Here is a 72,089-nt window from a genome sequence, read left to right as displayed (position 1 = left end):
GGACCAGCCGGCCAAGGGAAGGGACCATGGACAGTTGCCCAGCCGCGGGAAGTTGGCTGTGGGAGCGCACTGACCACTAGGGGTCAGCTCCTGTGTTGAGTGTCTGCCCCCTGGTGGTCAGTGCACATCATAGTGACCAGTCAACTTGTCATTTAGTCGACCATCATAATGGTCGCTTAGGCTTTTATATATATAGATGTAATGTAGTTACAAGTAAAATGTCCCTCCTTCAACTGTAGGTGTGCATGCACAGTTGAGTGGTTTCTATCATGCTGATCTGTACTTAAACTTCATTTTATAACCCAGGTTTTAGATTCTGTTTATCATACTATTGACATAATTTTCCAGGCAGACCATTCTCTTTCTCTTTCTCCAGGTGTATATTTTCCCACTTATACATTATCACATTTTGTAAGTTTATCTATTACTTACATGTTTATCTCATCTATATATATAAAAAAACCCTAAGTGACTATTCGACCGTTTGACTGGTCGGCCATTTGACCAGTAACTATGACATGCACTGACCACCAGGGGGCAGACGCTCAACACAGGAGCTGCCCCCTACTGGTCAGTGTGCTCCCACAGTGGGAATGCTGCTCCGCTGACCTATGGGCATCAGACGCTGGGCTCATGGCTGGCGAACACTGCTGTGGCGGCAAGAGCCTCTCCCACTTCTGCAGCAGTGCTACTGAGCTGTAGCAGCAGGCGCAATGGGGCTGGGATGAGCGGGAGCGGTGCTGTGCCTGGCCCCGGGCTCGGGCTCCTCCCCTTCATGCACTACTACATCCCTTGGGAGATGTCGAACAGCTGGTTTCGGCCAGATTCCCGCACGCCCCTTACGACAGAAGGACACAGGGTGTACGATCACAGCAAAAATATCATGGTAACCCAGAAAACTGAAATTTCAGAGCCTCTTTGTTTTGTGAAAATTGTTTAACAGTTAATAAACATGTCATTCATCATGAATACTTTTTTTATATTTCAAATTTTATTTATCCATTTAAAATTGTAAATTCATGGAAACAAAACTTCAAAACAAATGCAATAATTTAACATTTACAAAGAATGGCAAACATAAAGAAATATCAATGGCAACATAAAGCAAAAATAGCAAAACAAATTTATTTAAAACAAATTTCTGAAGTAATTTATTTTTTAAGTCTTCCTAGCAGGTTTTATAATATGTCAGTTTCACTACACCTTTAATTCCTTGCTTTTCATCTTAGTGGAAAACATCTTTAGTGTCAGAGGCTACTTTTAAATGGACTCTGGTTCTTCCCTCTCACCCCACTTTGCTTCAAGTTTTTATTACATTAACTATCCCCCTTACATACATTCAATCAGTTTCATTTAAAATGCCTTACCTTCAAGACATAAACATACCCATACATCTCTCTCCATCCCTTTAAACTCCTCTTCTAATTATTCCTTTTATAAGTTTCTCTTCAAAGTAAATGTAATTGAACAAATAATCTACTACGGTTATGTACTTCCTCACTTTCCAGTCATTACTCAGAACTTTGTTACACATCTTACCGTTTTTTCTCTTTATTGAGACTGCTTTTGTTTAAGACACGACTGATTTATTTGTCATTCATTCATATGTGCTTCTGCTTTAGAAAGGAAGTTTAATTTATGTATTCAATGTATGTTAATCTTATGTTATTTAATCTATCAACAGCATTTTACTGGTTTATTTACTTCATTTTTTTACATTATTATTATCATCATCATCATCATTGTCCCCTTAGGACACTATTATTTTTCTTTCAATAGTTTGTCTTTCCTGGTTTTCTTCTTACCATTCTCATCCTATAGTCTATCTTCTTTATGAATCTTCTCTAAATGCTTCCTAATGTTTTTCAGCTTCACCGTTTCATTAGGGAACATTAATTTCATTTAAGATGATATTTCATCTATTGACACAGGTTCAGCAGAGATACTTTTGGTGTACAAGATATGAGACCAAGCCTGGGCTCAAATATCTTTTATTACACTTCCTATGTATTTGACATTCTGCAAGTTATTCTACATCTATGAGTTTCAGTTTCCTAATTCAGAATTTTGGGATGATAATAGCTGTAACTCATAATTATTTGCAGATTAATTAGGATCAGATGTTTGAAACATTTAGAAGAATGAATAAGCAAGAGTAAGTATTTGATAGGTGTTTGCTATTGTTTTAGATTAGAAGGAAAATTTTAAGCTCCTTTAAAATGTAAATATGATATGATTTAAAATTATTTTTATTATATTTGATGATGGCACAATGTAGAAATTTACTCATAGCACATTAACTTCTTTACATCTTTAATCTCTCTTTTTTATCTTTCAATCCTTCTTATTCTCTTATTTTTTCATTAAATTATCAATACTCTTTTTTTTTTTTTTTACTATTTCCTCTTTTTTTTTTTTTTTTTACCTTTCTACCTGTCAGGTAGACTTTATTGACTACAAGTGTCCAAAACAGGGTTCAATCCAGCTTGGGCATAATGGGAAAACTTTTGGAAACATACTTGGTTATTATATATAATTGAAAAAAAAACTTTGAATAAATAAGCCATAAGAAATGTAATGATACAGCTTAGCCACAGAGAAAACTGGAGTTAAGAACTTGAATTCTATCAGCACTCTCTGTTGCTTTTCTCTGCTTTTTCTCAGTGTAGGATTTCTTCCATTTAATAGAAAACATAGACAATACTCTCAGGCTTCCTAGATAATAGTTTCTATCAATGACAGAGTTTATTCTCCTTTAATTTCACTTGAAAAAATAATACCATGTTAAGAGAGAGCCTAGCCCTAAAAAAATATGCCACTTTAGCTATAGCCATATGTATTGGAGGGTGAGAGGTTCTCAGGAGAAAGGGTGTATGCTAGCGGACAATAGTATAGTAAATACCCTCACAATTACACTCTTTTTTTCCCTGGACAATCAAAAGGTGCCACAAATCAAATATATTCCTCAAGGAAGCCTAGACATGTTAGGAAAAATTAAGTAAAATAATAGTGAGCAATATTTAAAATTCACTCGGTGTCAAGTGCTGTTACAAGTGATTTATGTGTGTTAATCAATTTAATTCACAAGATAAACTGTTGTAAGGAATATTTCACTAGTTTATGGAAAAGAGAAGTGGTTAAGTTAACTTTTCCAAGATCATAGAACTTGTTAGTAGCAGAGCTAGAATTTGAACTCAGATATTTAAATATCAATGTCCATGCCCTGAACCACACTACCGTGTATATCTTCTCATACACCTACTCAAAGATGCATCTAGCATAAGTATAATATGCCATTTAATGGCAGGTAAAATTATACAGGAAGCCTTAGAAAATAGTGAATAAAGACATTTAATGATTCCATATTCAATACAATATAGTGAGGAATTCAGAAGACGTTGAGGCTTCTGCAGTTTTGCAGACTTGCAGTGATAGTAAAAGAACACGTTTTCTGGGGAGTTCATATAAGGGTCATAACTCAGATTTAAGGGTGAATTAGGACAGGCATTTTAGTTGATTTTATACCTAGGAATATACCTCAATATATAGCAGAAGTCTCAAATCTTTTTTTAATATATGTGGCAAGTCAGATTCCTATGGAAATATTATTTGAGCCAGAGGTTGTTTTTTTTTAAAAGTCCTCTTGGGATTAACATTTTGTGGGAGAGAAAGGCAGTATTAGACATATAAGCTGGATGAGCTCACCATTGAGCTTTATCCAACTTCATAGGGACCTCTGGAGCTAGAAAAGTCCGTCAGAATAATCCCAAATTAGGGTGTGGGCGGTGTCTTTAAACCTCTTTTATCCCTCAGGCATGGGATTCAGATGGCCCAAAGGAAGGGTAATGATTTGGGGTGAGGCAGATGTCTTAAACTGGGCACAATGTCTCTGGGCTGATACCTAAGAGCACGCATCAGCATTCCTAGCATCTGTGGAAGTTAGTACCATAGTCTCAAAGGGGAATCGGGATACAGCACAACATTTATGACAGAATAAAAATAACTCACACCTGAAGGATTGAGTTGGAATTAGGCAGAAGAGAGTTGATGTTATGGATAAGGAATTTTATGTAGAGAAAATGGCATATATGAATGACATAAGGAAGAGATTCAATCCATTTTGGCTGAAATGCAATGTAAGGAAAGACTGAAAAGCATTAAAGAACCATTTATGGCTTCATGCTGTTTAGCCACGTGAAGGAGTTTGTACTTGGCAGGAATCTACTCAAGTCTTTTAGGCAGAGAATAGATACGATTTGTTTCATCCTGGGGTAGTGGACATGCTTTGGAAAAATTGAAACTGCACATGCTTTTTGAAGTTAACATGAGGTTGTTTATTTGCAGAAGTAATTCACTACAGGGGAATTCCAGTCATTTTATTCACATCCTTTCTGAGTAGTTTAATGAAAAAGCCTCCACCAGGCAACATCAAAGATGAGGGCAAGTTTACGCATCAGGTTTCACATTCACTCGCAGTCACTAACTAGAAACAAAAGGTAAAGAGATCTAGAAGACTTTAAAACTAGACAGGAAGTGGGTTTTGCGATAATAATCTATGTTTTCAAAATAATCTATATTTGCCAGTGGAGCTCTAAGAGTTTAAGAGTTTCAGGAAATATTTTTGCCCAAATTTAAAATTTATTTAAAATCTCTTGTCTTATGTCAACTGACTTCATAATTAGATCGCCTACTTGAGGTCATAAGATGGCTACTGATGCTATGAATATTATATTCCCATCACTTTAGAGCCAATAGAAAGGATAATGCATATTTAATAGTTACTTAAAAGACCCAACTTTCCCTAAGATTGAGTGGCGTACACTGAAACAATAACGGAGACCAGAGGCTCCATGCTAATTGTTAGTTAGCTTTTGCATTTCACCAAGGAAGATGAAAAGGGAAGGGAAATTCTTCTCTCTGAATCCTAGCGTGGGACATAGGATCAGCTAACTAAATGCTTCGCCTAAGACTTGCCTTATAAGATAACATCTCCACAAGGGAGTTAGGATGGGAACATCTTTGAGTGCCATTTACCCTATCCTCCACAACCCTCAATTCCTGGTGGGAGCCATGTGGCACTCTCTTCTGTGGCCTACATCTCCCCTGGGCAAATTCTTTGAGCACAGACCTGATGCTAGTGTGTTTATGTCTGGTGACACTCTTGATCTAAAAGCTTAGTGCTCGGCAGATGGGAAGGTAGCAGCATCAGGTTGATTGTCCATATTAACAGTTTATTTTTCTACAGATATTTTAATGGCATGATAACAGCAGCCGTCTTGGAGATATTGTACATACACAATTCAGAACTATACTTAATTTTATGTCTTTTTTTTCTCGTCATCTTTTCATCTGAGCTATATACAGTACATATTCTTTAATGAAATTTAAGATCGTAATTATATTGTTTCAAGGACATATTTTTTCAAATTTCTTTTTTCCAACCAATATTTATTGAGCGGGGGTCCTTCATGCCAGCATTCTTCTAGGATCTGAAAATATATAAATGGACAAAACTAGGAAGAGGCGCTGTCCACATGGAGTGGCATTGTAGTGGAGAAAAGTCAGACTGCGAAAGTGCAAATTATATATGTAATGAGTGATCGTAAGTGGTAGTGAGAAAAATAAATCAGTGAAGGGTATTTTGCAATGCCAAAGGAGGGACTGTGTTTAAATAAAGTAGTCAGGGAATGTCTTGGCTAATCCATGTAAAATTCTGTTTTAATTTTGAGAATTATATCATCTAAAATTTCACATTCTCTTAGATAACTGTAATTCTCCATCTTTTCAATTGGTAAATGCCTTCTTGACAGTATAATTATTCTTTTTTAAATAAAACACATGATAGATTAATAGGGCTCTAATCTATATATATAAAAGCCTAATATGCAAAGTGTCCCCTCAGGAGTTCGACCGGGAGACTGAGAGTTCGATCGCTTGCTATGACGTGCACTGAAAACCAGGGGGCGGCGTGGAGGGAAGGAAGGCCCCAGCCAGCACCCAGCAGCCGGGGAAGAGCAGCCCCAGCTGGCAACTGGAAGGCCCCGATCGGCCCTGATCGCTGACCAGGCCAAGGGACCTTACCCATGCATGAATTTCGTGCACCGGGCCTCTAGTTTCTGTATAAGAAATTAAAATAACTTATTGAAGCTTAATTAGGTTGTAGAAAAGCAAAACATTGATAGTGTTCTACCTTTTTGTTGTTGTTGCTTTTACTTCATGACATGAAGGCCATGAGTAAGGAAGAGGAAGGCAGGGGTAGTTATTGTTTTCTTTTATAATTTCAAAAGTGGGTAAAGAGCCATCTAAAGAATATTGATAGAAAGGTAATCGAGTTATCTAAATTCAAATTCCCTAAAATAGCTTAAAAAACTATACCTATGACACGAAACACATAAACACAAAATTCACATCAGTTGAGCATGACTAAGAGCCAGAAAACATGAAAACTTCAAATTACCTGTAAATAGAAAAACAACAGCCAATTTCTAGTGTAGTCATTTCTAACTAATTTTTTGGAAGCGGTAGAGGTTTTAGAGAAACTGAGGACTTCTTCAGAAAGTAAAAGACCACACTCATTGTGAAAATCCTAAAAAGGAGTCCCAGTAGATGAAGTGCTGGGTACAAGAAAAAGACTTAAAAATGCATTTTGGACTCGTAAGCGTCCGTCTTGGAAAGGAAACACTCTGGGTTGAAAAGGATAGAGCGGGAAAAAGCACACCTGGAACCTGTGCAGTGAAGGGAAAAAGAAGCAAGTTTATGCATGTAAAGTAGGGAGGGTGTTGGTGTATGTTAGGCAGAATGACATTTTAAAAAATACCTTCCAAGCTTCCTTTCTCTCTAAAATCCATTTAAGAGGCTGCATTACAATATCCTAACAGAAGAGGGCACTTTCAACCTAGGGACCTAACAGACTACCCAACGACAGTGCCAGTCCACTAAAAGGTATTTTCACCGAACCTGAAGATACCATAGGAGGAATACAGAAAAGGAGAATCAAAACATTTAAGCTGATGCAAATTTTCTCCCATAAAAACCAACCACGAAACGTAAGGAAACCAACGCAACACTCCAAACTGATATAAATATCCCAAAAAGACATAAAATTTGTACACAAACCAAAAATTCACAAGAAGCAAAACTAAAGTATAAACAATTGTCCTTTTTCACTCACCTATTTTTATAGGTAATTTTGTTATCTAAATAATGGAATGCCTACCTACAAGCTTCTTTTTTAGGATCATTCTTTATTTTAGCCTCTTTCAATAATTTTCTTATATAAATATCTACTAAATTTACTGTTCATCATCATGTAAGATTTTTCTGAAAATATACAATGTTAAATTACTTTCTACATCAATACATTTCACTTTTGGATTTTATTTATATACCAGTGGCCCGGTGCATGGATTCATGCACATTGAAAGGAAATTGATTAGAAGAAATATTTTAATATCGCTTTTCACCCTTTCCCTATAGTGGAAGTGTCAACCAAATTCACGACTGATAATGACAGATCAAACACATGCGTGCGATTGGTGCCAGTGAGAGCTTTATATTTATTGTGCACGTGCGAGTCCACTTAGCCTTTTATAGCTATAGAATGAACTTGCTTAATTAGACATGTTTTCTGATTTAGCTGAACTTTTCTCCAGCCCAGTGAAGCACCCCAACTTCTCTTTCAGGTAATTGTCAGCAACACAGTAGCAAATATCAACGTGAAGTAGATTATTTTTGTAGATCACACAGGGAGAACAAAGGGTAAAATAATTAACTGCAGCAGTGTTTGACTATATTCTGTGCAGAGAGAAAACATGAAGTCATTTTCAAGGCCCACCATTTCTTACTTCTTTTTAGTTGGGTCAAGTTTCTAAGCTTTTTAAATCTCCATTTTCCGGCTAATGAAAAGAAAATAGGATTCCGCTGAGTCTCCTATCTACCTACTCCAGGCCTTCTGTGAGGATCAAATGAGATGAGGCATAGGAAAACGCTTCATAGACATTTGATTAAAGTGTATAATGTTTCCACCTGTGTTCCTGGGCTGAAGAAACTGCAAGAGGGTTAGTCGTCGCTAGGGAGAGGAAGCTGGGCGTTGATATGTGACGTTATTACCTGGAACCCACAATCACTGTTTCCGGGCAGGGCGGGGCTGTGGGCAGCATTTTGCACCATGTAGTCTGGGCAGCGTCAGCTGCAATTTGGTGGGCTATTGCTCTGGGGTGGTGGCAGGGCCTGTGTCCCACTTGGGGAAGCCAAGTGTTGCTTTGTGGGTGCCAGGTCCATGGTGCCTTTTGTCTGTGCACATCATGGCAGCTCCTGCATTGAGCTCCTGCCCCTGGTGGTCAGTGAATGTCATAGCGACTGGTCGGAAGGTGGAAAGGACACTTAGCATATTAGTCTTTTATACAGATAGATATCATATCAAATATCACATGATCTCACTTATATGTGGAATCTAATGAACAAAATAAACTGATGAATAAAACAGAACCAGAAGCATGGATACATGGAACAGACTGACAAATGTCAGAACAGCTCTTTCATCAAATCTTTCACCTGGAAGGGCACAGCTCTGAGAAGACAGCTACAGAAACCACCAGAAGAAATTCTTTGGTTTGAAGGGTCAACAGCCATAATCAAATCATGCTTGTGACTGGGTGAAGGTGACCTGGGACAAAGGAGCCTTACCCAGCAGTAGTGCATACATATGGTCCATGGGGAAGGTCCCCCACAGACGCCAACTCAGCACACGTGCATGCACAGGAAAATTCTAAGCCTGGCTTGGACAGAATTGAATAAAGTTTATCTATACTAATAAAAGCCTAGGTGGCCCTCGCATGTGACGTTGCCACAAGATGGCCACCACAAGATGGTTGCCACAAGATGGCCGTGCGCACAGTGGAGGCAGGGCCTGGCAGCCGCTCCACATAGTGAGGCCTGGGGGTCCTGCAGCTCTGCGCAGTGTGGAGGAGGCTGGTCCCGGTGTCTCTGCCACCTCGCATGGAGGAGGCGGGTCATGGCAGGGGAGGGCACTTGTGTGTGATCAGGCCAGCAGGCTGGCAGGCAGGCAAGAGGTTAGGAGCCAGTGGTCCATAGAAATCGGGCCTAAACCGGCAGTCAGACATCCCTGAGGGGTCCCAGATTTGAGAGGGTGCAGGCCGGGCTGAAGGACACCCCCCACCAACCCCCCCCTTCCTGTGCACAAATTTAGTGCACTGGGCCTCTAGTATTTTAATAGTTAAGAAGAGTCCAACTTCCATCCGGAACCCCACATCCTCTCTTGGGCTGTCACTCAATCTCAGGAGATACTGGTCCAAGGAAGTAAACAAGGGCCCCATTGTGTAGAAGCAACAGGCGATTCTTCCCTCCAAATATGGCTCAACAATGCTGGGAACAAGCCATTTCCTGATGAGTAGTCAAAAGGTCAGACCCCAGCCATGTTGTCATAGCAGAGATGTGACCCCAGTTCTTGGGATAGATGTTCCAGCAACACGATAGAGCTGGGTCCTTTTTGCTCACCTAATCTGGTCTCTTATGTCTCTTACTTCGGACCTATTAAACACCCCCTTCTCAACCTCAGCTCAAAACACAAACCTGTCTCCTTGGGGATATTGATCTCAGAGGTGCCAATGCCACCTTTTGGTGGAACAGGTGGGCTGCTGAGCTCAGAGTTTGTTCCTGAGCTCAGAGTTTGTTCTTTCCATAACTGGAAAGAACTGAGCTGGAATTAAGATTGGGGAACTGGGTGTCTAAGCTCTGCTTGTTTTTTGGTTTCCTCTATTGGCACCTGCACTGTCTCTCTCATAAGGCCTTAAAGGTTAAAGCCTTTCTCTCTTGTTTTCATATGCCTATCAAGTAAAAACAACAGTAACAAAAATATAAAATATTTGTTGGCTCTCAGGGGCTATGAGCAATTGAAAAAGAGGTGATATAACTCCTATGCTCAGGAAACACAAGTGACATATGACCAATAAAATTGAATGTATATAAAAAGTACATAGAAGAATAAATAGAAGAACCATCGTGAGTGTGAGTGGGTGTGTGCAGCAGGAGGCATCTTTGGTCACACCTGTAGGTGTACAGCAAACACCAGCCCTGCCACGGGTGTGGTGGACTCTGTGGCTTTCAGGGATGTGTAGTGCAGCCTACGTCAACATGGTCAGAGGTGCTACTTACTGTTTGACTGAAATAATGACCTGAATTATCTGTGAATCGCATAATGGAAAGGTTGAAATCCAACTATTTCTGTAAACATATTTCTTGACAACAGAAATACTAAAAAGAGGATAAAATGGAGAACTTTTTAGAGCAATAAAGTGAATAAGACACAAGCAGAGAAAATGAGATTGATTTAAAGATAGTCACAAATGTTTCAGAGAGGAAGAAGAAAGAAGCATAAGCTTTCATAGATTTCAGCATTGAAAATGTCTCTGTGCATACACAAGAGGAGGGGAACCAAAAGGTTAGGTGTTATGTAGATAATGGATTATATCAAAATTTGTATTAACGTTTTATTAGAAACTATATTAATATCCATGAAAGCTGCAGAGATTATGGAATTATCCATCACAGGATAATGTAGGCAATGTATGACCACATCTTTCAACAGCTAAACTTTCATGTTGTGAATTTCTACTGCCCATAACATTAAACTGACTGAGATATGATTAGCTCTGTGGGCTGACATTTAACATTAGGACAACACCACATTATCACACTTTCAATTTGAAAACATCTTATGTATTAGTGAAACTTGTCTCCTAATGTCAGTATGTTTTCTTGAGCTTTAGCTTTGGTTTTAGAAAATATATAGGGACTGTTAACTCAGAAATGCCTTGGACCCTCACGCTGTTCCCAATGGATTAAAGCTGATGGTTCAAATGTTATTAATAGTGTAATTCTACTGGGCTCCCTCTTTATTCTTTCTGTCTTAAGTTGTTTCAATAGTGGACCTTTGATTTTTGAATTTTGGTGGCACTGAATCTATGGATCTAATATTATCAGAAAAGTTATGGAAAATGCTGAGATTAAAATGTGGTCTTCAGACTTGGAAAACATCAATCAATCAATGTCTTTAGCAGCCCACTTCAGTCTGGAGTGGTCTATTAAAACTTCTCAATTGCTACATTTCTTCAAGTGAAGGTATTGGGGATATGAAATGTGATATTTTTAGGTGCCTTCAAGTTGTATTCTTAATTTCATTGACCTTAGGTTTTAGTTTATCCAGGCCACTCTCTTGAATATCAAAGTCTATTTGAAGTTGTTCTAGTCTGGCCTTCTGGTCTTCCGATAAAGCCTGTGGGTAGGCAGCAGCTACAGGTGCCATACTCAACTTCCATACTTCACTTATTCCATCCACGTTTACTAAAGTAGGGTCCATAAGGTGCTGAATACTGTTTGCACATAATGATCAGAACAGTTTACAAGATTTATAAATTCAAAAGTGAGAAAAACACTAGTGAAACTGCAAGGGGTTTAGTTTGAAGAAACTACAATTTTGAAAGCATATTTTGTCTTGGGTTGAATGAGCAACACTGGAGGAGAAATTGCAAAGATAGTGCCTATGGCTCAGCTTGTGAGAAGGTGATGAAGAATAAAGCAAGCATCTATGATCACTTGCCCAGACATATTCCTGCAGACAGTAGATGCTTCAGAGTCTGTGGATATGAAAAAAGTGGGCTGATTCCACATAACATGTTTATTTTCTGGTATTAGCTAAAATATAGATCTTAGATTGCTTACTTGACATCACCATATCAATGTTTGTGGTGCTGGCAGCTGTGTAATCAGTGGGCTGATTTCTATTTAAAGTCTAGCTATTGACCTCAGAGGAACTTCTGGAGGTTTTAAGTCTATAAGAATGCAAATTTGAAGAATCATTTATATATGCTAATTCTGGTTTGACTTTCAATTTTTGAGCTTCTGTTGAAATATTATGGATGTTATATTGGCCTTTGGCACAAGACTGTGAGCTACTTAGTAAATTGTTAGTGATTCTGAAATATTAGGTGAGCTAATGGGCATGTAAATGTGAGAAGTCTGGTGGCCTTCCTGGTTTGGCTGCTGGGTTTAGAGGTATGACAGAGGATACATTTAGGATAAATAGTCAAGGAAATAGGTTGATTAAATTACCACATACATTACTTCCAATGATTCCATTCCCTTCTCTTCCTTGTGGTGAAAATTCTGTGATTGAAAATCCAAGTTGACAGAAATTATGTGATTGAATAGACCAAAATTTCCAGAATCACCTGAAAAATAGAAGTTGCACTTACAGTTAGATACCTTGCTCTGTCCTGAGAGAGAACAGCATAGCAGACATTATAATTGGATAACATGACCTCGATAAAACTTAACAGAACTGTCAGAGTTCATAGGATTACACTCAGATATCCAATCAGAATGCTGATCAACTAAAGTGTAAGGCCTATTATAGATAGAATTTTCCTGTAGACTAAGTCACAGGTCATCTAAAAACCTGAAAATCAATTAATTACTTCTTCAGAACATTTGTGTGCTGCTTGATCAGGACTATTTTTATAGGAGACAATTCTAGCTTTAGTGGAAATAGTACTTATCTCTTCAATTGAAGCATTTTTGTTCTTTATCCTTACAACCTACCGCAACATGATAGCTTCAGATTTGACCCACAGGGGATAGCCCCCAGCCCTGGGTTCCTCCCTGCTCAGACCCACTGATCAGATGAAGAAGAGGAGTGGAAGAGGGGAGGGCAGTTGCATCACTGCTCCCACACTCCCAATCCAAGGCCCCAGTTGTTATGGTCTCTCTCTTGCAATCAATCCTTCTTTCCCTCCTCCTCTCTCCCTCTCCCCCCTTCTCCTGACTCATCTCTTTTGTGATGGTTAGACTGTCACCCGCTGCCAGACAGTCCAGTTTCTCCCCGAATGGATCTGGGTTCCCAGAAACTCGCCTGGAACTGAAGTCAGCACAGTTGAGAGGTTTTGTCTCCCTCCCATTTGAGAAAGCCAGCCGTGCACTCAGTTGCCAGTCCTCCCCTTGAGCATGTCTCAGTACCTCTGCCTCCTGCAGCTCCTCTGAGTCTCAGTGTGCTTTTCTCCTTTCTTGTAGTTGTAGAATTTCTACTCCGCCAGCCTTCCTGTGGTTCTGGATGATGTCCATTTTGTCTTTTAGTTGTAGTTTTGAAATTGTTGTGCGAGGCAGCAGTTTAAGTGTTTACCTATGCCGCCATCTTGATTTCTCCCTCAAATTTTTTCATATTTAATAAATAAACATTATTTTTTCCCATAAGCCTGCCATGTGTATCTCACTAACATAGAATTAGTTAATAAATGGCTTTTTCTTGCCTGGCCAGCATGGCTCAGTGGTTGAGTGTCAACCTATGAACCAGGAGGTCAAGGTTTGATTCCTGGTTAGGGCACATGCCCGGGATGGGGGCTTGATCCCCAGTGGGGGGGGGGGGGTGTGTTGGAGACAGCCAATCAATGATTCTGTCTCATCATTGATGTTTCTATATCTCTCTTCCTTTCCCTTCCTTTCTAAAATCAATGAAAATATATTTAAAATATAAAAAGCAAATAAATGGCTTTTTCTTTAAAAATGTATATATTCAAATTATTTCAGTGCCATTGCATATACATTATTTTTTATTGTTTTTAATGAGTATAATATTTTCTGATATGCAATGCATATTTAAACATTTCTTTTAAAAAAGATATCAGTCACTGATATCTGAAAATCTTATTATGGACTTCTTTATTCAACTCCCCAGAGCCATTACTTCATTATTTAGTATGAGAAATTTATGTACAAAGAAAATATGCAGGTTTGTATACTCAAACCTTTCTACATAACCATTAAAAGACACATTTGCCAACCCTAATATTTCTTTTTTTTTCTAATATATTAGTTCATTAATGTTGTCAGTATCATGGCCAAAATTAGTGATCAGGTTACTTAAATTGCATTCACTTATTACCAGTGAGAATTCAGCATTTTTTAACATTTTATTCAATTTTGGGATTGTGTGTGTGTGTGTCTGTTCACACTTTTTTTTTGTGTGTGTGTGTGTCTGTTCACACTTTTTTTGCCCATTTGCCAAGATTGGCTGTCTTTTACTTATTGGTCTGTATGTGCTCTTAATATATGTGATTATCCATCACCTGTTATATAAGTTATAAATATCTTGTTTTTCTTTTGTCTGGCCAAATATATTATTATTTTCTCTTTTTGTTATATATTATTTTTGAAGTTGGTCTTTATTTTGTATTTTTCTTGGATTTTCTCAAACAAATATTACAAATAAATTTTTTGCTTTCTTTTATTATATATATTTATATTTACCATTTCATTCATTTGTAAATTTTTAAGCATAGGAAGATAAATTTGTTTTTCCCCCCAAAAAGTAACTTGAGTTGTTCAAACTCAAGTTATTGAATGTTTTATAATTTATTTTCTGGTAGCACTCTTAAGTAGTATTACTGCTTGTCTACAATATGTCAAGTCATAGAACGATAAGCAGTAAGGAACATAGAATCTGGTCGGGGGCAGCTCCTGTGTTGAGCGTCTTCCCCCCAAGAGGGAGGCGAGTGGTGATGGGGAGCAGGGCTGGCCAATGGGCGGCACCAGGCTGCCAGCCAAGGCGGGTGCCAGCAGGGGTCCCCCAACTGCCCTGCCTGCCAGTTGCCCCATACATCGGCCCTGATCCCTGGCCAGGCCTAGAGACCCTACTCTATATATATTGAGAACAGTCTCTTAGATTTAAAAATTAAAACCTGGAAAGGCTACTCTAACACTGAAAAAACAGGATGAAGCAACGATGACATGCATGGACTCCGGCTTGCACATTTTGTGGTCAGCCCTGATTCTGACACTTATAACAGTGTGACAAAGCCAATTACTTAACTTCTCTCTGCTTCAGTTTTTCCACCCATAAGATGGGGAAAATGGTATTACTGCCTCAGAAGGATCATGTTATGTACTGCTTTTTATAATCAGGGCAAAAATATGTAGCTGTCCATACAACAGCAAGATGCCTTTCACTGTATGAAAAGTATGGTCACTGGTGCATGCAGCATCCTGGTTTGGGGATCAGGCCTAAACCAGCAGTCAGACATCCCCTGAGGGCACAGGCTGGGTTGAGGGACACCCCCCAATGCACAAATTTTGTGCACTGGGCCTCTAGTTGTAACTAATACTGCAGTGAACACAGGGGTGCATATATTCTTTCGAATTAGTGTTTCAGATTTCTTCAGAAACTGGAGAATATCATGTTAAGTGAAATAAGCCATTCATAGAAAGACAAATACCATATGATTTCACTTATATGTGGAATCTAATAAACAAAATCAACTAAAAAACAAAATAGAAGCAAACTCATAGATACAGAGAATACACTGACAGCTGCCAGAGGGTGTGGGACTCTCTGTGGGTGAAAAAAGTGAAGGAATTAAGAAAAAACCCCACATAGACAACAGTATGGTGATTACCAGAAAGAAAGTGTAGTGGGGGGAGATAGGACAGGTTAAAGGGGGGGTAAATGGTGATAGAAGGAGACTTGATTTAGGGTGGTGAACAGACAATATAATATACAGATGATGTATTATAGAATTGTACCCCTGAAATATGTAATTTTATTAACCAAGGTCACCCTCAACAAATTCAATTTAAAAAATGTAAATTAAAAAACAAAGAAAATACTGCCATTTGTGACAACATAGATATATATGGGAGGCATGTTTCATATTTGTTTTTTTTTTTTTGGTTTATTTATTTATTTTTTTTCTTTCCAATTTTTTTTTATTAAGGTATTATATGTGTTTCATATTTGAATAGAAAATTATTCTATTTACTAGATACTTGGTGCATGGATTCGTGCCCTGGTGGGGTCCCTCAGCCTGGCCTGTGTGGATCAGTGGACCTCTGCACGACACAGCCCGGCCTTACCCACCAGCTCCTCTGGCTCCAGCCTGTTGTCCAGTCGATCACACATAGCACGAAGTAGTGCGCAAAGCAGCAGGTGGCCAGGGAGGAGTCTGAGCCCAGGCTGGGTGCTGCACAACTTCCACTCATCCTGGCCCCACTGTGCCTGCCACTGCCACTGCTGCTGGCTGCTCGGGCGCACAGGGGGAGTGTCCGCTGAAGAGGCTTGTGCCACCACAGCTGTGCTTGCCAGCCGTCAGCCCAGTGTCTGGCACCCATGTGTCAGCTGAGCAGCGCTCCTGCTGTGGGAACACACTGACCATCAGGGGGAAGCTCCTACATTGAGCATTTGCCCTCTGGTGCACATCATAGCTACTGGCTGGTTGTCCAGTCATCCAGTCACTTAGACTTTTGTATATATATAGACTAGAGGCCTGGTGCATGAAATTCGTGCACAAGGGTGTGTGTCCCGCAGCCCAGCCTACACCCTCTCCAATCTGGGACATCCCTTTCACAATTCAGAACTTCTGGCTCCCAACTACTTGCCTGCTTGCCTTCCTGATTGTCCCTAACCATTTCTGCTTGTCAGCCTGATCACCCCCTAATAACTCCCCTGTCAGCCTGATTGATGCCTAACTGCTACCCTGCCAGGCTGATTGTCCCTAACTGCCCTCCCCTGTAGGCCTGGTCACCCCTAACTGCCCTCCCCTACAGGCCTGGTCCCCCCAACTGCTCTCCCCTGCAGGCCCGGGTCCCCCCCAACTGCCCTTTCCTGCAGACCCAGTCATCCCCAACTTTCCTCCTCTGCCGGCCTGGTCACTCCTAACTGCCCTCCACTGCAGGCTTGATCGCCCCCAACTGCCCTCCCTTACAGGCCTGGTCCCTCCCAACTGCCCTCCCCTGCTGCTCATCTTGTGTCCACATAGGGGCAGCCATCTTGTGTGTTGGAGTGATGGTCAATTTACATATTACTCTTTTATTAGATAGGAGGATAGAGGCCTGGTGCACGGGTGGGGGCTGGCTGGTTTGCCCTGAAGGGTGTCCCGGATCAGGGTGGGGGGTTCCTTGGGGTGTGGGGTGGCCTGGATGAGGGGCCTTTGGTGGTTTGCAGGCCAACTACGCCCCCCAGTGACCCAAGCTGGTATCTGGGATTTATTTATCTTCTGTAATTGAAACTTGGTAGCCTTGAGTGGAGGCCAGGGCCAGCCAGTTTGGGAGGGAAGCTTGGCTTCCTCTATCACCAGGGGCAACCCAAGCCTGCAGCTGGCTCCAGCTCCATGGCTGCCGCCATTTTTGTTGGGATTTATTTATCTTCTATAATAGAAACTTTGTAGCCTTGAGCAGAGGCAAGGGCTGGCGAAGGCGTGTGGGAAGCTTGGCTTCCTCCATCGCTGGGGGACAACCCAAGCCTCCTGCTTGCTCCAGCTCTGTGGCCACTGCCATATTTGTTGGGTTAATTTGCATACACACTCCTGATTGGCTGGTGAGCGTGGCTTGTGGGCGTAGTGGAGGTATGGTCAATTTGCATGTTTCTCTTTTATTAGATAGGATATTTAACATTATTTGTTTGGGTCAAAATCTATCACTTACATTTTTTTTTCTATTTGTAACTTCAAATATACATTATTTTTAAACCTTCTTTAAGAGTAAATATATATATTTTTTATTTTTCCACATTCCCCCATTCAAGGTTATTAATTCAATATGCCTTAACCATACTTTCAATATTGAGGAAAATACTTAATTCAGTCTATGATTTTCTAACCACTATGTTGTATACTTAAAACTAATACAAAAACAATATTCAATGTAAACTGTAATTGAAAAATAAAATTAAAAACAGAACTGAGTCAGAGAAATAGATATGCTATTTTGGAAATGATGGTGACAGGTACAATATGGTTAAAAACTTGATAATTTCTCAGAATAATTAGTGATGAATACCATTAAATACTTGTTGATAATTGATTGGAATATTAGAAAATTTTCTATGATAAATCAAATGAAATAATAAGGATATATAAAAAAAGAAGTATTTAATGCCAAGATTTAGCAAGCTTGTTCAAAGGTTAAATTTAAGGTACTTAACAGACGTACATTTTCAGTGTTTGTGACTGAAATGGAAACAAATGAACTGCATGGTGGTTAAACCTCAGTGCCCCCATATTTGTAGAATATGAAGACAATTTCTCAGAGGAATTTGAAAATGAACACTCTAAATGACATACTTAGAGGTGTGATTGTACTTTCAGCTAGAGCCCAAAGTCTCATATTCTGGAGATGTGTGATGTGATAAACGGATTTCAAAATAGCTAAAGTGTGAGAATTACCTTTTCAAACCTTAAGTGACGTATTTGATGAGATGTTTACTTTTTCCACTATTGCTTCACTCTGAGCCTTTAAAGGGCAATCTGTGAAGATCCCAGACATTGTTTATTTTGGTCCTGAATTTATGTTTTTAAATTCTCCTTTTATTACCCAGCTATAACCAGGCTCTTTTGTGAGAGTCACCTGGCCTCCCCACTAAAGGATGCACGACTTTCTGGCCTACAGAAGGTATGTGTCCCTACTCTCCTGTCTCTCTACCAGCCCATCTCACACAGTGGGAGAAAACAAAGGCTAGCTGTGAGGGGCAACTAATATACAACAAAATCAAAGTGGAATATTAGAGTTTTTATTTGAATAATTCAGGGTAAGAAGCAACCATAAAATATGAAATATGTTGAAATATTTCTTAAAGTGTTCAAATTAGTGCCTGTAAGGAATTAATAAAGTGCATACAAACATGCATAATTGGGTTTATAAATCAAAATAATTTAAAGTGAAACCTAAAAACATGAGAAGGAATAATTAGTTTTGGATTTTGTAATCAGTACAAGGGGATATTTTGGGGTATAATAATATATTAATTTATATTTTGCCCAAGCTTTCTAAATAGATACTTTAAAAAATTAATTGCATGATGCAGGCCAGACACAATTCCTTATACACTTACTGAGATTGATTAAAAGCAGCTTGATTTTTACTAAAAATCAGGATGAAGTAGCTTCTGTAAAAATGCTAAACTAAACTTAATTATAAACGGTCAAAATACTTTTTAAAAATTTGAACAAACAGTGCAAAAAAGATCAGCCTTACTGATTAAAGAGAGTCTTGCTTACTGAATTATTTTACAGTGTATAACTAATATGAAGCATAAATAATACCTTGGAAAATGTGACTAAAATAATACTTAAGATAATTCACATTTATTGAGAGTTTATGTGTCAGGTGGAGTGCTAAATTTCACATGCAATATATTTTACATATTATTCTATTTTTGATTAGTAAAGTAGGTTACTTGTCAATAGGTAAATTTTTAAAGGTCACATATTGTAAGTTTCAAAGACAGAAATTAATTCCTCTCTGACTATAGAGCCCATGGACTGGATTATTAAATTACATTATCTAGATTACTGCCATTGTTTACACAACTGAAGTGACTTTCACTGACATTAACAACCAAAGGGTCTTTCTGAAAGTCTGAACCAACAATGTTATTCCCTCAAGGACCTATACTTGATCATCTTCTGGGTTTACATCATGCCCATTAAATCAATTATTTTAAAAAAATAATTATTTAAAAATATTTTACTTGTTAATTTTTATCATTTTTTTAGGTTACAGGTAAGTTTAGTGTGTCAATGTAACATTTTTCAACATATAACATATTTCTTTAAATTTTTACTTATTTCTCAGAAATCATCAACCATTCGAATTAAAGACATTTTGGTAACCACTTCAATAAATAAATGTAAGTCACTAAATAAATGTAACTCAATGCAGGAAATTAATATCTATGCTCCACCGTTAGAGCACTTGGTCTTTACTATGGGATTTCAAATGTTTCATAAATATTGTCCCTCTTTTTTCTAATAAAACATTTAATTTCTATGACAGGCATTCAAATGGTGTCAAAATACTTCTGTGACTTTAAATTAATGAGGATGTTATTATTCATGTATGTCTGTACTCCTCACTAATTATGTTTTTTATTGCTCCAACAAATAAGATATTGACAAAGGTAGAGAATGTATTTTAAAATGTACTTTACCATGAGACACTTGTTTAAACCTCTAGGGAATTTAGAACCAGAACTTTAGATTCTGGAAGTGAGCCCAATGCTCAACCTCTACCCCGCCCAGTTTTCCTGTGAGGAAGCTCTGCATTACACGTACCTGTTATTCATACATACACTTAACTGAGAGCACAGACTCGAACGCCACCCACCTGCAGAGATGAACAACCAAAGAGTAACCTATGCAGAACTGAATTTGGCCAAGTCCGCCAAGAGACAGCAAAGGAAACCTAAGGGCACTCAAAGCTGCATTCCAGTGACTGAGCAGGAAATAACCTATGCAGAATTAACTCTTGAAAATGCTTCCCGGGATCTTCAAGGGAGGGACAATGAGGACCACTCCAAAGGTAACACATTCCATAGACACACAGTATAACTGTCCTAGTAGGTGCAGCTGTGGAGCAGAGATGTGGGGGAAAGTAGGGCATTAGCTCACATATTTTTCATTTGTGAGAATCAGCGCTTAAAGTTGGGATATGGTATTCTAAGATGAAAGCTGAGGACTGTAAGGTGTAGTCTTTGGCCACCAATTCATGGAGCATTGTATCTCCTAAAAATGCAATGGAATATTCTGAGAGGAGGATTACAGTGGTAGGTATGGGCTTGGTGTCCAAGTTTATGTATTTGATTCTCTGTATTTAAACTGTCTAAACAATTGTTGCTCTCTCTCCTTTCTCAGTGTTTCAATTTCTCTCCTTGCAGTTTCACCATCACCTCCAGAGAAGCTCATTGCTGGGACCTTAGGGGTCATCTGCCTTGTCCTGATGTCCGCTGTGGTGACGATAACTGTTATTCCCTGTAAATAAATTTTTGTAAGATTATACAGCACTTTTCACTTTAATGATTACCAGTGCCTCTAAACAGTTCATAATATTATAGAATAGAATTTTCATTTTAAAGCATACATTTAGAATAAATGTGGAATGGTTATTCTGAATTTAAAAAATGCATAAATAACATAATGTTTGTAAAGAGTATTTTACATATAGTCATATGTTTTGATTTCATCTCAAAGACATGCTTTAGGAGAATTAAAGACCTTATAAAGAAATATAAATTCTATTGAGATTGGTTAAACCATACTGTAAGAGATGGTGAAGTTTGGTTCTTTAGGCTTTTAAAATATTTTCCTCTAACTCTTTATTACTGTATTAATTTTTCTTGGTAAAATCTATTTTATTATAGATAATTCTCCCAAACAATACAACAACAAACTTCAAACTAAGAAACAAAAATTGTTATGATTTATTTAGATTAATTGATATTTTAAGAATTACTTTAATTTTTTTTAGCTACTGTAATACCGGAGAAGAACAATTATTCCCAAATAACAAGGATCCAGAAAGGTACATAATGATTTTCAAAGTTCTGATATTAGCAAAGTTTATATTTTGTCTCACTCTTAGGCTAGGCAACAATGATAATAGACTCTTTTGGGAGAACATAAATTATAAAATGAGCAATAAGTATTCATAAATAATTATTATAAGAGAGTGTTCCTTCTTTTGCAACATTATGAAGAAACATTAATTTTAAATTGCCACATCCATTGTTGCTGTTTGGCTTAAATTTCCTACTGCTATAATGTAATAAGAGACAAGTAATTTTACCATTCTTAAAAAGAAGTTTCATTCATCGACTTTTAGGACATGTATAGAGTGGATATTTTTGTTTGTGTGTTTGCATTATATGGGCACATAAATTAGGGGATATCTGGCTGACCTTTTTCTGTGAGTGTGTGTATGAGTGTGTTTTGTTTTATATGTGCCAGCCAGTGCGGATGCATAGGTTTATTATGTACCTATGTATTTATACTTACGTAAGTGTGTAAGTTAATTTTTATTTTTAAAACTTCAAATTGCTATTGGATAATAATTCATAATCTTTCTTTAGCATATCATTGTGATCATTGTCCACTGGAGTGGTTTACGTATTCCAACAATTGCTATTATATTAGCACTGAAAATAAAACATGGTATGAGAGTTTGCTGGCCTGTGCTTCTAAGAACTCTACTCTGCTTTACATAGATAATGAAGAAGAAATGGTAAGATGTTAAACATTTCATATACTTTATTAAAGGCTTATTTCAGTGAATAGTATATTTGTAGAATTCACATTTTTGTACATAGTTATAGTTATTTAAAGTCTGTATAAAATTCCACTGTTTGAGTTTATAATATTTTATATTATACTACTAATTACATTATATTATAATTATATTATATTTTTATACTACTAATCTCCCGGCTTGCTTTTTATAGAAAACTGTGCTTCTATAAGTGCTTGGTTTCTAAAATAAACTTTGCCATTTAATTTTACCTTATATCAAGGATACTAAACAAATAATTGAACAGATGGATTACAAGGGCAATGGAACCATATAATTATAAATCAGATCACAAAATAGAGTTTGCTCTCCTTAGCAGCCCTGCTCCTGTGTATTCTCTCATCATTTCTCCTCCCGTATCACTTACCCACTGTGCTGATTTTTAAGATTACAGAGTCTCTTTGCTTGTTTTTGAAACTCATAGAAATGAAATCGTACAGTAACATATTTTCTTCCTGTTTCTTTTGACTCCCATATAATATTGTTGCATTTCATCTATCTTGCATTTATCTGCAGTTTGTTAATTTTCACTGCTGAGTTATGTGAATGTGACATTTTAAAATCCATTCTCTCTGTTGTCGTTCACTGGGGATGTGAGTCTCAGGGCCTCCAGAATAAAGAGCCTTGCTGGGTCCGTTACTTTTAGACATCGGCTCCTTTTCGCTGGTCCCACCTCTGACTTGCCTACCTGGTTTCTCTGATTGCTTTTCAGTAGGTGTCCTGATGGATCACTCTCCTAGGCTTGCCTGCTGTTGCTGGGCAAGAGTCCCTCTGCAACACAGAGGAGGAATGGCTTCCTTGAGCCACGTCCTATTTCTAGGTTGGGTATTGGAAATACCCAAGTCACTTCCTTCGGTTAGGTGGGATATAAGATACCCTGTCACTCTGTTTCCTAATCCTGGAGTACCAAACCTTTTACTCTTTCTCATTCCACCTTTCAGAGCTCTCCTTTACTCATGTCTCTCATTAATTAGTTCCAGAATTTACAGTTCTAATTAGCAGGGAAATGAGTCTCTGACACTTGGACCAGTGGATTCCACCAACACAGAAACAGGTCAATTTGGGCTTTATCTGGTTAAAGAATGTTGTGAGACACAGAGAATCATTTTTCCTTCCTCCCTCCCTTCCTCCCTTCCTTCCTTCCTTCCTTCCTTCCTTCCTTCCTTCCTTCCTTCCTTCCTTCCTTCCTTCCTTCCTTCCTTCTTCCTTCCTTTCTTTTTCTTTCTTTTGCTTTCATGTCATTTATTTCTTAATTACATTCCCTTCTTAAAAAAACCTGATATCTGAGGAATAGTAGAAAATAACATTGATTTAGTCATGGTATCAAATATTCTAAGTATTTGGAAACTTATTTAAAGCTTTGTTATGTTAGTTTTGTCAATGTGGGTAACTACTAAATTACATGAATCAGAATTTTCCTTATTAAATTAAGAAGAATGAGACCTTTAAACATAAATATTTGGGTTAATTTTAAATCAAATGTACAAACATTGCTGAAAGTTTTTGAAAATATGAAAAGTGATTTTAATATATATTTTTATTTTTATTTTTAAATTTAATAAATCTTTATTGTTCAGATTATTACAATTGTTCCTATTTTTTCCCCCATAACTCCTCTCCACCCGGTTCCCACCCCATGTTTTTACAGCCTCCCCCCTCCCCCCCCGCCACTGTCCTCATCCATAGGTGTACGATTTTTGTCCAGTCTCTTCCTGCACCCCCTACACCACTTTCCCCCCGAGAATTGTTAGTCCACTCCCTTTCTATACCCCTGATTCTATTATATTCACCAGTTTATTCTGTTCATCAGATTTTTTATTCACTTGATTTTTAGATTCACTTGTTGATAGATATGTATTTGTTATTCATAATTTTTACCTTTACCTTTTTCTTCTTCTTCCTGTTCTTAAAGAATACCTTTCAGCATCTCATATAATACTGGTTTGGTGGTGATGAACTCTTTTAGCTTTTTCTTATCTGTGAAGCTCTTTATCTGCCCTTCAATTCTGAATGATAGCTTTGCTGGGTAGAATGATTTTGGTTGTAGGTTCTTTCTATTCATCACTTTGAATATTTCTTGCCACTCCCGTCTGGCCTGCATAGTTTCTGTTGAGAAATCAGCTAACAGTCTTATGGGTGCTCCCTTGTAGGTAGCTAACTGTTTTTCTCTTGCTGCTTTTAATATTCTCTCTTTGTCTTTTGCTCTTGGCATTTTAATTATGATGTGTCTTGGTGTGGTCCTCTTTGGATTCCTTTTGTTTGGGGTTCTCTGCGCTTTCTGGACTTGTAAGTCTATTTATTTCACCAGGTGGGGGAAGTTTTCTGTCATTATTTCTTCAAATAGATTTTCAATACCTTGCTCCCTCTCTTCTTCTGGCACCCCCATAATTCAGATGTTGGTACGCTTGAAGTTGTCCCAGAGGCTCCTTACACTATCTTCATATTCTTGGATTCTTTTTTCTTTTTGCTTTTCCAGTTAAGTGTTTTTTGCTTCTTTATATTTCAAATCTTTGACTTGATTCTTGCGATCCTCTAGTCTGCTGTTAGATCTCTGTATAATATTTTTTATTTCAGTCAGTGTATGCTTAATTTCTAGTTGGTCCTTTTTCATATCTTCGAGGGTCTCCCTAAATTTATCGGCCTTTTCTAGAAGATTCTTGAAAAACCTTATAACCGTGGTTTTGAACTCTATATCCAGTCGTTTGCTTTCCTCCATTTCTTTCATTTGTGACCTGTTTCTTTGTCTCCACATTTTTGCTGCTTCTTTGAGTTGATAGAGTGGCTTTGTGTGCTAGGTGTCCTATAGGGCCCAGGGGCTCAGCATCCCCAGTTACTCGAGGTGGACACTCTTGGTGCACTCTTTGTGGGCTCTGTGCACAGTCTTGTTGTAGTTAAGCCTTGATTGTTGTTGGTATCACTGGGAGGAATTGACCTCCAGGCCAATTGGCTATGAGGATCAGCTGTGTCTACGCTGGGAGAAGTTCTGTGCTGGAGACACCCTTATGAGATATGACTTGCAAAAGCCTCTGTGCTCAGCTTGGATGGGGCGGAGTCTCAGGGCGGGGCAGACTGCATTGGTTTCCTGTCAGCCCTGCCCAAAGAGGCCCCTGGGTCTCAGTGTCCCATGGTAATCACTGCAAGCACCTCTGAGAGAAAGCCGCCCTCGAGTTTTGCCCACTGCCAGACAGTCCAGCTTCTCCCTAGTGAGTCTCGGTCCCCAGAGTATCACTTGGAATTGGAATTCAGTGCAGTCGGGAGCTTTTGTCTCCCTCCTGCTTGAGAAAGCCATCAGCGTACTCAGTTATCAGTCCTCTCTGCACACGCGTGTCTCCATACCTCTGCCTTCTGCAGCTGAGTATCAGTGTGCTTTTCTCTTTTCTTCTAGTTGTAGAATTTCCACTCAGCTAGCTTTCCTGTAGTTCTGGATGATGTCCGTTTTGTCTTTTAGTTGTAGTTTTGAAATTGTTGTGTGAGGCAGCAGTTTAGGTGTTTACCTATGCTGCCATCTTGGTTTCTCCCCAGCACCTCAATTCGATTTTAATATATCTTTAATAAAAAGTCTTCATATATCTTTAGTGTCAGATTAGGATCCAACAATCTTATTTTGTTCTCAAAATGAAGGATCTTTTGAGAGAATACACTACTTGCTTTAAAAAAAATAATCTTTCATGGTTATTATTTAAATAAAAATTCTTTTTTTTTAAAATATATTTTATTGATTTTTCACAGAGAGGAAGGGAGAGGGATAGAGAGCTAGAAACATCGATGAGAGAGAGACATCGACCAGCTGCCTCCTGCACACCCCCCACCGGGGGATGTGCCCGCAACCAATGTACATGCCCTTGACCGGAATCGAACCCGGGACCTTCCAGTCCGCAGACCGACGCTCTATCCACTGAACCAAACCGGTTTCGGCTAAATAAAAATTCTTTATTTTGGTGTAGGAATTTCTGAGTTCCAGATTACCACCATCATGGATTGGAGTTTTTCGTAACAGCAGTGATCATCCTTGGATGTTGAAAAATGGTTCAACTTTCAAACTAAAGTAAGTTGTTTTTGAAATGCTATATAAAAGGAGAATTCAAAAACAAAAGAAAAATTCTGAAGAGTATATTTATATTTTTTTAAGTTGAATTATAAACATGAAGAATGATATTCAAAGTTAATGAAATGTTGATATAAATATTAAAGAATGACTATCTAATTTTCCTAATAACCAACTCTTAATAGTATTCTATGAAAAATATCATTACCCTTCAAAATATTCTCTGATTTCAGTTACATGGAAAATGCTATTTATTGTTTCATGGATTGGCCCCACACAATAATAACAAAATAATGCATTTTTCTCCATTACAGAATAGCAGACTTACCATCTGATAAAGGTAACTGTGCTCTGCTAAACCTATATGGCCTCACATCATGGAGTTGTGAAGCTTCAAAAATATATAGCTGTAAGCACAAGCCTTAGAGTTAAAACACCTGAGTTTGGATTCTGTTGAGTAACTTTATTTTCATGTAATGGAAATAATATTATGGTTGCATATGTCTTCAAATGAATTATATCACTTGTTCTAATAATGAAATAATTTTCTATAACAATTTTTGGACAATAACATACACACCCCAAAGTTCAGATATTCATTGCTTTTAGTGTCTGACGTGTTTTGGCTCAATGTTATATTTGTGGTATTCAACATTTTCTAAAAAGATCTTATGTTGTGTGAGTCACATTATATGTGTTACCAAGAATAGGCCAACCCACAGAGGCAGAAAGTAGGTTAGTGGTTGCCAAAGGTTGAAGGGAGGTAGGAATAACAAACAATGCTAACTGGTGCACTGTTACTTTTGGGTGCTGGGTACTTTCTAAATTTTGTTAGTAGTGATGGTTGCAAGCTCTGTTGAATATATTAAAAATCACTGACATATATACTCTACATGGATGATTTTTTTTGCTTTGTAAATAAACCTCAATGCAGCTGTTAAAAAACTTGAGGTTATGTTAGGGACTGCATTTAAACTTTAAATAATTTATAAAGATGTCATTTTACAATATTGATTCTTTCAATCAATATCATGCTTTATCCCTCCATGTATTAAACTTTCTTTAATTTTTCTACTATGTTTAAAAATTTTCTATATTGAAGTCAAAGAAATATGATTCTTCTATAGTTATGATTTTATAAATGGTATACTTATTTAAAAATTTCTTTAGTAATTTTTGCTGCTTTAAACATAAATGCAGTTGAGATTTGCTATTGATTTTTGTATTAATCCTATCATTTCAAATATATGTTCTTCTGTATCCTACCTAATAAAAGAGTAATATACAAATTGACCCTAACTCTGCCACACCCACAAGCCATGCCCACAATCCACGCCCACCAGCCAATCAGGAGCAAATATGCAAATAAACCCAACCAAGATGGCTACAGCCACAGAGAGCAGGAGGGAGGCTTGGGTTTCCCTGGTAACAAAGGAAGCCAAGCTTTCTGCCTGCAGTTGCCAGCCTAAGCCTCCACTCAAGGCTACAAAGTTTCACCTAGGTGCCCGTCAGCAGATGACTGGATCAGAAAACTGTGGTACATCTACACAATGGAATACTATGCTGCCATAAAAAAGAAGGAATTCTCATCATTTGCAGCAACCTGGATGGAATTGGAGAATATTATACTAAGTGAAATAAGCCAGTCAATGAAAGAAAAATACCACATGATCTCACTCATTTATGGATAATAAAGAACATTATAAACTGATGAACAAAAAGATAGATACAGAGACAGTAAAGCAACAAACAGACTTTCAAATTACAGGGGGAAAGTTAGGGAGAGGTGGGGGAGATAAGAAATCAAACGAAGGACTTGTATGCATGCATATAAGCATAAACAATGGACACAAAACTCTGGGGGGTGAGGGCATGTATGGGTGTGGGGTGGGGGGGTAATGGTAAGATATGTACACATATAATACCTCAATAAAAATAAATAAATAAAAAAAATATATAAAAAAAATAAAAAAAATAAAAAAAGGCTACAAAGTTTCAATTATAGAAGGTAAACAAATCCAAACAGAAATGGTGGCAGCCATGGAGCTGGAAAGAGCAGGAGGCAAGGGTTGCCCCCAGCAATGATGCAAGCAAAGCTTCTGCAGCCCTGGCTGGCCTAGACCTCCACTCCAGGCTACAAAGATTCAATTATAGAAGATACACAAACCCCAAAAGAAATGGCTGCCGGCCATGGAGTGAGCAGATACCAGGGCCTCTGCTTGGGTCGCCAGGGGGCATGGCCGGCCTACAAACCACCACAGGCCCTTCACCCAGGCCGCCCCACACCCCAAGGGAACCCCCACCCTGATCCGGGATACCCTTCAGGGCAAAACAGCTGGCCCCCACCCATGCACCAGGCCTCTATCCTATCTAATAAAAGACTAATATGCAGATTGACCATCACTCCAACACACAAGATGGCTGCCCCCATGTGGTCAAAGATCCTGCCCCCAGGTGGACACAAGATGGCCACCACAAGATGGGCCAGCAGGGGAGGAAAGTTGGGAGGGACCAGGCCTGCAAGGGAGGGCAGTTGGGGGCAATCAAGCCTGCAGGGAAGGGCAGTTAGGGGTGACCAGGCCTGCAGAGGAGGGAAGTTGGGGGTGACCAGGCCTGCAGGGAAGGGCAGTTGTGGGGGACCAGGCCTAAAGGGGAGCACAGTTAGGGACAAACACACTGGCAGGGGAGCAGTTAGGCATCAATCAGGCTGGCAGGGGAATGGTTAGGGGGTGATCAAGCTGGCAGACAGAAGCAGTTAGGGGCAATCAGGAAGGCAGGGAGGCGAGCACTTGGGAGCCAGCAGTCCTGGATTGTGAGAGGGATGTCCGACTGCCTGTTTAGGCTCAATCCTACCAGGATCGGGCCTAAACGGGCAGTTGGACATCCCCCGAGGGGTCCCAGATTGGAGAGGGTGCAGGCTGGCCTGAGGGACATCCCCCATACCCCCCTTGCACAAATTTCGTGCACCGGGCCTCTAGTAGTATATATGAACAGTTATTTTATTTCTTTTTCCCTGGTGAAATTATTTTCTTTTCTTGACTTATTTTCATAGGCTATAGTTTTATTTCCAATGTTGAATAGTAAGGATAGTAAAAGTGCTGTATGTATCCTCTATTTTGGGGGAACATATTTAAATATTTCATCCTTAAGTATGAGATTTGTTTTAAAGTTTTTTCATCAGACCTTTCTCATATAAAAGCAATTCCATAATATTGCTATTATTCTAATGTATTTTTATGATGTTACATTTTTATTATTTTTGCATCAGTTGAAATGATAAATGTTTTCTCTGTATAGTGTTTATGAAGTAAACTACCTTTATTTCTTTTAAATGTTAAACCAACCTTGCCTTTCTGAAATAAAACCACAGTGGTTATTTCGTATTGTCCTTCAAAATTCAGTGCATATATTACACTTAGATTAAGTTGTTTTTCTTTCATCCAGGTTCACAAAGAGTTGAGAATGAGTTTTTATTTGTTATGTACTTGACAGGTTTGTATATCAAGGCTATATTAAAAGCATTCCTTTTTTTTTCTTATTTCCCGGAAACCTTTGTATAAGAGTACTGTTATATTTTTAATGTTATTTTTCATTACTGATGCTGAAACCAAAAATGTGGGTGTTTGAGTTCCATTTTGAGTCTCATGAAAATCGAAGAATGGAGTTGCAGACAAAAAGGATTAATGGAACCAAAGTTTATTGGGAGAAGCCAGTCCTGGAAAAGGTGCAGCCAGGGTTCCAGGGGTAGGCCCATCTCCAGAGCTCCCTCTCCATGTTACAGTCGGGAGTAGTTTAGTATCCAAGCTAATTAAACGCTGTTAGTCCATGTGTGGAGGCCCATATGACCGTAACCCATGTGGTCGGAGGGGATGTGCTCCCCAGCAACAGGAGCGTCAGGTATCCATTGTGCGCTAAGCTGGGGCAAAGGGAAGGGAGCCTGCGTTTGTTTGTTTGTTTGTTTGTTTTGTATATATGCTTGCTTCACTGCCTTGTGATTGGGTATCTCTGCACGCTGTCTGTCTTAGTAATATCCATCCATTTTAAAGTTCATGCTTCTGGCTCGCACCCTTCCTTCCCACTCCAGTTGGGGTCTCTTAGTAACTCTGCCTAGCTGGGTTCCTGGTTTCACTTCCTCCTCCCATGGTCCTGCCCCATCTACCTAACATTTTTCTGTCTCAATGCCAGTGGAACTTGAAGAATGCTTTTGTAGGAAAGTTCATAAAATGAACTCAATTCTTATACTACATGCTAGATATACTGAGGTTTCCATTTGTTGCACTGCATTTTCATATTTTTTAAAATTTAATGTAGACATTAAAATGTACTCATAATGTGGCTTTATTATCTACTTAGTATCTATAAATAGGATAAGGCTATTCCCCTGTTTACTCTAGATACGCAAGATTTGGGTTTTGTTAGTTTTTTCCAGATCTTATCAATTTTATCATTTTCAATGAGAATAACTCTGACCTTGTTGATTCTCTCTACTCTTGTTTTTTCTTTTTCTTGATTTTAAATTTTTTGTGTGTTTTGCTATCTTCATTTGGATTTAATTATAGTTTTTCCATTTTTAGTTTCTTGAGATGCATGCTTCAATTTCTTTCAAAAAAAACAAAACCCTTTTATTTTTTATTGTTGACACTAGTACAGATGTTCCATTTTCCCCACCTTTGCCCACCTCCACCTAGGCCTCGCCCTCTCTCCCCTTCCCTCTGGCTATCACCACGCCGCTGCCTGTGTCTGTGAGTTGTGTCTGTATGTTCTTTGGCTAATCCCTTCACCTTCTTTCATCCAGCCCTTCCAGGTGCCCTTTCTTCTTACAGCTGTCCATCTGTTCCATGTATTCGTGCCTCCTGGCTTCTATTTTGTTTGTCAGTTTATTTTGTTAATTAGATTTCACATGTAAGTGAGAGTACATGGTATATGTCTTTCACTGACTGGCTTATTTCAATTAGCATAATACTCTCCAGGTCAATCATGCTATAGTAAAAGGTAAGAGTTACATCTTCTTTATGGTCATGTAGTATTCCATTTTGTAAATGTACCACTTTTTCTTCTCTTTCATAAGATATATATTTAAGACAATCAATATTCACAAGACAAACTATTTTTGTCATATATTCTTTGTAATTCATGTAAAAATTGTGATCATTCATTGTGATCACTTCTTTGGCCCATATGTTATTTAGAAATGTATTACTGAATTTAAAACCATATAATAATTTTTAAGTTTGGGGTTATTGACTTTTATTTTTGGTAACCTGTTAGAAAATTTTCTGCAAAGCTGTAAATGTCCCTCATCTCTATTGAAGTGTGGCTAGTGTGACAGAGAAACCTATCTTAAAATTTTATTTATTTTCAATTAAAATTTAAATCTGAATACCCACATTTTATGGCCCACTTGTCAAACTTGATGAGTGGTTACTGCAGTTAAACCACAGTTCTATATATTTTATATTAACATTCTTGGAAATGTAAGTATACATTTTTAAATATTTTCATGTAAACTTAAATATATGAGTATTCTATAACACTATATTTTGTGTGTGTGTGTGGGGGGGGTGTCTATGTGTGTAGTTAATTGTTTAAAACTTTTTATAGTAGCTCGGCCAGCATGGTTCAGTGGTTGAGCATCAACCCATGAACCAGGAGGTCACGGTTCGATTCCCAGTCAGGAGGCATCTGTCATCATTGATGTTTCTATCTATCTCTCCCTCTGCCTTCCTCTCTGAAATCAATAAAAATATATTTTAAAAGAATTAACAATTCTCCTCAAACTCTTTCAAAAAATGAAAGAGGAGTGAACACTCCCAAACTTATTTCATGATGCCAGCATTATTCTGAAACCAAAACCATAAAAAGGCATTACTAGAAAAGAAAACTATAGGCCAATATCCCTGAAAAATATAGAAGCAAAAATTCTCAATAAAATACAATCTCAATTTACCAGTGCATTAAAAGAATTATTCACCGTGATCAAATGGGATTTAGATCTGGGATACAAGGATGTTTAACACATCCAAATCAATCAATGTGATACATCATATTAATAAAATGAAAGAAAAAACTATATGATTGTCACAATAAATGCAGAAAAAGCATTTGACAAAGTTCAATATTTAGCATGCTAAAATTCAAAAAATGATAGAAGAAATATATGTCAACAAAATCAGTAGCATCTCTATATAGTAACAACAAAACTTCTGACAAAGAAATAAAGAATTGCTGCCATTTACAATACCATCAAGAACAATAGAATATATGAATGGATAAAAAAACAGTGGGAAATTTACACAATGGAATACTATGTGGCTGTAAAAAAGAAGGAGCACTCACTGTTTGCGACAGCATAGATGGACCTGGGGATTATTATGCTAGGTGAAATAAGCTAGTTAGAGAAAGACAAATGTCACATGATCTCACTTATGTGTGGAGGAATCTAATGAACAAAATAAACTGGCAAAAAAAATAGGTCCCAAGGCATGGATGCATAGAATAGAATGACAGGTCCCAGAGGGGAGGAGAAAAGGGGACCAGAAGAGATTAACCAAAAAACATATATGTATATATGCATTGCCCATGGACACAGACAATAGTGTAAGGAAGGCCTGGGATGGGGAGGAGGCTGGGTGAAAGGGGGAAAATCAGAGAGAAAATGAGCGACAACTGTAATACTGTCAATACTATCTAATAAAAAAGTAATATGCAAATTGACCATCACTCCAACACACAAGATGGCTGCCCCCATGTGGTCAAAGATGGCTGACCCCATGTGGACACAAGATGGCCACCACAAGATGGCCAGCAGGGGAGGGCAGTTGGGAGGGACCAGGCCTGCAGGGGAGGGCAGTTAGGGGCAATCAGGCTGGCAGGGGAGCAGTTAGGCATCAATCAGGCTGTCAGGGGAGCGGTTAGGGGGTGATCAGGCTGGCAGGCAGAAGTGGTTAGGGGCAATCAGGAAGGCAGGCAGGTGAGCAGTTGGGAGCCAGCAGTCCTGGATTATGAGAGGGATCCCAGATTGGAGAGGGTGCAGGCTGGGCTGAGGGACACACCCCTTGTGCATGAATTTCATGCACTGGGCCTCTAGTAATAAATAAAAAATGTATATATACTTAGGAATATGTTTAACTAAGGAGGTGAAAGTACTCTATGCAGAAAGCTACAAGATATTAAAAGGAATTGAAGACACAAATAAATGGAAAGATATTCCATATTTATGTATTGGAAGAATTAATATTGCTAAATTGTCAATACTACCAAAAACCATCTATAGATTCAAAGCAGTCTCTATCAAGATTCCAATGGTAGAAAAATAAACACTCCTACTTATATACAACCACAAAAGACCTTGAGTAGTAAAAGAAATCTGAGAAAAAAGAACAAAGCAGAAGATATCACACTTCCTGATTTCAAGCTTACTATAAAGCCATAGTTATCAAATACTGTCTGATCTCATAAGTATTATATAAAAACAACAACAAAATATTCATAGAAAAAGAGGTCAAATTTGTGGTTGCCAAAGGTGGGAGGTTGAAGGAGAGAGGTACTAAAGGAAGATTCTCAAAAGGCACAAAGTTCAGATATTAGGCAAATAAGTAAGAGAGATGTAATGTACAACATGACTATAGCTAACACTGCTGTAAGTGATGCAGTAATTTCCGTGTCTGCTGGGGATACATTCAAGACTCTCAGTGGATGTCTGTAACCACGAATAGTACTGAACACAAAATATACTATATTTTTTCTTATATGTATACAAGAGGCCCAGTGCATGAAATTCATGCACGGGGAGGGGTGGGGGGAGGATGTTGTCCCTCAGCCCAGCCTGCACCCTCTCCAATCTGGGACCCCTCAAGGGATGTTCGACTACCCATTTAGGCCCGATCCCTGTGGTAGTCAGCCAGCCCTCTCACAATGCAGGACTGTTGGCTCCCAACTGCTCGCCTGCTTGATTGCCCCTAACTGCTTCAGCCTGCCAGCCTGATCACCCACTAACCACTCTCTGCCAGCCTGATAGATGCCTAACTGATCCCCTGCCAACCCAATTGCCCCTAACTTCCTTCCCCTGCTGGCCCGGTAACCCCTAACTTCCCTCCCTTGCCAGCCTGGTCACCGCTAACTGCCCTTTCTTGCCAGCCCGATTGCCCCTAACTGTCCTCCCCTACAGGCCTGGTTGCCCCAACTGCCCTCCCCTGCTGGCCTGATCACCCTTAACTGACCTCCCTTGCCAGCCTGGTCCCTCCCAACTGCCCTCCCCTGATGGCCTGATCGCCCACAATTGCCCTTCCTTGCCATCTTGTGACCACATGGGGGTGGCCATCTTTGACCACATGGGGGTGGCCACCTTGTGTGTTGGAGTGATGGCCAATTTGCATATTACCTCTTTATTATATAGGATACCTACGATAAAGTTTAGTGTGTAAATTAGGCACAGTGAGAAATGAACAATAATAACTAATAATAAAAGACAACAATGATAACAGTACATTGTAATATAAGTTTTGTGAAAATTGTTTCTTTCTCTCTCTAAATATCTTACCATTCTAGAGGCCCAATGCACAAAATTCGTGCAAGGGGCTCGGCCCTCGCAGCCTGGGCTTCCTTGGCCCTTGCAGCCCTGGCTTCATCTGGACGGTCGTTCTGCTGTTTGGTCTAATTAGCATATTAGCTCTTTATTATATAAGATTGCAGTCACCTTCCTTTTTCTGGTGATGATGTGAGGTGATAAAATGCCCACGTGATAACATAAAATGAGGTGAATGATGTAGATAGTGTGATATAACATTAAGCTACTGTTGACCTTCTGTCAGTACATCAGATGGAGGATCATCCGTTTAGGATGATGCTAGATCATCAACTCATGACAATGTCAATGGTTGGATGTCAGGAACAGACCATGCCAATGGTTAGGGATGGACAGTTGAAGGGTATTTTACTGAATACTTTTTTTTTGTTTGTGTGTGTGTGTGTAAGTGTGTGTGTGTGTGTGTGTGTGTGTGTGTGTGTGTGTGTGTGTGTGTTTGAATTATCTTACTAGTACTTTATTGAACATGCAAATACAATTATGCTGGTAATAAATTAATACACACACTCACACACACACAGACATATATAGTTACAGAAGCATTTAGTTCTTTCTAAGAAAATGCTCCTGAACATGTAAAGGATATGCAGAATCTTGTACACAGTTGACTTTATAATCTTCAAACTCAGAAGTGTGGTAACATAAAGTTACTGAAGAATGGAGTCTCTTTCATGATTTAGATAGTTTTGAGTTTATATAGGTTTCAATGAGCATTTCAGCTCCTGCAGATTATGAAGCCTGAACTGACAGTTTAAAAATCACCTGCTCCAGTATCCTAAGTGTAGAGCTAAAGAATCCACTATCCTTGCAAAAGATTACAAAGCTAGTAAAAGACAGATCAGTACTCAGAGGGGCTCCAGAAAATGCCTGTTGTGTTAAATAAGGCACACATATCACACAGAACTCTAGTCATGTCTGAAAGCCTCTGGTTTTACTTCCTGCTTAACAGAAGTTTAAATCAAGTTCTGCTGTATTCTTTTATAGTTAACAAATTTAGTGACTTGGTTGCTTTGGAAACAAAATTGCTCCCATGATTGCAGGTTGACAGTTGATCACTGCCATTCATGCTTCTTTTCTCCTGAAACATCTGGACTCTGGCCACTTTTCTTCCTGCTCTTCTGTGCTCACAGACCTGTATCAAAGTCTCTGCTCTTGTTTGAAATTCATCGTTAACCAAGGGAGCTAAAATTATCAATGTTTACAGAGCCACCAACATTGCATATGGGGCAGTTTGTTTCTCTCTGTAGCCCATCTCTAACAGACAGCACTTGCTCTGGTCATCTGAGCCATCACTGATTCCAAAGCAAGTGTGGATTACTTCTGGGGCATCAGTAATGAGAAGTCTCAAATAGCAATGTGATGTCTCATCACATCAGACTATGCCGTATAATCTCTCTATATAAAATCTCTCTATATAAAACCCTAATATGCAAATAAACCGAACAACAGAACAACCGAACAACTGAACAAGCGGCCACTATGATGTGCACTGACCACCAGGGGGCATGTGCAGAACATGGCAGGCATGGGCCACGGAAGGATGGTGGAGCAGGTGAGCAGGGCACCAGACCAAGGTGGGGTTCCAGTCACTGTCATTGGGACAAGCCTCTGGTGGTTACTGAAAATTCTTTGCTCCCATGGTTCGCTGTTCTGCCAGGCACTCGCACCTACTGCTGGTGCCCTCCATGTTCGCACCCACTGCTGGCACCAGGCACTGGCCCCAATCGCTTGGCACCATCAGCGGGTGTGAGTGGCGGCTGTTGGCCATGATCGCCCCTCAGGAATTCTCCACCTCACCGTGCTCCTGAGGGGCAATTGGGGCGGCAGCTGCCTCTCGCACCTGCTGCCAGTTATGTCCCCACTTGCACCTGCTGCCGGCACCCGGCACTGGTCCTGATCACCCCTGAGGGCTACTCCACCTCCCCCTGCTCCTGAGGGGCAATAAGGGCAGCAGCTGCAGCTCGCACCCACTGGCAGTGCTGGCCCCGCTCACACCCGCTGCTGGTGCCAGCCCCAATTGCTCATCGCTGTCATCACATGGGAGCAGTGGCGGCGGGAGTGGAGCTCCTAGTAGAGAGGTGACCAGGGGCCGCAGAAGGATGGGCCAGGTGGGGGCAGAGGATGGGCCGAGACATACCCCTGTGCCCACTGCAGCCTTGTGGCCCACAGTTCCTTTCAAGGTGCACAAATTCATGCACTGGGCCTCTAGTACTTCATATAATGTACCAAGCACTTCCAGTACACATAACAGGCAACAATAACAGAACACATAGCAGGCAACAATAACAGCAACAACAGCAAAAAGGCCACTCATGTTTTTATTGATTTTTTTAGAGAGGGAGGGAGAGAGAGAGAGAGAGAGAGAGAGAGAGAGAGAGAGAGAGAGAAAGAGAGACCACCCATCAGACCTTCCAAATGTGCCCCACCAGGGATTGTGGAACCTGCAACCTTTTGGTGTATAGGACATGCTCCAACCAACTGAGCCACTTGGCCAGGCCTATAAGTCACTTCTATAATGAGAGCAGCTAGGACAGGTTGCTATGTCTTCCCCATTCTCCACATTTTTCTTGGTGATGCAGAAGTTATCACCACAAGGGCAGAGTAGAAATAGGTCTCCAGGTCCTCATCCTATCCACCTCATCAATGGTGAAACATTGCCATTGCACTGTGGCCAGATGAGGGCCCACAGGGCCCAAAGCAATAGGCATGGGTCTAACTTCCTGGATTCCTGCCCCAGCAGGGTATTGTCACCACGCACTGGCGCAGGAACTATCACTGCAAAATAGTTTTGGAAGAACACTGTTACTGGAAGTTGCTGTGTTGTTTTTTGTTGTTGTTTTTTTCCAACTCATCAATGTGTTGCTGCAAAGTTGTAATCCTTTGGTGATCATATGGGTAACTTTAATGCTGCATTCGATGGGATGATCTTATGCATAAGTTTTGTAAAATAAGGCTTGCTTGAACACAAGCACTGCAATACCACAGCAATCTGTCTGGTAGCCTAGACGGCTATTATGTGATTAGTAGGCGGGTAGAGTATACAGTGTGAATACACTATATCCTCTTTATTTTCTTATTTCATCTTTATGAGAAGATGGATGTTAGTTGAACCTATTGTGGCAATCATTTTGCAATATATGTATATCAAACCATCATGCTGCAAAGTTTTGTTTCTTTTGATGCTTATGTGTCATTTAACTTGTTTTTAAAAATCTTTTTCTGCCCTTCCCATCTATGTGTGTGTGTGTGTGTGTGTGTGTGTGTGTGTGTGTGTGTGTCGACTGGACAGGAGGAGGTTGCGCACGCAGGTGAGGCCTTGAGCGGAGATGGAGACAGAGACAGGAGGGCCAGCCAAGCTGCTGTGCAGTGGCTCAGGCTGGACCCCGGAGCCGGAGCAGACAGGGACAGGGACAAAGGGGCTGGCCTGAGCTGCCATGGTATGACTCAGGCAGGCCTGCTGGAGCTGACAAGGACAAGGATGGGGGGCCGTTCCACAGCCTCTGCGGCCAAGCGCAGGCTAGGAGAGGAGAGGGCGAGCCCACCCGCAGCCTCACAGGCCGATCGCAGGCCCAGAGAGGAAAGGGTGGGCCTGCCCGCAGTTTCCGTAGCCGAGCACAGGCCCGGAGTAAAACGTTGACAGCAAGTCCTTTCCGTATCACTGGGGCATGAGAGGCCCACAGAAGGATCATTTCCTTTTCCATGAAACACATAGCTCTGACACACTATTTACAATTAAATAAGTCCTATGTATTTTGACATTTTACAAGCCCTGGAAAGTTACACATAATGATCAGCAAAGTGAGAAGGTGAAAAGAATTTTTAGGCTTTTAAAGCTGTAACTAATTTCTGTCTAGAAGATAAACCAATTCAAAAAGTGATGGTTTTATTGTCCTATAGGACTTTAGCCAGATTGTACCTAATTTAGCAGTTTCACTTCAGGCTTTCGTCTTTGGCAATCTCCTTTGAACAGCATTATCATCCTGCCAGTCCCTTCACTGAGTTAAACAGAACTTTTGCATCTGCTATTATATATTTGAATAAGAATTATGTATTTAACACATGCAAAATTTTGTTTTGACACAATAAAACAAAAGGTCCTTTGATTCTTCCCTGGAACACAGAAAAGCACAAACTTGAATCATTGGTGTGGCTTAGGCTAATTTTTCAAATATCCGACCTAATAAAAGAGTAATATGCAAATTGACCGTACCTTCGCTACACCCACAAAGCCACGCCCACCAGGAAACCATCCGGCCAGAGGCTTTTCCGGCCTTGGACACCAGCAGGGAGCCTGCGATGGATCGCAGGCAACTGGGGGTCCGCTCCTGTGAGGGCGTCTGATCCTGTGGTGGATTGCAGGGAGCTGGGGTCCCCCGCCCAATGGGCGGTGTCTGCGATCACAGGGAGCTGAAGGTCCCCTTCCCAGGCCTAAAGCTTTGACCAGAGGCTTTAGGCCTGGGCAGGGCACAGCCGGTGATTGGTGTGAACTATAGAGGAAACACCTTTTCTGACTGCACATTGGCTAAGCTTCCTGTATGTCACTGGTAATATTCTTAGTAACTTGGGTAATAAGAATCCAAAAAGGTGATCTAGGGTTTTTCCACCACACTTCTGGAGAAAAAAACGAAGATCCGCTGCTGGAGGGGCTAAGAAATGTCATATCCTGCCCTAGCCAGTTTGACTCAGTGGATAATGCCTCAGCCTGCAGACAGCAGGGTCTGGGTTGATTCTAATCAAGGGCATGCACCTAGGTTGCAGGATCCTCCCTGGCCGGGGCCCAGATCAGGGCTCATGCAGGAGGCAACCAATCAAAGTGTTCCTCTCACTTTGATGTTTCTCTCTGTCTTTCCCTTTCTCTTCCACATTCTCTAAAAGTCAATAGAAATATATCCTTAGACGAGGATAAAAAAAAAGAAAGAAATGCATATCCTATGAAACACACATCTTGAAAATGCCTAAAGAAAGTTGTCAGTTTTTCTTGGTGAAGGGACTGGAATCGTGTTGATGAAAACACCTTGGTGGCTGTGGTGACTGGCAGTGACTGCAGCAGCAGGGTGATGGGGCTGGTGCCTTCCCCTGACCAGCCTGGTTGCCTCCCACAAAGGGAGGTCAGACTGCGGCTTAGGCCCGCTTCCCGTGGGGTTCAGGCCTAAATCATCAGTAGGACATCCCCTGAGGGCTCCCAGTATGTGAGAGGGGGCAGGTTGGGCTGAGGGACTCCCCACCCCCAGTGCATGAATTTCGTGCACCTGGCCCCTAGTTGTTAATAAAACTCATGTAGGGATCGTTTCAGAGCCAAGAATTCTCTCTTTCAGGCCTACATATTCAGCATCTTCAAGGAGGAGGCCTGTTATTCTGTGTTTTGTTTTGTTTTGTTTTTTAATACTCACCAGAGGATATTTTTTCACTGCTTTTTAGAGAGAGTGGACAAGAGGGAGAGGGAGAGGGAGATGAAGAGGGAGAGGGCTCACTCCCAGCCGAGGGCAGGCCCTAGCCAACAGTCCTGCCTCTGCACCTGCAGAGGAGACACCTTTTCTGACCACTTGTTGACTAAGCTCCCCGTATGCTACTCGCAGTGTTCTTGGTAACTTGCCTAATAAGAATCCAAGAAGGTGATCTAGGGTTTTTCCACCACACTCTGCTGCTGGATGGGCTAAGAAATGTCATATCCTTCCCTAGCCAGTTTGGCTCAAGTGGATAGAGCCTCGGCCTGCAGATGGCAGGATCTGGGTTTGATCCTGATCAAGGGCATGTACCTAGATTGCAGGCTCCTCCCTGGCCAGGGCCCAGGTCAGGGCTCATGCAGGAGGCAGCCAATCGCAGTGTCCCTCTCACATTGATGTTTCTCTCTGTCTTTCCCCCTCTCTTCGACGCTCTCTAAAAATCAATGGAAAAATATCCTTAGGTGAGGACAAATAAATAAAGAAAGAAATGTCATATCCTATGAAAGAGACATCTTAAAAATGCCTAAAGGAAGTTGTCATTTTTTCATGGTGAAGGGACTGGAGTCTGCGTTGATGAAAACATCTTGCGGCTGAAGCAGCTGGCAGTGGCAGCAGCAGTGGGGTGATGGGGCTGGCGCCTTCCCCTGATCAGCCAGGTTGCCTCCTGCAGAGGGAGGCCTACTGATGGCTTAGGCCCATGGAGTGGGCCTAAGCCATCAGTAGGACATCCTCTGAGGGCTCCCGGACTGTGAGAGGGGGAAGGGTGGGCTGAGGGACACTCCCCCCAGTGCACGAATTTCATGCACCAGGCCTCTAGTTTTTAAAATAAGGGACATTTTTTAAAATTGCTTTGTTTTCCCCCTACATAGTTAGACTTGGGCTTTGTCATTTACCACAATTCATTCTAATTAAAATAGAGATGGTTATGATTAGAAAATGAACCAGCAAAAATACAATTATTAGTTATATAATAATTTAATCTCTGTCATGGTGCTATAGTTCAACATTATCTAATGTTATATCCTTCACAGAGATATTATTTTTGCCAAGGAAAGTCTAACTGACATTTAAGAATAATAAAATGAATGAGGGATTTTTTAAGAACTAGGACAGAAATTGAGAAGGTAAGTGTGAGAATTAATGATAGTTGTGACAGTTATCATAAAGGTGAAAATGTAGTAATTCTTCAGATCATTGGAGACAAATATCATTAAATAACTATAGTTAATGGGATTATGATTTTAGAAATTTCCCCATTATGATAGAAATTCCATAATGAGAGTATAGGGAAAAGAAGTATGTAATGCCAGGATTTAGTAACCTGTCTAAGAATAGAATTTAAACATCTGAGATACTCCTAACAAGGCCTAAGTGTTCAGAGTTTGTGATTAAGATGTAAGTAAGTTAACAGCATGGGTGCTGAAGTCTTTTGTCCTCTGATATCTTTTCGAATGAGAAAACAACTTCTCAGAGGCACTGTCAATGGGGATAAACTACAGCACACACTTACCAGCCCAAAGTATCCTATATTCTGGAGGTGTTTGATGACGTAAACCATCTTCAAAATAGCCCAAGTGTAAGAATTTCCTGTTCAAACTTTAAGTGACATATTTATGAGAAATCTACTTTTTCCACTCATGATTCACTGTGAACTTTTACGGGGCAGTCTGTGAAGACCACAGTCATTGTTTACTAGAGAAACCTGGTCTTCCACTAAAGGATACAGAAGGTATGTGTCTCTATTCTCCTGTCTATTAGCCCTTCTCATGTAGTGGGAGATTACAAATGCTAGATGTGATGCAAGCGAGGTACAATTAAGATACAACCAAATAAAAGAAAACATTGGTATCTTTATTTAAATAATTTGGGGCTAAGAAATGAGAAGAATAAAATATAAAATATGTTGGAGGATATCAAATTATTCAAATTCTTGCCTGTAGAGAATGACTTAAGTGCATACACACATGCACAATTGATGTGTTAAGCAAACAATTTAAAGTAGAATCCAGCAAGAATCATGACAAGGAAGAGTTATTTTTATTTTATAATCAATATAGGTACATTTCATATTTAGCCCAGCCTTTAAAAAGAGATTCTTAAAATAAATTATCTGAATTATAGTGGTAATCTAAATATGCAGTCATTTAGATTAAATAAAAATAGTTAGCTTTTAATAAAAATCAGGATAAAGTAGCTCCCATAAAATGCAAATTTAAGCTTAATTATAAAAAATCAAAAGATATTTTTAAAAATTGAACAAACATTGCAAGAAATGGCACCACACTGACAAAGAAACTCTTGTTTAATGAATTATGTTACAGCATTATAAATAAATGTATGCTATTAAATAAAATTAATTTACTTTATAGTTACTATATATGCCAACACAACTGATGCCCCATCTTTGGAGCATTCAGTCTTTAATCATTATTTGATTTCAAATTTATCATAAATATTGGAGACTTTTTTTTCTAATATAACATTTTAATTTTAATACAAGCATTCTAATAATGTTAAAATATTTTCATGGAATCTGTCTTTAAATTAATGACAATGTCATTATTTATGCTATTCTTTATTCCTCATTGATTTATTGCTTTTTGTGGCTCAAACAAATAATATATTGTCAAATGTAGAATATCGTAAAATTTACATCTACTATGAAGCACCTTTTTAAAGATCTAACAAATTTAAAACCAGAACACTAGTTTTTTCAACTTGGAAATGAGCCCTACTACCCTTTACCCCACCCAGTTTTACTGTACTAGAGATCGCATTATTGCATATGTCATTTATTTGTAAGTACACTTAACTTAGAGCACAGACTCAAACGCCACCCACCTGCAGAGATGAACAACCAAAGAGTAACCTATGCAGAACTGAATTTGTCCAAGTCCGCCAAGAGACAGCAAAGGAAACCTAAGGGCACTCAAAGCTGCATTCCAGTGACTGAGCAGGAAATAACCTATGCAGAATTAACTCTTGAAAATGCTTCCCGGGATCTTCAAGGGAGGGACAAGGAGGACCACTCCAAAGGTAACACATTCCATAGACACACAGTATAACTGTCCTAGTAGGTGCAGCTGGGGTGCAGAGATGTGGGGGAAAGTAGGGCATTAGCTCACATATTTTTTTCATTTGTGAGAATCAGCGCTTAAAGTTGGAATACAGTATTCTAAGATGAAAGCTGAGGGCTAATTCTATTCAGGTATTGTTGTAAGGTGTAGTCTTAGACCAGTAACTCATGGAGCATTATATTTCCTAAACATGCCATGGTATAGTCTGAGAGGAAGATTACAGTGGTAGGTATGGGCTTGGTGTCCAAGTTTATGTATTTGATTCTCTGTACGTAAACTGTCTAAACAATTGTCGCTCTCTCCTTTCTCAGTGTTTCCTTTTCTCTTCCGGCAGTTTCACCACTGTCTCCAGAGAAGCTCATTGCTGGGACCCTAGGGGTCATCTGCCTTGTCCTGATGTCCGCTGTGGTGACAATACCTATGATTCCCTGTAAATACATTTTTGTAAGGTTATACAGAACGTTTCACTTTTATGTCCATCAGTGCCTCTGAACACTTCATGGTGTTATAGAATAGAACTCTGATCTTAAAGTATGCATTTAGACTAAGTGAGAATGGTAATCCTGAATTTGTCCAAGGTATAAATATCAGAACGATTTTAGAGAGTAGTTTATAAATATATGAACATATATATGACCACATATATCCGTATGTATATCTATATCTATATCTATATCTATATCTATATCTATATCTATATCATCTATATCTATATCTATCTATCTATCTATATATGTTATACACTGGTTTTGTAATGTAAGGCATGCTTTAGGACACCTTATTGAGAAATACAAATTAATTTTTGAGATTGTTTAATCCAAATACTGTGAGAGATGTAGTTCTCTAGACTTTCAAAATATTTTTCCTCAAAATTATCATTACTACATTAATTTTCATTGGTAATTAAACTTTATTCCAGATAATTCTAATCCTAGATGATACAACAAATTAAATGTAAGAAATAAAAGTATTAGGATGTAGTTAGATTAAGATTAGGATGTAGTTAGATTAATTTTTATAAGAATTACTTTTTTCCCCCCAGCTAATGTAATACTGGAGCAGAATAATTCTTCCTTGAAAACCAGGATCCAGGAAGGTACATAATTATTTTCTCAGTTCTGATATTAGTATAGTTTATACTTTATCTCTAACATAGGGTAGTCGAAAAAAATAGCTTTTTTGGAAGGGGGACATAAATTGTAATACCAGGCAATAAATGTTCATAAATAATGATTATAGAAAAGTGTTTTCTTATGCAACAATATGAAGAAATATTCATTTAAGATCATCATACCCATTGTTGCAGATGGGCTCAAAGATAATTTTAGGATTCTAAAAACGTGGTTTTCTTCATTGACATTCAGGACATGTAGAGAGTGGATACTTTTGTTTGTGTGTTTGCTTAATATGGGACATAAACCAGGAAACAAGAGACTAACCCTTCTCTGTGAGTGTGTTTTCTTTTATATATATATTGCACAAATGTGTCTATACCTATGCAAATATGTAAATTAACTTTCATTTTTAAAAATTTAAATTGTTTTTGATAAAATTTTATAATCTTTCTTCAGCATATCATTGTGGACATTGTCCAAAGGAGTGGTTTACATATTCCAACAATTGCTATTACTTTAGTACTGAAAAAAAAGCATGGAATGAAAGTTTAAAGGCCTGTGCTTCTATGAACTCTAACCTGCTTTACATAGATAATGAAGAAGAAATGGTAAGATTTAAATGTTTCCATTTTATTTTATAGACAACCATGCTTCTATAAATGCCTTTTTTCTAAAGTAAACTTTGCTACTGATTTTACTATACATCAAGGAAACTGAAGGTATCATGATTGTGCACATTAATTAAAAACTTAAATGACCCATCCTAATAAAAAAGTAATATGAAAATTGACCATCACTCCAACACACAAGATGGCTGCCCCAATGTGGTCAAAGATGGCTGCCCCCATGTGGAGACAAGATGGCCACCACAAGATAGCCAGCAAGAGAGGGCAGTTGTGGGCGATCAGGCCAGCAGGGGAGTGCAGTTGGGAGGGACCAGGCCTTCAAGGGAGGGCAGTTGGGGGCAATCAGGCCTGGAGGGGAGGGCATTTAGGGGTGACCAGGCTAGCAGAGGAGGGCAGTTGGTAACCAGGCCTATAGGGGAGGACAGTTGGGGGGGACCAGGCCTGCAGGGGAGGGCAATTCGGGGTGACCAGGCCTGCAGGGGAGGGCAATCAGGCAAGCAGGCAGAGATGTTAGGGGCAATCTGGCTGGCAGGGGGACAAGGTTGGGGCGATTATGCTGGCAGGGGGGCAAGGTAGGGGTGATCAGACCGGTAGGGGGGTAAGGTCGGGGCAATCAGGCAGGCAGGCTGGTGAGTGGGTAGGAGCCAGTCGTCCCAGATTGTGAGAGGGATGTCTGACTGCCAGTTTCGGGCCTAAACCAGTAGTAGGACATCCCCTGAGGAGTCCCAGATTTGAGAGGGTGCAGGCCGGGCTGAGGAACCCCCTCTGTGCACGAATTTTGTGCACCGGGCCTCTAGTATTCTAATAACCATGCATGGTGTCAGATGGGTAGCAGACCCATTGGGGTGTTCACCTCAAAAGGGATACATGTGCCCAATCAACATGCTGTACACCTGAAACCAAAACAATATTGGATATCAATTGTAACTGACAAATCTTTTTTAAAGTTGCTCAAAAATTATATTCATTGTTTATTATTACCGGAAACTGCATCCAAAATCTCAACATACAAATTAAAACCAGAAGCAAAATAATTATAACATAGTCACTTAAAATATAAAGGTTCAGAGTTTTGTTCCATTCTTCATTGCTAGCCACTTGTAGGTTTCTATACTTCTTTAATGGCTTGTGCATTGTACAGCAACATGCAGGAATCCTTTTTTCTGATATTCTGCTGCCCTTGACAGTTGCTGGTTGGCTTGTTGGACATGCACTCTTGCACTTTCAACTTTGCCTTCTATGCTATCTATCACATCTCTTTGCTCATGAATTATCATTCACAAATCTTTAAATAGGTCATTTATATCCATAATATCAGCTTCAAATTACCTAACAGAAGACTCTCATGAGGAAGGCAAAGGTCATCCTCCCTAATTTCCTCATCCTGCACCTGCTCCTGAGGTTGACTTTGGCTTTCCCAGGATATGATTCTTTTCTTTTGAGCTTTCCTCAGGAAAACTACCAAATTCTCCAGAACTGGCTCCCACTTTAGCAACAAACTCTATTTCTCATCAGCTTGCCTCTGGTCCTTCAGAAAGTTTGTCAGTGATGTGAACTCAACATTAACTAAGTGATCCTTCTGTATTTTCCTTTGACACTGTTCACTGGGGGTGGTGGGCAGAGATCCAAACTCTTTACACTTTTTAATTTATCTTCATTGTTGAAAGTGTTACAGATGTCCTCCTATCTTCTCCCCCATTGACTCCCACCACCTACCCCCACTTCCAGGCCTTCACCAGACTATTGTCTGTGCCCATGTGTTATGCATATATGCATATAAGTTTCTCAGTTAATCTCTCCCTCCCCACCCACCTACCCCAGCCTTCCCTCTGAGATTCATCAGTCTATTCTATCCTTTTATATTTTGGGTCTGTTTTGTTCATTATTTAATTTTGTTCATTTGATTCCACATATGAGTGAGATCATATGATACTTATCTTTCTCACTGGCTTATTTTGCTTAACATAATACTTTCCAGGTATTCCATGCTGTCTCAAAGAGTAAGAAATCCTTCTTTTATACTCTTGCATAGTATTCCATGTTGTGAATATAACATGCCTTTTAAATCCACTCATCTATTGATGGGCACTTGAGCTGTTTCCACATCTTAGCTATTGTAAGTTGCACTGCTATGACATAGGGGTGCATACATTCTTTCTGATAGGTGTTTCGGGTTTCTTGGGATATATTCCTAGAAGTGAGATCACTGGGCCAAATGCCAGAGCAATTTTTAACTTTTTGAGGAAACTCCATACTATTTTCCATAGTGGTTGCACCAATCTGCATTCCCACCAGCAGTACTATGGTTCCCTTTTCTCCATATCCTGGCCAGCAACTTGTCATTTGTTGGTTTGTTGATGGTAGTCATTCTGACAGGTGTGAGGTGATACCTCATTGTCATTTAAATTTGCATCTTTCTGATGATTGGTAACTTTGAACAGTTTTTTATTTGTCTCTTGGCCTTCCATATGTCAACTTTGAAGAAGTGTCTATTTAGGTCCTTTGTCCATTTTTAAATTGGATTGTTTGTCTTCCCTTTGTTAAGTTGTATAAGTTCCTTATATAATTTGTATATTAACCCTTTATCAGATGTATCAGTGGCAAATATGTTCACCCATGCAGTGGGATCCCTTTTCATTTTGTTGATGGTTTCTTTTGTTGTGCAGAAGCTTTTTATTTTGATGAAGTCAGTCCCATTTGTTTATTTATCATTAGTTTCTATTGCCCTGGAGATGTATCCACAAACATATTGCTATGAGAGATGTCCAGGATTTTGCTGCCTATGGATTCTTCTAAGATTTTATGGTTTAACGACATACACTTAAGTCTTTTATTTATTTTGAGTTTATTCTGGTGTATGCTGTAAGCTGGTGGTCTAGTTGCATTTTGTTTTTGCATGTACCTGTCCAATTTTCTCCACATCATTTATTGAAGAGGTTGTTTTTACTCATTTGTATGCTCTTTACTCCATTGTGTGCTCTTGCCTCCTTTGTCAAATATTAATTGAGGATAATGGTTTGGGTCAGTTTCTGGGTTCTCCATTATGTTCCATTGATCTATATTTCTATTCTTGTGCCAGTACTAAGCTGTTTTGATTACAGTGGCTTTGTAGTATAATTTAATATCTAGTATTGTGATCCCTCCAACTTTGTTCTTCTCTCTCAAGATTGCTGTGGCTATTTGGGATCTTTTTTTTGTTTCCATATAAATTTTGGAGCATTTGTTCTAGATCTGCGAAAGGTACTGTTTTAATAGGGATTGCATTGAATCTATAGATTACTTTGTGTAGTATGGACATTTTAATGATGTTGATTCTACCAATCCATGAATACAGTATATTCTTCCACTTGTTATATCTTCCTCTATCTCTTTTTTTAAAAGATATTTTATTAATTTTTTAACAGAGAGGAAGGGAGATGGATAGAGAGTTAGAAACATTGATGAGAGAGAAACTTCGAAAAGAGAGAAACATCGATCAGCTGCCTCCTGCACAACCCCTAATGGGGATGTGCCCGCAACCAAGGTACATGCCCTTGACCGGAATTGAACCTGAGACCCTTCCTTCTGTAGGCCAGTGCTCTATCCACTGAGCCAAACTGGTTAGGGTCCTTTATCTTCTTTTTTAATATCCTGTAGTTTTCTGAGTATAGTTCTTTTACCTCCTTAGTTAAGTTTATTCCTACATATCTTAATTTTTTTGTTCCAATCCTAAATGGGATTTTTAAAAAAAGTTTCTCTTTCTGTGAGTTCATTTAGGTGTATAAAAATGACATAGATTTCTGGGTGTTAGTTTTGTATTCTGCTATGCCGCCAAATTCATTTATTAAATCTAGTAGTCTTTTAGTGGAATCTTAAGGGTTTCTATGTACAGTATCATATCATCTGCAAATAATGACAGCTTTACTTATTTTTTTCCAATTTGGATGCCTTTTATTTATTCTTATATGATCACTATAGCTAGGACTTCCAGGACAATGCTGAATAAGAGTGGTAAATTGGTTATCCTTGTCTTGTTCCTGTTCTTATGGGAAATGGTTTTAGTTTTTGCCCATTTAGTATGATGTTGGCTGTAGGTTTGTCATCTATGGCCTTAAAAAGTTTTTATCAAAGTTGGGTGTTGGATTTTATCAGATGCTTTTTCTGCATCAATAAATATTATATGTTTTTTGTCTTCCAATTTGTTTATATACTTTTCTGTTCCTTTGGCAAGTTTGTTAGGATGCTGCTGCTTCTGTTGCAGCTGTTGCCTCAATTCACATGAATCTTGAGGCGTTTCAAGTTGATTCAAAGACCCTATATTTCCTTGGAACATTGTGGGATCTTCTGGATATTGGATATCCTGGGCCAGCTGGGTGGGGTCACAACAATTTCTGCAATGTGAGACATGGGTGGTTTGCTTATTCACTAATTGCATCAGGTGTTGTGGGCTGTGCATTTAACTAAGCAGTCACCCAGCCTCCTCATTTTCCTCCTCCTCCTCCAGCCAGGGACCAACGTAGTTGTTTGTATGAAATAAATTACCTAATTTATCATAAAAATTTTTCTCTCATAGAATTTTCTGAGCAATTTTGTTAAGTTTCCATGGATTCAACCCTACCACAGAAACAATAATTGGTCGGTGTGGCAAAATGGCTTAAATTTCTCTTCCAAACTGTAAGTTTCTTGAGAACTTATATATTTTATGTCTTCATGCTTTAAGTCAGAAATTAACCCTTTGCACTCGCTTGCTTTTTTCTCGATTCCTTTATTCTAATGATAACCGTGTCGAGTCACACTCGACATCCGAGTGCAAAAGGTTAATCTTAGAAATGAAAATCAATGCGTGAATGATTACATAAATCCAGTAAAACTTTGGTATAGCATACTAATTCAGGCAAGGAGATATCCACTAGAGACAAAAGCCATTATGTTAGAAAGTAGGTTTTACAAATATATATGTCCAAAAATTGACAAATTAGTTTACCTGCTTGTACTTACGATGACACATTTGTGTAATTAAAGTGAAGTACATATGAAAAGTTTCATTTCACAGAAAAGCTTTCTGTATGTACTACTGTAATTTAAAATTTATACTGAAAAGGTCTAGTAAATGCATGCATTCACCAGTCATGACCGGTAAACAAATGTGCTTGGCTGGTGTGTGGCTTCAGCCCTCAGGCTTTACAACTGCTGCAGAGAGTCAGGCCACAGGGCAACAGCACCAGTTACCACAGGTGATGTGGTGTGATCATGGGCTAACCATTAGCAGTGCATTGTTTAGGAGCTTTGACCCTTGGATTTAGATATGTAGACTCGTAGAGATGTAATATTTATTTATGTCAGTAAAATTACTACATTGTTTTTTCCAACATATGGCCTAGTTACTAAAATTTTAAAAAAATAATGAATTAAGAACAAAAAATTAACCTGTTAATTTAATTATAAGTAAACCTTTTATTAAAACATTTTAAAATTAGCAAGGTGTTAATTTCACATATGATATACAAACCTGAAATTTTGTCCATTAAATTCAGAGTCTATTAAATTGAGTGTTTCCCTTAAACCTAATGTTTCTGTTGAAAAATTATAAGAGGTGTTCAGAATTAGATATGTAAATATTACTGCAAAGAGTGTATTCATTAAAATATGAAGTTATATATGATCAGACTAATGATATATTATTTCTGTATTTCAGATCCGCAATAACTTCAGGATTTCATAAGAATTGTGCATTTCCAAAGTTTAACGAAAACCTTGGCAAACACAAGCTCTCTTCTGAATCCTGTTTAGAAAATCATAGCTATGTTTGTAAGCACCAGCCACATTAGCTTACCTAAATCTAGTATAATGGTACTCCCACCATCTAAAAATAATACATTTCTAGTTTCTTTAAAAGCACTGCAATTATTTTTGTAGAACTATTTATTAAGATATTATTTTGAGACCAGCTTTAGGTTCACAACAAAATTAAGAGGAAGGTATTGAGATTTCCCTTATTCCTTTGTACCCACCCAAGCAGAGCCCCCCTTTTATCAACATCACTCACCACCGTGCTACATTTGTTACTGAGAATGATTCTACTTTGACTCTTCATAGCTCTTAAAGTCCATAGTTTGGCCTGGCTGCTGTGATCAGTAATTGAGCATCATCCCATGCACCGAGAAGTCAGTGGTTCAATTCCTAATCAGGGAATATGCCCGGGTTGCAGGCTCAATCCCTATTAGGAGGTGTGCAGGAGGCAGCCTACCAATGTCCTCTCTCATCGATGTTTCTATCTCTATTCCTCTCTCTAAAATCATTATAAACTTTTATTTCAAAGTCTATAGTTTATCTGATGTTTCACCCTTGGTATTACAAATTTATTTTTAAATCTATATATTAATTTAAAAGTATATATCCAGTTACATATTGTACACTTTTAAAACTTCTGATATTCACTATAATAAAGCATGTACATATTATGAATTATAATATCAAGAACTGTTATTGCTGCCCTTCCTGGTTTGGCTCAGTGGATAGTGTCAGCCTGTGGACTGAAGGATCCCGGGTTTGATTCTCGTCAAGGGCACATGCCCAGGTTGCGGGCTTGATCCACAGTGGGGGGCATGCAGGAGACAGCCGATCAATGATTCTCTCTCATCATTGATGTTTCTATCTCTCTCTCCCTATCCCTTCATCTCTGAAATCAATAAAAAAGAAAAAAGAACTGTTCTTTCTAAGTCTGCAATAACATGAATAATTGAGCAAATATTTCCAAATTAATTTACTTGACCTAGCCTTTAAATGTTCAAAATGGGGGCTGAACATCCCAGGATTACAAGGTGTATAAGTGTGTTGAGTCAGGAGCGAAAAACTAGGGAAAGTTTGATTTAAGGAATTATTAACTACTTGTTGGCGAGAGCCTGAGGAGAGGGGAATAAAAGAAAATTACAAAAATGTACTCTAGGCCTAAGGAAGATTACCAAAATGGAAATCACATGGATGCCAGGTTTTAGACTTCATTGAAGACAGTGTCACTACAGAAAGCTTTATGGCAGGTATGCTCACTGGACTGTGGTAGGACAGAGCAGTTCCAAGCCTGCGGGCCCATACTGGTGAGGATGGTCTCAAGTTATGACTAACAAGCAGGAAGGCCTCCCTGCCACACGTCAGCAGGCAGAGGCTGGAGGAGAGGGAACTGTGACCAGCCACAAACACTTGCTGGGGGGGGGGGGGACACCTCAGGAACTTCCTGCTTGCGTGCAGCTCTTCACCACATCTCTGTAGCCAAAACTGAGAACACACCATGAAACCAGGAAGAAGAGCCCTTTCTCTGGCACGTCTCTCTAGTGCCTTTTACTGGGAAAACATCAGGTGAGCTGACAGGGAAGAAAAGGTTTGTAAGACCTAGCACCATTAACTCACAAAGGGCAGTAAACATAGATTGGGAGCCCAGAGTAATAAATTCTTAATTGACTCTCAAGGTTATTTATTATGCAACAACCCCAAGATTTCTATAGAAAAGCCATTTAAATATGTCCCACTTATTCAGAATATGGGACCAACACATACATCTTCTAAATCTATTTTGGTGCAGCATTATCCATCATTAGATTCATTTTTTTTTGGTGCAGACTGGTGGTTTCACTGGATAATAATCATTGTCCTTTGTTATATTTTACATGTCTGTTTTTTTCTCTACTGGATTTTAGATATTTTGGAAGGTACCTTGTTTTACTAAATTCTGTCTCCCCTTTTGACACTCTTAATTACTATGCATTAGAAGCATGTTTGATGGACGCAATAAATAGTGTTTAGTAATGAAGAAAATAAAAATTAGAAGGATAAAGTATCTGTGTGAGTCAAAGAGTTAATTATTGACAGAATGTGGGATGAACTTTAGTAATTTGACACAATCATTTGGAGATATTTTTGCTATTATTCAATTACAAGTGGAAGAGATCCTATACTCACTTAATAATTACAAAATGAAATAATAGTTTATATGCATTTATCTCTTTGGATATAGACGTTGTCTTTATGTTCTGTATATTTATTCTTTAGATTCACATAGAGAAAATGTGTCAATATTCAAAATTAATTTGTATCTAATTGCTGAAGTTGCTTTGACATTTAAAAACCAGCATTTATTTTATTCATTTATTTCTCATTTCCCCTTTTGTGGTTTGGTTGGCTTTCAGTTGATGTAGACTGGGTATGTATGGGCTCAGCTCAAGACCACAGATAAAGCTCATATCTTTTTATTAATATTTTATTCTCTGAACAATGGGCTACCTGGTACATAACCTCATAGCAGTGATTAGCAACTCTCAGCATGTCTAGCAGAAATGTGATTCTTGATGCCTGAACAAGAATTCATAAATTGTTACTTCCCAGATCACAATATATTATCAAAACAAGTCATAATGCCAACCTTTTTAATTGTCTACAAAGTGTACTCTTCTCATAGTGGTCAGAGGGACAAAATGTAGATTCCCCAAAACTAATCCTATCTAATAAAAGAGACACATGCACATTGACTGTACCTCCACTACACCCACCATCCAATCAGAGCGAGTATGCACATTAACCCAAAAAAGATGGTGGTTAATTTGCATACACAGGTGCTGAGAGGCCTGGGTCCCAGGAACTTCCTTGAGACCCAGGCCGCTCCTAGCCTGTAGGCCAATGCTTAGGCCCTGAGCTGCAGGGGTCCCAGAATGCCCCTGGCCACTCCAGGTATATGGGTTCAGGCACCAAGTGGCTGGGGGCGGGGCGGGAACATTGTGGGGGTGGGGATGTTCCCACCTTGTCCCCAGCCGCTTGCCGGTGCTCTGGTGCCAAGCTGTGGTTTGGGTCCACGCCCCCATCCCAATGCCCACGACAGGAGTCTGGCTGCTGGCCTCTGGGGCGTGCAGAGACCCAGGCGGCCGCCGCCGTGCACGTCCCAGGGGTCCCCCATATCCTCCAGCCCAGTGACGACATGGAGTTGGCTGCTGGCCTCGGGAGCTTTGGGAGACAGGTATGTTCCCACCCCGCCCCCAGCCTCTTGCGTGTGCTCTGGTGCCAAGCGGTGTTTCAGGTCCATGCCCCCAGACCAGCGCCCATGACAGGGGGCTGGCTGCTGGCCTCTGGCGCTGCAGAGACCCCAGCGGGGACATGCCGCTAGCCCAGTGGACACAATGCAAGAGCCGCATGAGCTGCAGAGGAAACGCCTTTTTAAAAAATATATATTTTATTGATTTTTTTTACAGAGAAGAGGGGAGAGGGATAGACAGTGGGAAACATCAATGAGAGAGAAACATTGATTAGCTGCCTCCTGCACACTCCCCACTGAGGATGTGCCTCCAACCAAGGTACATACCCTTAACCCGCATCAAACCTGGGACCCTTCAGTCTGCAGGCCCATGGTCTATCGGTCTATCCACTGAGCCAAACCAGTTCAAGAGTAAATACCTTTTCTGACCGCTCATTGGCTAAGCTCCCTGTACACCTCCACTTGCAGTGTTCTTGGTAACTTGGGATATAAGAATCCAAGAAAGTGATCTAGGGTTTTTCCACCTCACTCCTGAAGGAAAAAACAAAGGTCTGCTGCTGGAGGGGCTAAGAAATGTCATATCCTGCCCTAGCCGGTTTGGCTCAGAGGATAAAGCCTCAGCCTGCTGACCGCAGCATCCGGGTTTGATTCTGATCAAGGGCATGTACCTAGGTTGCAGGCTCCTCCCTGGCCGGGGCTCAGGTCATAGCTCATGAGGAGGCAACCAATCGAAGTGTCCCTCTCACATTGATGTTTCTCCCTATATTTCTCTCTCTCTTCCAAGCTCTCTAAAAATCAATGGAAACATATCCTCAGGTGAGGATAAATTTAAAAAAAAGAAAGAAAGAAATGTCATATACTATGAAAGAAACATCTTGAAAATGCCTAAAGAAAGTTGTCATTTTTTCGTGGTGAAGGGACTGGAGTCCGTGTTGATGAAAACACCTTGGCGGCTGCAATGGCCACCAGTGGCTGCAGCAGCGGAGTAATGGGGCTGGTACCTTCCCTTGATCAGCCCAGTCACCTCCTGCAGAGGGTAGCCATACTGTGGCTGAGGCCCACTCCCCATGGACATCCCCGGAGGGCTCCCAGTCTGTGAGAGGGGGCAGGCTGGGCTGAGGGAACCCCCCAACTGTGCACGAATTTTGTGCACCTGGCCACTAGTTTGGATTTTAAGAAGCAAAGCTACCACATACTGAGCAGTTGTTCTGCACCAACCCCTGTGCTAAGCACTTTGTTATGTTAAAACACATAAATTTAGGGTTTTGCCACTCAAAAATAGCCAACTGGTTGTATTCTTACATGGTTCTACCTAATATCTAATTTGATTCTTACCATACCCTTACCATCCTATATAATAAAAGGCTAATATGTAAATTGTTCCCTTGATCAGGAGTTCGACCTGGAGTTTGACTGGGGGGTGGGTGGGCAACTGGCCAACCACCCACAGTTCCCCCCCACCCTGGCTGGCCCCAACTCTGATTGACCCTATACATCCCAATGGGGGCAGGGCCAGCTGGATAACCATCTGTGGCCCTCCCCCCCAGCTGGTCTGGCCTGATAAGCTCCAATCAGGGCAGGCCGGCCGGATACCACCTGTGCACATATTCGTGCACTGGGTCTCTAGTTTATAATAATAAAAGAGTAATATGCTAATTAGACCAAATAGCCAAACAACTTTCCAGACGACCTTTTGGATTGCGAGAGGGATGTCCGACTGCCCATTTATCAGGCTTAAACAGGCAGTTGGACATCTCTTGAGGGGTCCCAGATTGGAGAGGGTGAAGGCTGGGCTGAAGGACACACACTCCCGTGCACGTATTTTGTGTACCGGGCCTCTAGATATTTCATATTAGTTTAAGGCAGTGGCTTGCGAGCTGTGGTTTGCCACTCTGTTGACTAATGAGTTTGCCAACCACTGGATTAAGGTATTGAGCATAGTGGTTAGACATTTATGTAATTTATGAAGTAACCCTCAAATAAGTCTATTACCCACCTGGCACCATATTTGGTTACTAGAGGCCCAGTGCATGAAAATTCGTGCACTTGGAGGGGTCCCTCAGCCAGGCCTGCACCCTCTCACAATCCGGGAACCCTCGGGTAGGGTCCCTAGGCCTGGCCTGAGATCAGGGCTTATCGGGGCTTTCCTTCCCCCGGCTGCAGGCAGTTGGCCCTGCCCTGCTGCTGCCACTACTTGACATCTGTGCAGCCCTGCCCTCCCCCCCTCCCCCCCACTGGTCACCTCCCTCTGCAGGTGCCCTGGTGGAGAGGACAGAGAAGTGCCCACAGCTGCCTGGTTGGGCAGCTCTCCAATCCAGAGCCTCTGTCCTGCCTCCTGCAAGCCTGGCCCCAGGCAGAACAGCCCCTCCTCAGCACTACTTTGGTCTCAGTGGTTGGTGCTGGGTTTCATCAGCTCGGGTTTCTTCCCCTGGTGTGGCTGGTTTGAGTTTCACAAAAAAGCCTGGCTTATGCTGGCTGTGCTGAGCCTCACTGAAGAGTTTTCATGCAGCAAGGAAGAGCCCTCTGGGACCCTCCTCCTCCTCCTCCTCCTCCTACTCCTCCCAGCCCATGGTCCCTTCTTCTCCAGCTGCTCCAGCAGTGGGTTGCCTTCTGAGTCAGGGTCTTAATGCTGTGGGTCCTGACGATGCCAATTGAGCATCAGGATGAGCTGCTGCCACTCCTGCTTTAGCTCCTCCATCTGGGTTTTCAGCTCCATAAACATGAACTCCAGCCACTCAGATTCCTGATGCAGAAACTCCTTCTTTTTGTTCCAGCATCGGGCTGCCACCATTTTGTTCTTTCCCCAGAAGGCTTTCCTCCGCTCCTCTTCCTCATCTAGCTCACTTGTCACAGGTTGAGGCCTCTTGCCCAGTTTCACCTCCAGGAAGTGCAAAGGGGCGGTCATGGCCTCAATGTTGTGGATGTCAGTGTATTTCAGCTCCTCTGCAGTCAGGGCTGAGCTGGGGAGTCCGGTCAGAGGGTCAAGCCCTGGCGGAGAGCCTGAAGTCATGGAAGGATCTGGGATCTGCCCAGGCATCATAGCAGGAGGAGTGGCAGTCCAGCCCTGCAGAAGCCACGGGGAGAGGCTGCGACCCTGGGGCCTGGGCCAAGCTGCAGGTGCCATGCCCACTCAGGAGCCGCTGTGGTGCCAGCCCTGCCCTGCAGTGTCCACGCTGCCAGCCCCTCCCATCACAGCCACCCAGCATCCCTCCCACGAGCTGGGGCCTGGGCCTCCCTCTTTGAGGCATTGATCCTGGGGCTCTGCCTACCTGCCTCATTGCCCCCAACTGCTCGCCTGCCTACCTGATCACCCCTAACTGCTTGCTGGGGGGCTGTGGTGGCTCTGGTCTCTTGGTTGTTTTGGTTGTTATGCCGTTACGGTCGCTGGGCTTTTATTATATGGGATTTCAATATTATGGACTATATTCCCTAGGCTTTGCATCTCCATGACAATGTTGTAACTATCAATTCATAGAATTTTCTTTTAGAATTTTTCAAATTCAGCAAGGGTGCCTCTCAATTAAAATTTTTATAATCTGTGGTTTATTTTGCTACCTTTTTTACCTTTGGTTGGGAATATTTAAATTCTATCTCTTAGTAAATTTCAACTCTAAAATACACTGTTATTGACTTTAGTCCCCCTGTAATAGATTAGATCCTTAGGCCTTATTCATCTTATAACTGGAAGTTTGTACCTTTTTACCTACCTCTCTTATTTTCTCCACCCTCCCCCAACTTCTGGCAACCACTTTTTAATGAATTTCATATTTTTTAATTCTACATATCAATGATACCATACAATATTTTTACTTTCTCTGTTGAGCTTATTTCTCTAAGCAAACTGCCTTCAGGTTCATACGTATGACAAATCACAGAAATTTCTTTTTCTCATGGGTGAATAATAATCCTCTGTGTGTGTAACATTTTCTTTATCCATTCATCCATTGAAGACACCTAGGTTGCTTTCAAACATGAATCATGGTGAATAATGCTTCAGTGAACATGGGAGTACCGATATCTCTTTGCAAATAATTGTGTTGCCCTGACTGGATATCTCAATTGGTTAGAGCATTGTCCCTGTACGCAAAGGCTACTGGTTGATCCCTGGTAGGGTGCATACATGATCTCACTCATTTTTGGAATATAATGAACAACATAAACTGCTGAACAAAACAGATTCAACCAAAGGACTTGTGTGCATGCATACAAGCCTAGCCAATGGTTGGGGACAACAGGGGAGTGGGGGCATCCGTGGGGAGGGGTGGGGGATAGGAATGGGAGGATGAGGACAAATATGTGACACCTTAATCAATAAAGAAATTAAAAAATTAAATAAATAAATAAGTAAATAAATATATAAAAAAAACAAAACAGATTCATAGACAGAGAAGCATCGATCAGAAGGTCAAACCTCAGAGGGAAGGTAGGGAGGATGGTGGTAAGGAGGAAAGATCAACCAAAGGATTTGTATGCCTGCATATAAGCCTAACCAATGGACACAGACAGGATGGGGGTGAGGGCATGATGGGGGGGGGGGTGGTAAGGGACAATGGGGGAACAAGGATACATATGTAATACCTTAATAAAGAAAAAAAAGAAGCTAACAATGCTTTTCTGTTTTTTGGGTGTTGTTTTTTTTTTTTTTTGTAATAGATGCACAATTCTGTCAATTTACTAAAAATTTTAAACTGTAAAAAAATTAAATTAATTAATTAAAAATCTTAAAAAAAGAATCAAAGAAGTTGATTTCTTTCTATTATCTATCTATCTATATGTATCTAATCTCTTTCCCTTCTCTATTTTTAAAATCAATCAATAAATTAAAAATTATAAAATAATTGTGTTGTTTCTTTGAATACACATTCAGAAATGAGATCGTTGGATCATATGGCACTCCCGGTTTTAATTTACTTACTAATGAAGATAAACATTTCCTCTTTTCGTGATGTAATATGAGAAAGATGAAAAAATTCTACTGATACACACTAGATAATTTAAATGTAATGTTTGATTTCTTCGAATGTTCATGTGTCACTTAACATGTGTTTTCAAAGTGTACTATTTCTGCCTCCCCAGTATGGTCAAGTGAAATTTTAAAAAATTACCTTTGTTTTCCTCCTACATAGTTAGACTTGGGTGTATGTCATTTACAACAAATATTTCTATTAAAATACAAACTACTAATTATAATTTGAATATGAATTAATAAATAATATGAGTATTAATTTAATATTTCAATTTTATACACTATGGTATAGTTCAGTGTTGCTTACTGTCTTATCCTTTACAGACATTAATTAATATCAGAAAAATTTATATTTTTAATATAGAAATAATAAAATTAAATACAGCAATTTTAAAAACAAGAGTGTGAGAAGATACATTTGAGAATAAATATTTGTAACAGTTACTATATGTTGAAAATGTAGTAATTCTTCAGAATATTAGTGACAAACATCATTAAGTAGCTATTGTTAATGGAATTATGGTTTTAGATTTATTCTATTATAATTAAAATAACATAATGAGTGTATAAATAAAATGAGGTGATGCCATTATTTAGCAACCTTGTCTAAGAGTAGATCTTAAACATCTGAGATACTCTTCTCAAGGCCTAAGATTTTGTGATTTAAGATAAAATAAGTTAACAGCATGAGTGGTCAAGTCTTTTGTCCCAGAAATCTTTTAGAATATGAAAATAATTTCTCAGAGGCATTTAACAATGGACAAACTAAGTGACGCATTACAAGCTCAAAGTCTCCTATACTAGAAAGATGTGTGATGAGATAAATCATCTTCAAAATTGCCCAACTGTAAGAATTTCCTGTTCAAACTCTAAGTGACACAGTGATGAGAAATCTACTTTTTTTCTACTCTTGATTCACTCCCAGTCTTCACAGGACAGTCTGTGGAGATCACAGACATTGACTGTTTGCAGGAGTGACCTGGCCTCCCACTAAGGATTCATAACTTCCTGGCTCCCAGAGGTATGTGTGTCTACTCTCCTGTCTCTCTACTGGCCCAATTCATTTAATGGGAAATTACAAATGCTAGATGTGGTACTACTGAAGTACAATTCACACACAATCAAATAAAAGAAAACATTGGTATCCTTATTTGTACAATTTAGGGCAAAAAGAGTAAAATATGAAATATGTTGGTAGATATCTTCAAATATTCAAGTTTTTGTCTTTACAAAACTACTAGAGAGCATACATACATGTATATTTGGGCTTGAAAATCAGTATAACTTCAATAAAATCCCATTGGATTTTGTAATTAATAGATATAATTATAAATGTATATTATTTCATTTTTATCCCAGAGTTTAAAAATAAATTCTTAACAAGAATTCTTCAAGTCATGAAGGTAAAACGTAATTCCTCATACATACACTTCAATTAAATAAAATCAGTGTGACCTGCAATGAAAATCAGGATTTAGAAGTCTCAGTAAAATGCTTATTTAAACTTTTAAAAATCTTTGTGGTTGAATATTTAAACTTAATTATAAACAATCAAAATACTTTTTAGAAATTGAACAACACATACAAAAAGATGCCACACTGATAAGAGACTCCTGTCTAATGAATTATGTTTTCATTGTCTGATAAAAATCAGAAATGGTAACAAGGCAATTGTGTTAAAATAATTAAAACAAGTGACATATTGAGAGTTTATAATTATCAGATTGACTGTTATCTTTACATGCATTGTATCTTAACGTATTTTTATTCCCACCTTAGATTATTAAGATAGGTTGTTAAACACTAAATAACTTTTAAAGGTAATACATTATCAATTTCAAAGTCAGAATTTATTCTAGATCTCACTGACTGCAGAGCCCATTGACTGAATTATTGAATAAATAATCTGGTTTATTACATTTGCCTACACACTAAAGTCACCTTCACTGACTTTGATAGCCGTAGGTCCTATCTGGAATTTTGCATCAACGATGTTCTTCCATAAATGATATACACATTTATTAATCATTTTATGGTTTCATATCTTAACCGTTAAATAAATTGTAAGTTACTTGTGTAAAGTTAGTATTTTTAAAAATCCTTTAACGTTCTATTGCTTTTATTATTTGTAAGTTTTGGACACTTTTAGTGTGTGATGTAGCATTTTTCAGCATATAAAATATTTTCTTAAATTACAATGATTTCTCAGAACTCCACAATTATTTAAAGTAACACTTGATATTTTAAAATATCATCTGCTCTTTTAATAAATAAATATGTGATTAAATAAAATTAATTTATTACAGAAAAGTACTATATATTCTAATACTACTATTCCCCAAACTTTAAAACTCAATATGTTTATAACTCAAATAAAAATTTTCATAAAAATTAGGGCATCACTTTCTTTCTATTCAGCTTTTAAATTTTCACAGTTATTCTAACTGTATTAAAATGTTTCAGTGAATTCTGACTTTAATAATGATATCATTATTCTGATTTTCTTTATTCTTCGGTAACTTCTTATTTTTCATTGCTTCAACCAATAATATTATGTCAAACATAGAATATCAGTTTAAGAACTATTATTCTATCATGAAACACATTTAAATCTCTATGTAAATTAGAACAAGACTTCACATTGGTCAAATGCAAAGTGATTAGTGTTACTTTTCTCACACTCCACCTCCAAAGACTATTCTTGGGGTCTCGTCATTGTTCACATCATTTATTAATTACTTAAGTACTGTTATCATAGGCACCACCCCTTCATTACTCAGCCTGAGAGATGGATGTCCAACAAGAAAATGGCTCAGAAATGAATCTGGCTAAGGACTTAAGGAGACAGCAAGTGAAAGGTAAGGGCATGAAAAGCTCCATTGTGCCAACTGAACAATAAGTATTCTATGTGGGAATAAACTTTCAAGTGCTTTTTAAGATCTTCAATGGAATTACAAGGATGACTACAGCAAAGGGGACACATTTAATAGGCACACAGTATAAGGGTTCTAGGAGGTGCAGCTGGGATATAGAGGTGTGCTAAAGAGTAGGGAATTAGCTACATGTTTTTTCATTTTAAGGGTCAGAGCTTGAAGTTGGAACACAGTATTCTAATATGAAATCTGAGGGCTAATTCCATTCAGGCATTGTTGTAAGGTGTCGTTTTTGACCAACAACTCATGGAGAATCGTGAAAATGACATGGTACATCTGAGAAGAAGATTCCACTGGTAGATATGGTTTTGGGGTTCAACTTTATATATGATTCACTGTGCATGTGGGTTCTCTTACATGTAAACTGTCTAAATATTGTCTCCATCTCTCCTTTCTCTTCCTATAGATTCGCCATCACCTCCAGAGAAGCTCTTTGCTGGGATCCTGGGAGTTATCTGCCTTATCTTGATGTACAGTGTAATAAGAGTGATACATTTTATGCCTTGTAAGTTTTTGGAAGATTTTAAGGAAACATCATTTTAAAGAATCTTAGAGTGCCTCTAAGCATTTCATAATACATTATTAAGGAATAGAATTCTAATTTTAATGTCTACATTTAGATAAATGTGCTATGCTGAGTTTGTCAAATGCATAGAGATAGAATGATTTGTAGAATATATTTTACACATATTCATATATTCTGATTTCATAACTTAAACACATACTTTATAGAAATACAAAAGAGCTCATTGAGAAATATAAATTAATTCTTGATATTGGGTAAGCCAATACTGTAAGAGATGGTAAAGTTTTTTCCCGTAGGCTTTTAAAATATTTCCCCCTAAATCTGTATTACTTTATTCATTTTTCTTAGTAAATCAATTTTGTTACAGATAATTCTCATCATAGACAACATTTGAAAAAACTTCAAGCTAAAAACAAAAATTATTATGATTTATTTAGATTAATTAATTTTTAAACAACTACCTTCATTTTTTAAGGTACTGGTAAACTGGAGAAGAATAATTCATCTCCCAAAAGAAAGATCATGGAAGGTACATAATAATTTTCAAAGTTCTGATACTGGCAAAGTTTATATTTTGTTTCTATCCTAAGCTGGGCAAAAATGACAATAGACTTTTTCAGGCGGGAGAACATATATTATAAAATGAGCAATAAATATTTACAAATAATTATAAAAAAGTATTTCTTCTTATGCAACAATATGAAGAAGTATTTACATAAAATCGCCATACCCACTATTGCCAATTATCTCAAAATTCCTACTGCTCTATTATGTTGAGACAAAATCCCATTGCTATTCTAAAAAAAAGTGGTTTCATTCAATGACTTCCAGGATATTAGAGATTGAATATTTTTCTTTGTGTTATTTCTTTATGTGAGCACATGAATTAGGCACCCTTCTCCCTGAGTGGGTGTATGTATCAGCCTGTGAGTGTACATAGATATTATGCACAGATATGTATGTATCTGTGCATATATGTAGATTAATTTTTTATTCAAATTGTGTTCGGTTAAACATTTATAATTTTTCTTTAGCAAATCATTGTGGTCATTGTCCACTGGAGTGGTTTATGTATTCCAACAATTGCTATTACATTAGTACTGAAAAAAAGGCATGGAATGACAGTTTGCTGGCCTGTGCTTCTAAGAACTCTAACCTGCTTTACATAGATAATGAAGAAGAAATGGTAAGATTTAAATGTTTCCATTTTATTTTATAAACAACCATGCTTCTATAAATGCTTTTTTTTTCTAAAGTAAACTTTGCTACTTGATTTTACTATACATCAAGGAAACTGAAGGTATCATGATTGTGCACATTAATTAAAAACTTAAATGACCCATATAATTACAAATCATGAAATAGAAGTTGCCAGTCCTCAGTAGCCCCACTCCTGTGTGTCTCCTTTAACACTCACATGATACTTTTGCAATCTCTCCATATTATTGCATTTATCTGTAATTTGTTAATTTTCATTGCTGTATTATAGGGACATGACATTTTTAATCTGTTCTACCCAGAATATAGTTGTTTTTCAATAAGTGGGTGTTATGAATAATTATTTTATGAAATTCCTTGTGTCAGTGTTTTTCAAATATTATATTGCATTTAAAACAATTTGTATAATATATATTAAATATAATACATTATGTTCATATACTATAAATATTATATTTATAATAATATAATAATGTATAAATCTACAATAATAAAAGCATAATATGCTAATTAGACCAGACAGCAGAACGACCTTCCTGACAACCTTCTGGACGAAGCCGGGGCTGTGAGGGCCGAGCCCCTTGCATGAATTTTGAGCATCGGGCCTCTAGTATAATTATATTATTACAATTGCATATGTACATAGTTAAAATTTATTGTCCTCTATGACTCAGAATGAAATTGTGGAATCATAAATATATGGACATGCCAAATTTATTAGATTATCCCAACATTTTGTAAATTATTATGTAAATACACATTTTATTCAAAAATTCTATGATCCAAGATTTATTACCGCCAGAACGTTCAATGCTATACGTTCTGATCATTATATAAAAGTATCATTTTGACATAAATAGTCATTTTTTGATTACTAATGGATAGAACACTTCTTGGGCACCACTTCTTGTGGAATTATGTATCGAGAGAATGAGAAGTGCCTGTTCATGTCTCTCTCCTCTGTGCTGCCTGTTATTTTCCTTCCTAGAAGTGTTATATTTTCTATATGAGCTTTCTTTAAAATTTATAAGTGCAAATAGTTTCTTTGACTGTTACTTACATTTTTAGTTTCATATTGGAGTCTTTAAATGACCTGAATTTATTAATGTTAACCTAGTCCAATATCTCATTTTGGGTGTTAGTGATTATTTTGGACATATTTTAGAAGTTAGTCAAAGTTTGTGAAGACGATCTGGTATATTATATGAGAGGTACATCCACTAGTTGCCTCATATATCTGCCCCAACTGGGGTTCAAACCCACAACTGAGGTATGTGCTCTGACTGGGAATTGAACCCACAGCCTTCTGGTACACGGGATGAAGCTACAACCAACTGAGACACACTGGCCGTCATATATTCATATAGTTATTTAAACATAGTATTTTTCTAATATATACTTATAATAACTACTTTAAAATGTTTTCTAATAAATCCGACATCTTATCCCAGTGAATATTAGATTATTTTGATTGATCTTCCCACCAAGTATGAAAGACATTTTTTAGTTTCTTTGCATGTTTTCTAATTTTTGGTAAGTGCATATTTTTGATAATATAGTATAGTAAATATGGATTCTGCTTCATCTTTCTTAGATTTTTTCTAACTTTAATAAACTTTTAGAGTAGAATCTTCTCTCTTAAAGTGTGCTTACTCAGTTTTAAAAATTCTCATTATTTATTATTCTATTTTGCCTTACTTACCAGAGATTAGCCTTGTGTATGCATAGCTTAATGGATAACCAATGATTTTTAAAAATGTATTCAAATACGTCAAATCAGTATGGCTTTCACCCTCTGCTATTTGATGTACTCGTTTGTGTGTGTGTGTGTGTGTGTGCGTGTGTGTGTGTGTGTAGGGAAGTGCTCATGATTTTGAAATCAGTTCTCAAGTCCATTTTGGCTTTTCTTTTTTATTGTATCATCTTTGTTTCTTCTACACATGTGCCAATTTTTCCACCTATAAGTCAAGCACATGCAGAGAGCTAATGTGATCTCTTCTGTTGCACTCTTACTTTTAGTACCTTCCTTTTAGTTATGTTTATGGCTGGTACTGTGCCTGACACAATGGAGAATACAGCCTCTGTCTAGGAAAAGGATAATTTCCCTCATTTATTACCTAATAAATTCAGCACTTTGAGCTAAAAAATGCTAGTAGTGGGCAACCTAACAACCCCGTCTACTGCTTATCAAGTCTTCCCTTATGGCAATAATACCATTGATATTTGCAGCCTGCCCAAAATTATAAAAATTACAATTCTTACTCACTGAGCTGAGTTGGGGGGTAGAGGAGACCTGGGAGCAGCCTTAGATAAGAAGACCACAAATTTGCTCTATTTTTACCTGAATCTCTAGCAGCTTTTCTAATAATTATAAATTATTATTAGCTTTCAATCAACTTTCAGAGCTGTGAAATTGTTATTTTTGTCCATTTGTCCTCTTCACTTAATTGTACTAATACACTGGTTGGCAAACTGCGGCTCTCTAGCCACATGCGGCTCTTTGGCCCCATTGAGTGCGGCTCAGTTAATCTCTCAGTTAATCTCTCCCTCCCTACCCACCTACCCCAGCCTTCCTTCTGAGATTCATCAGTCTATTCTTTGCTTTTATATTTTGGTTATGTTTTGTTCATCATTTAATTTTGTTCGTTTGATTCCAAATATGAGTGAGATCATATGATACTTATCTTTCTCACTGGCTTATTTTGCTTAACATAATACTTTCCAGATCTTCCATGATGTCTCAAAGGGTAAGAAATCCTTCTTTCATCCTGCTGCATGTATTCCATGGTGTGAATATAACATGCCTTTTAAATCCACTCATCTACTGATGGGCACTTGGGCTGTCCACATCTTAGCTATTGTAAATTGCACTGCTATGAACATAATGGTGCATATATTCTTTCTGACAGGTATTTCGGGTTTCTTAGGATATATTCCTAGAAGTGGGATCACTGGGTCAAATAGCAGTGCAATTTTTAACGTTTTAGGGAAACTCCATACTATTTCCATAGTGGCTGCACCAATCTGCATTCCCACCAGGAGTGTCCTAGGGTTCCCTTTTCTCCACATTCTCTCCAGCACTTGTTATTTGTTGGTTTGTTGATGGTAGTCATTCTGACAGGTGTGAGGTGATACCTCATTGTCATTTACATTTGCCTCTCTCTGATGATTAGTAACTTGGAACAGTTTTTTTATTTGTCTCTTGGCCTTCCATATGTCAGCTTTGGAGAACTGTCTTTTTAGGTCCTTTGTTCATTTTCAAATTGGTTTGTTTGTCTTCTTTTTGTTAAGTTGTATGAGTTCCTTATATAATTTGTATATTAACCCTTTATCAGATGTATCATTGGCATGCAGTGGGCTCCCTTTTCATTTTGTTGATGGATTATTTTGCTGTGCAGAAGATTTTTATTTTGATGTAGTCCCATTTGTTTATTTTATCATTAGCTTCTCTTGTCCTGGAGATATATCCACAAACATATTGCTATGGGACATGTTCAGGATTTTGCTGCCTTTGAATTCTTCTAATATTTTATGGTTTAATGACATACACTTAAGTCTTTTATCTATTTTGAGTTTTTTCTTATGTGTGGTGTAAGCTGGTGGTCTAGTTTCATTTTGTTTTGGCATGTACCTGTCCAATTTTCTCCACATCATTTATTGAAGAGGTTGTTTTTACTCATTTGTATGCTCTTTACTCCATTGTGTGCTCTTGCCTCCTTTGTCAAATATTAATTGAGGATAATGGTTTGGGTCAATTTCTGGGTTCTCAATTATGTTCCATTGATCTATATTCCTATTCTTGTGCCAGTACCAGGCTGTTTGGATTACAGTGGCTTTGTAGTACAATTTAATATCTAGTATTGTGATCCCTCCAACTTTTTTCTTCTCTCTCAAGATTGCTGTGGCTATTTGGGATGTTATTTGTTTCCATATAAATTTTTGGAGTGCTTGTTCTAGATCTGTGAAATATACCATTTTAATAGGGATTGCATTGAATCTGTAGATTACTTTGTGTAGTATGGACATTTTAATGATGTTGATTCTACCAATCCATGAACACGGTATGCTCTTCCATCTATTTATGTCTTCCTCTATCTCTTTTTTTTAATGTCCTGTAGTTTTCTGAGTTCAGGTCTTTTATCTCCTTAGTTAAGTTTATTCCTAGGTATCTTAATTTTTTTTGCAGTGGTAAATGAGATTTTTTTTAAGTTTCTCTTTCTGTAAGTTCATTTTGGTGTATAAAATGACATAGATTTCTGGGTGTTAGTTTTGTATCCTACTATGTCGACAAATTCATTTATTAAAATAGTAGTCTTTTAATGGAGTCTTAAGGGTTTCTATGTACAATATCATATCATTTGCAAGTAATGACAACTTTACTTATTCTTCTCCAATTTGGATGCCTTTTATTCCTTCCTGTCTGATCACTATAGCTAGGACTTCATTACTATGCTGAATAAGACTGGTGAAATCAGCTATCCTTATCTTGTTCCTGTTCTTATGGGAAATGGTTTTAGTTTTTGCCCATTTAGTATGATGTTGGCTGTAGGTTTGTCATCTATGGACTTAAAAGAGTTTTTATCAAAGTTGGGTGTTGGATTTTATCAGATGCTTTTTCTGCATCAATTAATATTATATGTTTTTTGTCTTCCAATTTGTTTATATACTTTTCTGTTCCTATGGCAAGTTTGTTAGGATGTTGCTGCTTCTGTTGCAGCTGTTGCCTCAATTCACGTGAATCTTGAGGTGTTTCAAGTTGATTAAAAGATCCTATATTTCCACGGAACATTGTGGGATCTTCTGGATATTGGATATCCTGGGCCAGCTGGGTGAGGTCACAACAATTTCTGCAATGTGAGACATGGGTGGTTTGCTTATTCACTAATTGCATCAGGTGTTGTGGACTGTGCATTTAACTAAATAGTCACTCAGCCTCCTCGTTTTCCTCCTCCTCCTCCAGCCAGGGACCAACGTAGTTGTTTGTATGAAATAAATTACCTAATTTATCATAAAAATTTTTCTCTCATAGAATTTTCTGAGCAATTTTGTTAAGTTTCCATGGATTCAACCCTACCACAGAAACAATAATAATTTGTTGGTGTGGCAAAATGGCTTAGCTTTCTCTTCCAAACTGTAAGTTTCTTGAGAACTTATATATTTTATGTCTTCATGCTTTAAGTCAGAAATTAATCTTAGAAATGAAAATCAATGCGTGAACGATTACATAAATACAGTAAAACTTTGGTATAGCATACTAATTCAGGCAAGGAGATATCCACTAGAGCCAAAAGCCATTATGTTAGAAAGTAGGTTTTACAAATATATATGTTCAAAAATTGACAAATTAGTTTACCTGTTTGTACTTATGATGACACATTTGTGTAATTAAAGTGAAGTACGTATGAAAAGTTTCGTTTCACAGAAAAGCTTTCTGTATATACTACTATAATTTAAAATTGATACTGAAAAGGTCTAGTAAATGCATGCATTCACCAGTCATGACCTGTAAACAAATGTACTGGCTGGCGTGTGGCTTCAGCCCTCAGGCTTTAACTGCAGAGAGTCAGGCCACAGGGCAACAGCACCAGTTACCACAGGTGATGTGGTGTGATCATGGGCTAACCATTAGCAGTGCATTGTTTAGGAGCTTTGACCCTTGGATTTAGATATGTAGACTCTAGTAGTAGAGATGTAATATTTATTTATGTCAGTGAAATTACTACATTGTTTTTTCCAACATATGGCCTAGTTACTAAAATTTTTAAAAAATAACGAATTAAGAACAAAAAATTAACCTGTTAATTTAATTGTAAGTAAACCTTTTATTAAAACATTTTAAAATTAGCAAGGTGTTAATCTCACATATGATATACAAACCTGAAATTTTGTCCATTAAATTCAGAGTCTATTAAATCGAGTGTTTACCTTAAACCTAATGTTTCTGTTGAAAAATTATAAGAGGTGTTCAGATTTAGATATGTAAATATTACTGTGAAGAGTTTATTCATTAAAATATGAAGTTATATATGATCAGACTAATGATATATTATTTCTGTATTTCAGATCCGCAATAACTTCAGGATTTCATAAGAATTGTGCATTTGCAAAGATTAACGAAAACCTTGGCAAATACCAGCTCTCTTCTGAATCCTGTTTAGAAAATCATAGATATGTTTGTAAGCACCAGCCACATTAGCTTACCTAAATCTAGTATAATAGTACTCCCACCATCTAAAAATAATACATTTCTAGTTTCTTTAAAAGCACTGCAATTATTTTTGTAGAACTATTTTTTAAGATATTATTTTGAGACCAGCTTTAGGTTCACAACAAAATTAAGAGGAAGGTATTGAGATTTCCCTTATTCCTCTGTCCCCACCCATGCAGAGCCTCCCTTTTATCAACATCACTCACCACCGTGCTACATTTGTTACTGAGAATGATTCTACTTTGACTCTTCATAGCACTTAAAGTCCATAGTTTGGCCTGGCTGCTGTGATCAGTAATTGAGCCTCATCCCATGCACCGAGAAGTCAATGGTTCAATTCCTAATCAGGGAATATGCCCGGGTTGCAGGCTCAATCCCTATTAGGAGGTGTGCAGGCGGCAGCCTACCAATGTCCTCTCTCATCGATGTTTCTATCTCTATTCCTCTCTCTAAAATCATTATAATCTCTTATTTCAAAGTCTATAGTTTATCTGATGTTTCACCCTTGGTATTACAAATTTATTTTTAAATCTATATGTTAATTAAAAAAATATATATCCAGTTACATATTGTACACTTTTAAAACTTCTGATATTCATTAAAATAAAGCATGTACATATTATGAATTATAATATCAAGAACTGTTATTTCTGCCCTTCCTGGTTTGGCTCAGTGGATAGAGTGTCAGCCTGCAGACTGAAGGATCCCGGGTTTGATTCTGGTCAAGGGCACATGCCCAGGTTGCTGGCTTGATCCACAGTGGGGGGCGTGCAGGAGACAGCCGATCAATGGTTCTCTCTCATCATTGATGTTTCTATCTCTCTCTCCCTCTCCCTTCATCTCTGAAATGAATAAAAAATAAAAAAGAACTGTTCTTTCTAAGTCTGCAATAACATGAATAATTGAGCAAATATTTCCAAATTAATTTACTTGACCTAGCCTTTAACTGTTCAAAATGGGGGCTGAACATCCCAGGGTTACAAGGTGTATAAGTGTGTTGAGTCAGGAGCAAAAAACTAGGGAAAGTTTGATTTAAGGAATTATTAACTACTTGTTGGCGAGAGCCTGAGGAGAGGGGAATAAAAGAAAATTACAAAAATGTACTCTAGGCCTAAGGAAGATTACCAAAATGGAAATCACATGGATGCCAGGTTTTAGACTTCACTGAAGTCAGTGTCACTACAGAAAGCTTTATGGCAGGTATGCTCACTGGACTGTGGTAGGACAGAGCCGTTCCAAGCCTGCTGGCCCAAACTGGTGAGGATGGTCTCAAGTTATGACTAACAAGCAGGAAGGCCTCCCTGCCACATGTCAGCAGGCAGAGGCTGGAGGAGAGGGAACTGTGATCAGCCACAAACACTTGCTGGGGGGTGAACACCTCAGGAACTTCCTGCTTGCGTGCAGCTCTTCACCACATCTCTGTAGCCAAAACTGAGAACACACCATGAAACCAGGAAGAAGAGCCCTTTCTCTGGCACGTCTCTCTAGTGCCTTTTACTGGGAAAACATCAGGTGAGCTGACAGGGAAGAAAAGGTTTGTAAGACCTAGCACCATTAACTCACAAAGGGCAGTAAACATAGATTGGGAGCCCAGAGTAATAAATTCTTAATTGACTCTCAAGGTTATTTATTATGCAACAACCCCAAGATTTCTATAGAAAAGCCATTTAAATATGTCCCACTTATTCAGAATATGGGACCAACACATACATCTTCTAAATCTATTTTGGTGCAGCATTATCCATCATTAGATTCATTTTTTTTTGGTGCAGACTGGTGGTTTCACTGGATAATAATCATTGTCCTTTGTTATATTTTACATGTCTGTTTTTTTCTCTACTGGATTTTAGATATTTTGGAAGGTACCTTGTTTTACTAAATTCTGTCTCCCCTTTTGACACTCTTAATTACTATGCATTAGAAGCATGTTTGATGGACGCAATAAATAGTGTTTAGTAATGAAGAAAATAAAAATTAGAAGGATAAAGTATCTGTGTGAGTCAGAGTTAATTATTGACAGAATGTGGGATGAACTTTAGTAATTTGACACAATCATTTGGAGATTTTTTTGCTATTATTCAATTACAAGTGGGAGAGATCATATACTCACTTAATAATTACAAAATGAAATAATAGTTTATATGCATTTATCTCTTTGGGTATAGACGTTGTCTTTATGTTCTGTATATTTATTCTTTAGATTCACATAGAGAAAATGTGTCAATATTCA

The 72,089-nt window shown here is 38.7% G+C and overlaps 1 protein-coding gene across 1 annotated transcript; it reads left to right on the top strand.

Annotated features, from left to right (window-relative positions):
• Window positions 1-20,174: 20,174 nt before the first annotated feature.
• Window positions 20,175-69,847, top strand: LOC307102066 (uncharacterized protein; the record flags this gene model as incomplete). The annotated part of the gene is made up of 14 exons (XM_079775520.1): window positions 20,175-20,361; window positions 20,717-20,812; window positions 21,307-21,360; window positions 21,908-22,059; window positions 26,067-26,167; window positions 42,999-43,231; window positions 44,315-44,368; window positions 44,844-44,995; window positions 61,763-61,832; window positions 62,314-62,412; window positions 62,909-62,962; window positions 63,468-63,619; window positions 68,681-68,784; window positions 69,715-69,847. 14 exons carry the CDS (start codon window positions 20,175-20,177, stop codon window positions 69,845-69,847), a joined length of 1,641 nt encoding a protein of 546 aa, XP_079631646.1.
• Between the last annotated feature and the right edge of the window lie 2,242 nt (window positions 69,848-72,089).

This window comes from Cnephaeus nilssonii (genome assembly GCF_951640355.1).
Source record: "Cnephaeus nilssonii genome assembly, chromosome: 6".
Lineage (NCBI taxonomy): Eukaryota > Metazoa > Chordata > Mammalia > Chiroptera > Vespertilionidae > Cnephaeus > Cnephaeus nilssonii.
This window is presented reverse-complemented; position numbering and strand designations above follow the sequence as displayed.